At 36.7% G+C, this 72089-nt stretch overlaps 1 protein-coding gene across 1 annotated transcript; it reads right to left on the reverse strand.

Moving 5' to 3' along the window:
• Nucleotides 1–426: 426 nt before the first annotated feature.
• LOC143407517 (uncharacterized) lies at nucleotides 427–37394 on the reverse strand. The gene is made up of 5 exons (XM_077110311.1): nucleotides 33221–37394; nucleotides 11546–11672; nucleotides 4896–5065; nucleotides 2708–4814; nucleotides 427–2584 (listed from the first exon to the last, which is right to left on the reverse strand). Exons 1-5 carry the CDS (start codon nucleotides 37392–37394, stop codon nucleotides 427–429), a joined length of 8736 nt encoding a protein of 2911 aa, XP_076966426.1.
• Between the last annotated feature and the right edge of the window lie 34695 nt (nucleotides 37395–72089).

The raw sequence follows: 72089 nt of genomic DNA on the forward strand, positions 1-72089 counted from the left end.
TGAGATATATATACTTTTCTTAAGTGTTGGATCTTTCTTCTTCCTTGTTAATTCAATGTATCATTTTTATCTTAATGCCATTAAATTTATCAAATATAATCATTAAAAAAAGAGGATGGAGATAATGGTTCACTAATGCTGCTCTGTACAGTTGCTCACAAAAGTACATCAGAATTGAAGACTGGTGATGATTAGCTGCTACATTGAAACAAAGTTTTATAAACAAAAAGGCCTACAGCAAACAAATTTTTTAAAAAGTGCTATAACAAAGAAACACAACAACAACAAAAATACCTATTAGCTATATACCTATATATACCAGCTGTTTTTTTTTTTTTCTCTTTAGGTCTACAAATCATGAGTTCTTTATCAAAAGGCCACTCTGTCAAAAAAACACAAGGTGTTTATAAAGTCTTCTTTAGAGTGCTAGATCATCTCTGGTTGAGAATGCTTTTGCTTTAGAAGGTGCTCTAGTACTACTGTGGCACTAGTGTCTGGGGACACTGGCAATGTTGTAAAGGTAGGCATGAAATCTGCAATGGGTTTAAAAAGAGGATGCCCACGTCCACCAAGTCCAACCCCAGCTAGGTTACTAAGAGGCACAGCTGCCGAACGGGGAACCAAGAATGGATTCCCGTTGGTGCTTCTACCTCCTCTGAATTTGGCTGCATCTTTAACATTTCCTGGTACATTTCCACCTTGCTCTCTCCTTCCTGGTGAGTCTGGACAGTCCATGGCATGAGCAGAGAGTTTGGGTGGTGGGGCAGAGGGATGAGATTCCATTTCCAGAAATTTGACAAAGAGTTCTGAAAAAGAACTACTAAGCATAGGTTGTTGAGTTGGTCTCAAAGGTATGTTGGGGACACTTTTCGGTGCCCCTCCAAGCCAACTGGTCATCCACTTAGTAACACCACCGGAATCTTCACTCAACAACTGCTCCATTTCCTCCTTTGGAATGTCCAGAATGCTTCCCATTAACTGCAAGGCTTCTCGGCGTTTACCTTTGGGTGTATGGAAATGACCAATAAAAAGGTTTCTCATGAGGACTTTGTCCACTTGTCCTTCTGGGCTGTTTGCGAAAGTTGACAATTTCTTTTGGGCCTTGTGCAACATTTCTTTTCCGAGCTCGTTTTGTCTTTTAAGTTCTTGGATCTGTTGTTCCTTCCGATCTACCTCTTCTGTAAGTCTGGAAGCAGAATGCAACATAGCATTTGCTTCATCCAAACGTTCCTGCAATGATGATACTTGTCCTTCTAGTTTTTCTGCCTTGTTCTTCCATTCTGCTATCAACTGTTTTTCTTTTGCTAATTCAGCAGAATACATTGCTTTCTCTTCTTCTTGGAAATGTTCGAGAACCCTCTGCAGGTTCGTTGATGACAGGGCATACTGCCTTACTCTTGCCTGGGAGAGCGAAAGCTGCAGTGCATTCTCATCCCTCTGTTGAGAGACCATCCTCAACTGTTCCTGCAGTGACTCTATCTGCACGCTGGCTTGATGACTTGCCTTAGAAGATGAAACTAGCTTTTCCTCCAAAAGCGTGACTTCCTTTCTCAGTTTAGTCTCTTGGTCCTCTGCAGCCAGAATGTCCTGGGTGTAAGACTCTTCTGATTCCAAGAGATGGCTGCGTAGCCTTTCTAGCTCCCGGTTCAAGCGTAGTTCTTTGTCACGGTACTGTTGGACCTCCTGCTGGAGAGTACTGTTTTCCATCTGTTCTTGTTTTAGTGCTACGATGACTTGGTCTCGTTCTTGCTGAAACATAACTGTCTTCTCCTGCAGTGATGCAACTGCGTTTGAAAGCTGACTTACTTCCCCAGCTTCTCCCTCTTCTTTTTCTTGTAACATTTGCTCAAAAGCAAGAGCTTTCTCCTTCATTGACTCACACTCCAATTCCTTTTCTCCCAGCCTCACAGAGAACTTCGAGTTTGTCTCTTGTAGTGCTTGACACTCCCTTTCCTTTTCTTTGGATGCTACTCTCAACTTTTCATTTTCCCCTTTTAATTTCGAAAAGTCCACTTCGAAAATCAATATTCTGTCCTTTAGGTCTGATACCGTTTGCTTCAACAACTCCTTTTCGTTCCATAGGTCACGTTGTTCACTTCCACTTTCTCTATTGAGGCTTTTTACATTTGCTTCTTGAAAAATATCAGAATTCTCTGTTTGAGCATTGAGTCTTTCTCCAGGCAACTGGGCTTGTACTTGTTCAATCGTTTTCTGCAAGTTCTTAATTTCCTCATCTTTTTCTAAAATTAACTGGATATGCGCAGCATTCATCTGCTCATATTGGTATTTAAGGTCATCCATTTCCTTCTTCTGCTCCTGTAAAGACTGAAGGAGTCGCATTTTACGCTTGTTTTGATTTGTAATTATCTTTTGATGGTGTTTAATTTCATCTTCCAGATGATTTTTGACTATTTTCAGTTGAGATATCTCTGATTCTAGTTCTGGGATACCATCTAGGGTTTTAGGCTCAGCCACAGGGACAGCTCGATTCTGCTGTTCCTTAAGGCTCTCCAATTCTTCTTGCAGATGGTTGTTTTCTGCTGTCATGGAGCCAAGACTTCTGTCCTTTTCTTCTATGGTTTGCCTTAAAGTTTCATTTTCTCTTAAGGCCTGAGAACACTCATCTAAATCCTTTTGTAGTTCTGAACATTTTTCTTCAAGTTTTTCAATAAAAACTTCTTTCTCCTTTATAAGTTGTATCAATTGCTTCTGTTCTTCAACATGAGGTGCCAGAATTTCCTCAGTTTCTTTTGGATCAGTAGTCATTGGCTCATTATTCTTTTTGAGTCCTGCTATTCCAAAGTCCTTCTCTTGCTTGAGTTGAACTACACAATCAGGTTTCAGCTGTAAGGCAGAGGTATTCAAATGACATGCATTGGAGAGTTCCTCAATAGTCTGCCTGTGATTCTTTGCTTCTTCCAAGAGTCCTGTTTCTGCCTGGTGCAGTTCGGCTTCTATCTCTTCTTTGTCTCTTATTAGAGTCTCCTTGACAGTGTCTTTTTCTTGAGACACTTGATTGTTAGCAGCAATAGACGCTTCCAACTTACGTCTTACATCTTTACATGCTAAAATCAAAATTTCATTCTCCCTTTTGAGATCAACAGCAACTTTCTTTAAATTTTCATTGAGCTCCTCTACTTCTGAAAGATTTTGCCTTAAGTTGCTAACTTCAGCTTCCCTTTCTTTAAGCAAGTCATTCTTCACCTTACTGTTAGAGTCTTCATTCAGAGAACTTGGGAACTTACTCTGACATCCAGACAGCTCACCTTCAGTTTGTCTAATGCGTTCCTTAAGCTCAAGGTTTTCCTGCTGGACGTTGAAGCTATTTTGTTGTGACTTATTCAGCTGATCTACTAAATCTTCTACTTTATCTTCAAGCTTCTGCTTGGTTAAATGCAAATCACTGAGGCTCTGTGCACTCCGACTTAACTTCTCCTTCTGCACATGCAACTCTTTGGAGAGGTTCATTTTATCATCCTCAAGTTGATGAACTCTCTTTTTTTCTTCATCTAGATCTTGTTTCAATTTCTGGATGACAAGGTCTCCTTCATTTTGTTGTTTTGATAGCTCATCTTTTATCAAAATCATGTGCTTTGTAGCTTCCTGATTCTGATGGTCCAGTTCTTCTAACTCACCTAACAGCATTTTCTTTTCATGGATACTCTGATTCAGTTCTTCCTCCTTTGCCTTCAAGTGAAGTTTTAAGTCATGTAATTGGACATTCACATTCATGTCTGTTGAAGCTGTGTTTTTAATTACTTGAGAGTCACAGCTCAATTTTGACAGTGTTATCTGAAGTTCCTCCTTTTCTTGACTCAATGATGACTTCTCTTTTTCTAAAGCTTCCACATGCATTTTAAGTTTCAGATTGTCTTCAGCAAGACTCTGATCCTGGTTTAAAGCATTTAGTCTCATTATTTCCTTTTCAGCATCAGACAGAGCTCGTTGTAGCCTCAACACTTCTTGCATTGATGAAGAATTTTGTGGAAGGATGGTTCCCTTTTCTGCCAAAGTAGCACTCTGCTCCAAAACTGACATTTCATGCTGATGATCATCTATGTCTGGACTTGGGTTTTGTTCAAGAGTCTTGATAGTATTTTGCAGTTTGAAGATTTCACTGGTGTCAAAATTCTGTGTTCCCTGAGCCTCAGCAATATGCCTCGAATGGCCAACTTTAGATTCAAGTCTTGAAACTTCGATTGACAATCTGTTTATTTCTTGATGGGACGAAATTAGGTCACTAAAGTCCATGTCATCATCAGAAAAGGCTGAAAAATCACTACTGATCCGGGAACCAAGTGGAGCCAGGGCAGTGGTTGTTGGTACACCACAAGCTCCTGAACCTACCCATTGAGCAGCTGCCTGGAGGTTGAACACTTGATCTTGCAGTGCCATCTGTCTTGCTTTCAGATGGCTGGTCTCTACCTCCTTCTGTTGCAGTTGATTTCCGTAACTTGCACACTGATGATTTATTTGCAGCTCTGATGCTTCATGTTTTTCTTCCAAATCAGTACAATACTTTTGAAGTCTTTCATTCTCCAATCTTAATGGAGAATCAGTAGCTCCCATTTCCTTTCTCTGACAATCAGGTAAACCTGCTTCTATGTCTCCTATGACATCCAGAAGCATTTCCCTGGTGAAGCTGGATATATGGTCGGTGAGGGAAGGCAAGTTGTTCCCCACCTGACCCAAGAAGTGGCCCAAGCCTGAGCCCAGGCCTCCAAACCAGGACGACATCGCGGCCACTTTAGTGAGCCAGCGGACCAGCTCTGAAAACCGCGACCCGCACCATCCACTTCTCTCCTCAGAACGTCCTCAAGCGTTGCTGGGGTCAATTATGACTCAAGAAACAGCTCAGAATTCTGAGAAGCACGGGCTCCTCCGCCAACACCAACCGTCTTGTTCTGCCTGTAAAACCAGAGGCCTGTCCTGGTCTTTGACCAGGGACTGGCAGACAGTGGCACAGTCACCCCTCACGCCCCACCCACCAGGGGCCTCTGCTTCTTCCCTGGACATTCCTGTCAGCCATTGGCTCCCAGGATTGGGGAGGGCTGGCTGGGAGGAGCTAGAGATACAGGAAAGTGTTCTAGTTTGAGTCCAAAGGCAGTGTGCTCCAGAACCACGAAGTGTAAAAGTCAGGCGAGCGTCAGAAGAAGAGACCACCAAGAGACTATCTCATGCAAGGGCAAAGGGTTTATTGACCAGCATGCTGGGGCTCAGAGCTCACTTGAACAGAGCAAAGAGAAAGAGAGAGAGAGCCAAGAGCCCTGAGAACAGCTTATGCAGAGCATATATACTTTTCTTGGAGAGGGCAGGGAGGGAAGTTACATTTTGCAGTTTGGCAGTTGGGGACAGCACATTCTGGGAACAAGATTAGCAGACAGTTTCTTAAGATTTCAACAGTGTTTTGTTGAGCATACAGAAAAACAGAGTGACAAGTACCTGTTTTATTAACCTTTGATTCCCCACTTTTTCTTTCTGGCTACTTTTAATCATAAAAGTGATTATTGGGGGGTGTCATATTTTGTGTCTGCTAGTGGGGTATATTGTTGTCTGATTACCATAAGTTTGACTTGTCCAATTTGGGCTTGGAGAAAGGAAACTAGACGGTTAAGTAAACAGTGCCCTAAAGTTAGTAACAATATAAGAATTATTAAAGGACCAGCCAGGGCTCATAAAAGCGTAGTTAACCAGGGGAACTGTGTGAACCAAGACTCATACCACCCTTTTTGGGCCTCTCTCTCCCGCTGACGCTCTTCAAGGCGTCTTCTTAGTTTACTCATAGATTTCTTTACCACTCCAGTATGGTCGGCATAAAAACAACATTTTTCCCTCAATGCAGCACAAAGGCCCTCCTCTCTCATGAAGAGGAGGTCCAACCCTCGCCTGTTCCGTAAAACAACTTCAGAGAGAGAGGTTAAAGATTCCTGCAAAGCTGTGATGGAGGTTTCTAATATCTTTAAGTTTTGGTCCATTGCTGTTTCTAATTGGGTCATTTGTTGTGTCCCACGGACCAGGGCAGTGGTTCCTGTGCCCACCCCTGAAGTAACTCCCATTTCTAATAGGATGGCTAAAGTGAGGGATACAGGCTCCCGGCGGAACCGAGTTGTATGTCCCCCCTATTTGATCTTCAAATGAACCTGCGTCATGATAGAGCACTCTGGGAAACATCTGCACCATTACATAATTAATTACATCTGTTGACCATTTTATGGAAACATAAACAATGTTTAAGTATATAGAATTATACTGTTGTAGGGACGGACAAGGCAAGGCATCTAAGATAGCACCGAAGACAGGGAAACAGTCCTATTTGGTTGCAACTGGATTCAGAGGGCATTGTTTCTGCTGTAATCAATTAATCCCCTGAACCCCAAGTTTAGGTAGTTTTAGAATTTTGTACTTAACATGTAAGGGAAGGGGCTCAGAAGTTCACAGTCTGCAGAAGTTCACAAAAAGCAGTTTTTGTTTCTGTTTTTTCCTCTGTTCTGGGCAAGTTAACTTTTCAAGGACACCTGGGAGGGGGAGAGCTTTTTCCTCCCTGCCAGCTGTTACCATGGAGTTCAGTTGGTAACTTTTTTATCTTAGAAATGTAGCCATCTCTGTGAAGCCCCAGCTTAAGACCAGAGGCCTTGTTCACATATTTTGTGAAAAACTAGTAAGGGGGTGCTGATTTTTTCCAGCCAGTGCCCAAGTAGAACAGGGCAACATCAAAAGAGGAAATCTATCTATACTGAACTCTTTTATAGGGACTCTTGCTGAAAGTCCTAAAGTCAGCCATGGTGAAAACTTCTGGAAAAGGTCAGTTAAGACTTTTTTTGTGGGCCTGGTACAGAGGGGGAAGACGGGGAAGGCGGAGCTGAGAGCAGCTCCGTGGATAATGGGAAAGGGGTTTGGGATTTTCCTAGTAACAAAAACTTGAGTAGTAGAACAGGTAGAGCAGAGGGGAAGATGGGAGTGAGTATCCCAAAAAGCCTGTGAGGGACTTTAAATGCGGGGTTCCAGGATTGACACTTAATGCCGTCTTACGTAGACAAAGTTTTCCACTTGATATTGGTGTGGAGTTCCTTCGTCCCCAGGTTGGTAGGCAGTGGCCAGCTGTTTCCACAGGTATCGCTGAGTTCTTTTAAGAGCTTTAAGTCTGTCAAGCAAGGGGGTGTGAAAGGAATCGTTAGGTCTTAGAGTTGGGGTTAGGTCCCTTACTGGAGGAGGGGCACCATAGAGAATTTCATAGGGGGTGAGGTTACACAAAGAAACAGAGGGAGTATTTCTTGCATGAAACAGTGCATAAGGCAAGAGCATAGTCCAATCTTTTATGCTGGTCTCTAAGCTTAATTTAGTTAAGGTCTCTTTAATGGTTTTATTTATTTTTTTCTACCTGTCCTGAGCTTTGGGGTCTATAAGCACAATGTAACCTCCAATTAATCCCCAGGGTCCTGGCTAACCCCTGACTTACCTGGGCCATGAACGCCGGTCCACTATCAGACCCTATTACCTTAGGCAGGCCGTATCTTGGAAAAATATCTTTCAGGATCTTTTTGACCACCATTTGCGCCGTTTCTTTTTTTGTGGGGAAGGCTTCAATCCATCCTGAAAATGTATCGTCCTGGAGGAAGCTGCTGCCATCAGTGAACCATACAATCTCAGGGTGGGGCAGTGGCTGATCCTTTAAATCCCGTCGTATACTGGTTTCTTCTGCCAGTATATGTTTACAGTCATGAGTGATGGGTCCTGATGATTGTTCAGGTAGTAGTGTAGCCGGGTTAAGTGGGGTGGGGGGTCCCAGCTTATTCTGTCCTTGTCGAGCAGCAGGCTCTGATAGTGTGTTATTTTAGAATTTGATAGCCATCTGTCTGGTGGCTGGCGGATGATGCTCTCTAGGGCATGGGGGGCTATAATGGTTAGCTTATGCCCCAGCGTTAACTTTATCATTATCCTTAATTAGTAGGGCCGCCGCTGCTATAGCTTTTAGGCAATGGGGCCATCCACTAGCCACTGGGTCCCGCTTTTTAGACAAGTAGGCTATAGGCCTTTTTTAGGGTCCTAGAGTCTGAGTGAGCACTCCTCGTGTTATTTTTATTTTTCTCAATGTAGAGAGTAAAGAGTTTTTTTACATCTGGGAGTGCTAAGGCCGGAGCAGATAGCAGCGCCCTTTTGATGTTATCAAAAGTTTTCTGGTGCTCAGGGGTTCATTGGAATTGGGCATCTCCCTTTAACAGCAGGTACAAAGGAGCAGCTAAGGACGCAAACCCAGGTATCCATAACCTGCAAAGCCAGTAGTCCCAAGAAACTCTCTGAGTTGCCTCCTGTTAGATGGGGGGTAGTATCTGCACAATGGTTTGTTTTCTGGGCTTAGTGAGCCATTGTTTACCACCCCTAAGGGAATAGCCCAGGAAGGTTACTTCTTGCTGGCAAATTTGGGCCTTTTTGGCAGAAGCTCTATACCCGAGTTGAGCAAGCTCGGATAGTAGTGCTTGGGTCCCAGACTCACAGTTTTTTTTTGGTGTCTGCTGCCAGTAGCAGGTCATCCACATATTGAAGTAGGGTGACTTCGGGGTGCGTAGTTCTGAAGTTGTTGAGATCTCTGTTGAGGGCTTCATCAAAGAGAGTGGGGGAGTTTTTGAACCCCTGTGGGAGTTTGGTCCAAGTTAGTTGACCAGACGTTCCGGTTTCTGGGTTTACCCACTCAAAAGCAAACAGCAACTAACTATCTTTATGCAGAGGCAAGCAAAAGAAAGCATCTTTTAAATCCAGAACAGTATACCATTTTCGTTCAGGGTTCAGAGTGCTGAGCAAATTGTACGGATTAGGTACCGTGGGGTGAATGTCCTGCACTCTGTTGTTGATCTCTCTTAGGTCTTGTATGGGGCGATAGTTCCCGGTTCCTGGCTTTTTTACTGGTAGCAGGGGAGTGTTCCAGGCCGATTGACAGGGCCTTAGGACTCCTAAGGCCAGATATTTCTGAATATGGGGCCTTATCCCATCTTTAGCTTCTTTGCTTAGAGGATATTGTTTAATATTAATTGGAGAGGCTGAGGTTTTTAACTCTACCACTATTGGAGGTTGTTTTACGGCGAGGCCTAACCCGGCAGTTTCTGCCCAGGCATCTGGGTAATCTGTTATCCATTTCTGGGATAGCTTGCCTGTTTGATCAGTCTTGGGGGCTGTGAAGAGTTGATGTTCATCTTTTACTGACATAGTTAAAGCCATGACTATAGGAGTTTTTACTGAAGGATTCAGAAATTTCATTTGGGGGCCTTTAGGGTTAAAAGTTATTCTGGCCCAGAGTTTGGTGAGCAGATCTCTGCCCATCAATGGGGCTGGGCATTCTGGGATCACTAGGAAGGAGTGATGGACTTTTCCTTTTCCCAGGTCCATGGTCCTCTTAGTTGTCCAAGCCCGATATTTACTGCTGTTAGCCCCTTGAACTAGAGACCTTTTAGTTGATAGAGGGCCCAATGGAGCCTTAAGGGCTGAGTATACTGCCCCTGTATCCACTTCAAAGTTTACTGGGGTCCCGTCCCTGACTTTCCTAGTCATCCTCCAGAGTTAGAATGGCTGGCTGGCGTGGCTGTTTCTTTCTAGGGCACTCTTTGGCCCAGTGTCCTTTTTCTCTACAGTCGGCACATTGATCTGAGGCCAGAGGTGGCTTCTGGCGTGGGCCCAGGTATCCCTTTCTGTCTCCCTGTCTCTTAACTTCTGGCCTATTTGTTGTTGTGACCAGGACCTTAGTCAATGTCTTAATCTGTCTTTTGCTTCTCTCATCCTACCTTTGCTCCCTTTTTTTCTCCCTCCTTTGTTCCTTCTCTTCCTCAGTTTCTCTCTTATAGTATACCTTCTCGGCTTCTCTGACTAAATCTCTCAAAGTCATATCTTGTAATCCATCTAAGCATTGTAACTTTCTTTTAATATCTAGGGCAGCTTGCCCAATAAAGGCCATCGTGACAGATGCCTTCTGATCCTCTGCCTGAGGATCAAAAGGAGTATATCTCCTATATGCCTCCATAATTCTCTCCAGAAACATAGAGGGAGATTCATTAGGCCCTTGAATAATCTCTCTTACCTTGGCCAAATTAGTTGGCCATCTAGCGGCCATTCCGAGACCCGCTATCAGAGCCCGGCGATAAGTGGACAGATGCTCCCTACCTTCAAAGGTGTTGGGGTCCCAGTTGGGTCGGTTCAAGGGGAAGTCGGCTTCGATTATGTTGGGAAGTTGTGTCGGTTGCCCATCTGGTCCGAGGATATTTTTTTTAGCTTCCAGGAGGATTCTCTCTCATTCCTCTGTCATGAAGAGAGTGCCTAAGAGTTGTTGGCAGTCATCCCAAGTAGGCTGGTGTGAAAACATCAATGACTCAATCAGACCTGTGAGCCGGGTGGGGTCCTTGGAAAAAGGGGGATTATTATTTTTCAGTTATATAGATCTGAAGAGGAGAAAGGCCAATACTGGTAGGCTTGTATTTCTTCACCATGGTTATCCTCTATCATTGGCCCATAAGGGCAGAGGGGAAGTATCACGGGGGCTTCAGAGTTTTTAATCATTCACTGCCGGCGAGTTCCTTTAGCTGGGCCAGCCTCCTCTAGGGGAGGAGGGGCTGTGTGTGCCATGGGGAAGTTATCTGGAGGGCGCTGGGCCGGCTTAACCTCCTCCAATGGTGGAGGGGCTGAGTCAGCAGCAGGGGAATCACTTAGAGGGTGTTGGGGGTTGGGGGATAAGGGCAGGGGATAAGGAGGAGGAGGAGAGTCCAATAGAGTCAAATCTTGAGACTCAGGGAGAACAGAGGGTGGAGGAGGAGCAGAGGGTTTGAGAGATAGAATCGTGGGGGGAGGAGTAGGAGTGGGGACAGGGACAAGAAAAGGCTTCACCCATGGAGGAGGAGATTCACAGAGGTCCTGATAAGTTAAGATATACGGCTGTTGATCTGGATGGCTATGTGGCCCCAGCTGAAAGACAAAGACAAAATTTCTGATTCTTTAAATTACTGGGGAGTAGAAAGATCCTTCTGGGGGCCATCCGACTCCAAAAGTGGGCCATTCTGAGGCACAGAGAGTCTGCCAGGTCTGGCGTTTTACTGAAAAAGAAAGATTCTGAGCCCTTAAGCGGACTTCGGTCCAGTGATCAAGGGTCAGGGACAGAGGCGTGAAATGGTTCTGTCCCATAATGAAAGTTACTTGAACAAAGACAGGGACAATACAAATGAGTGACACAAACACAGACACACAAGTAAACGTGTAACACAAGTTCAGAGGCAAAGATTAAAAACAGACAGTGAATTTAACCTGAGAGAAAGAATTGCCGGCAAGACCAGACGGGTTGGCAGCAGAATATACCAGATGAGGGCGATTCCGTCCCTCTGAGGGCGCTTCCGTCCCTCTACCAGATGAGGGCGCTTAACACAAGTTCAGAGGCAAAGATTAAAAACAATGAATTCAACCTGAGAGAAAGAATTGCCGGCAAGACCAGATGGGTTGGCAGCAGAATATACCAGATGAGGGCGCTTCCGCCCTCTGCAGAATATACCTGATGAGGGCAATTCCGTCCCTCTACCAGATGAGGGCGCTTCCGTCCCTCCCAGAGTCCTTCAAGGCGTCCCTTGAAGGACATGGCCTGTGGCTTCCGGACACGTCTGTCCACCACGGCCAGGGGGAGCTCACGCTCTCATCCGGCAGCCACCCTGCCAACCAAAACCAAAAAACCAGAAAAGCACTGAGAGCTCACGCTCTCTCCTCCAGAGACCAGAAACCAAACCCTGAGCAATCACAAAGGAAAAACAAGCAGGAGAAAAAGGAGGAGGAAAAAAAGAGGAGGAAGAAGATAAGGCGCCATACTTACCCTGAGAGGAGCCCGTTGGGGATCCCTGGTCCACCGCTGCCAGATCTCATGGAACCTCCAAAATGTAAAGGTCAGGCGAGCATCGGAGGAAGAGACCACCAAGAGACTATCTCATGCAACGGCAAAGGGTTTATTGACCAGCATGCTGGGGCTCAGAGCTCACTTGAACAGAGCAAAGAGAAAGAGAACGAGAGCCAAGAGCCCTGAGAACAGCTTATGCAGAGCATATATACTTTTCTTGGAGAGGGCAGGGAGAGAAGTTACATTTTGCAGTTTGGTAGTTGGGGACAGCACATTCTGGGAACAAGATTAGCAAACAGTTCGGCAGTTGGGGACAGCACATTCTGGGAACAAGATTAGCAGACAGTTTCTTAAGATTTCAAAAGCGTTTTGTTGAGCATACAGAAAAACAGAGTGACAAGTGCCTGTTTTATTAACCTTTCAGAAAATCAACCTTATAGATGAAATCCACAGGTACTTCACTGGAGAGTTCCCTCTTGTCTGGGAGAGGTGGACTTTTTGTTGCATTCAGGCCAGTTGCATTTCGTTGACAAGGTGAGGTCTTGCTCCATTACTGAGTGCAATCTAATGAACTAAAAGCCCCCTGATTCAATAGTAAATCTCACTCCGTGACACCAGCACAGACACACCCAGAATCATATTTGGCCAAATATCTGGGCATCATAGCCCAGACAAGTTAACATAAAATTAACCACCACAACGTCTTAATCATTCTCAGAATTCAAATGATAATATTGATGAAATGTCAAAAAAGAACCATTTTTACCCTTTCCAAAAATAAATTCTTGCTCTGAATCAATAAGTTTTTGAGTTCATTTTAATATTATACGGTCCTTGTAAGATTTTATATCAGCTTATTTAGTTGGGCAAAAATTCCACTTAAATTTCACTTAAGAAACTTTTTGAGCCAATAACTTGGTGTTCACTTCACCTGTTGTTGTTTATCAGTGTAAAATATCATCCAGGTCTAAACCATACAGAGTGAAATAAAAACTTGAAAACTTTTCTACTATGCAGTAACAATCCTAAATTGGAATCCCACCCCTAGAATTAAGGATCAGAAGGATAATGTAAGACCCTGCTTTCCAAAGTGTTTAAATTCCAACAAGTTCATGAAGAGGCAGCTTTGTACAGTTGGGGGACAAAGCAAAGACATGAAGCATGTGGGCTGTAACAGACATACTATTTAGGACCAAAGCAATTTTGGAGCTGAACCAACATGATGCATTTATGAAACCTCTCACAGGCGTGAGTTGAAGTGTAAATGAGAACATAATGTGTAGTTCTCACCCTATGACTGACACAGAGAAAGTGGTCAACAAATAGAGCCTGCTGCCACTTTGTTCATATTTGCTTTTGGTTTTGTTTACAATTATTTTTCTTATTACCCTTGAGAAGGGGTTTGGATTTGCTCCCATAATTCTCTTCACCAAAGCACATATTCAGGATACTCTTTTCCTTGAGCTGTTCTTTCTATATGTCTGTTCAGGGACCAAATACTCAAGATGGGAAAAATAAAATTTAAAACAAGGAAGAATTTGAGAAAAATTTATGGTTAAAGTGATTCTAAGGTTTATATCCATCACCTCATAAAGTTTCTTGCCATCAAAAAAAGAGCAAGGAAATAGAACTCCTCAGATTGCTATCAGAATCTAGTGACTACATTTGTGTCTTGTGCTAGAAAAGGAAATCTTCTTTGTTCTTCTTATTCATCTTCAAATCTGAGAGAAAAATAAGGCCTGTATTATTCAATCCTTCCATAAAACACTAATATAAAACTTTAAACCCCTTGTAGCATCTGCTGAAGTGGAGCATCCACTCTGTCCCCCAGCTATGTCTACTGTTGAGGAAGCCATCAACAATACCAAGTATCCTTTTCTCCCTTTGGACCATTCCTCGTGTGTGTGTGTGTGTGTGTGTGTGTGTGTGCGTGCATGCGCGCTTTAGTAGGCTTTCATCACTTTGACAACATACCTGAGAAAATTAAATGAGTAAATATTTATTTTAGTTCCATTTCAGGCTCCATTGCTATGGTCTGAAGTGAGGCAGAATACCATGGCAGAGAGCCTGGCTTCAAAACAGAGCTGCTCATCTCTTAGAGATCAGCAAGATGATGAGGGGAAGAAAGGACTGAGGAATACCATGTACCCTTCTAGGGAATCAACTCCAATGACCTACCTTCCAACTAGTCCCTACCACGTACAGTTTGTACCAACTCCCAATAATCCTGTCAAATCATGAACCCATCAGTGCATTGATTCACAGTTGAGGTTAGAGCTCAGGATTCATTTGCCTTTCTGTAGAGTCCATGCTGAATGCCATTACATTGGGGGCCAAGCTTTCAACACATAACCTTTGGGCAACATTCCAGATCCAAATTATAGCAGGGTGCCTCTATGTCTTTAGGTGTTTTGTGTTTGCTTAAGTTTTGAATCACAAATAATGATCCTTTTTTTTCAGTGTAAGATCTATCACATTTTGCTTGAATCTGGTTACAGTGGTTGTTGCTCCTCTTGTTGAAGGACATTTCTGATCACTCAGATTCAGTCTTTTAGCATGGTTTATTCTGACCACAGCAGTTTGTCATTTTATATTTCTATCTGTGAGGTATACCTACCTACTGCCTTCAAAACTGACCATTCAAATAAAAGCATTTCTCTTCTTCTAAATATGTTTGGAATATTCCTGGAAACTATGGGGGATACAGAGGGAAAACCCTGCTTCATTCTTGAGCACATGTGACAAAAAGCACCAAAGAATCATACCTGTATCCTTATACATATATTCAGTGCCTAAAAGGTACAAGGCATTGTGTTAGATGTTGTGAACAACACAAAGATGTGTTATATACATTTCCTGCTATTAAGAACAAAACTGAATAGAGTCAATCAATGAAGAAGATAATATATACAGTGATCCTTGAATTACCATTCAAGGTCAATCATTGATGACTGGGGTGGTGAACATCTCATATGGGGGAAAAGACTAAGTAAGAAAGAATATGCCAGAAGTAGAGAGCCCTTAATAATATAGCTTTGTTAAAACACAGGTTGAAGATGTAAATCATTCAGGCTTTTTGCATCAATAAACATAGCATGCTCGATTCTATGCAAGACACCCTAAGTTTGTACTTAGCAGATTTGTATTTTTGAGAATTGGCATAATCAATGAAATATTTCACACATATTGGTAGTAAGATTAACATAATACTCTAGTGACAATACAATAGTAGAAGGATTGATTTGGACTGAGAAGTTGTTCAGTGAATGATATATTACCCATAAATTTGAATTCTCATTGTCATGAGGAAACAGGTGAAAATAAAAATTGAAAAGAGTCCATCAATGTTATGCAAGCTGTGAAAGTAGATGCTTTCACATATAGTGACTTTTATAAGTAGGACAAAAAATTAAAGGTAGTTCTGATGTCTATAACATGATCAAAATAAATCACCAATATCATAAAGAAATTTCAGTCTTGTCTATGTGGAAGTAATTGTAAAAGTCATGAGCATCCATGACTTCACTGAGAAAAGAAGGCAAAGGCTCAGGTAGAGGAAGCTCCAGTTTTTTGATGGCTTATTATATGTCAGACATTGGGCTTGTTGTTTCCTAGATGGTCTTTCATTTATTTAGACACACAAATTGGGACCAAAGCAATTTTGGAGCTGAATCAACATGCCTTTTCCTTAAGATCCCCTTCACGCTACAGAACAAGACTTACTTCCCCTCATACTTCATCTCTTGTCACTTTCTCCTTGTGGTCTTCTGTCTCATTTCCTTCCATGTTTCTCTCTCTGAAAAAGAGGACCCTTGGATCCTGGATCCTCATTAAGCAAATATTTATAAAATCCATTCATATACTGCATGCTGAAAATGGAACAATGAATTCTTTTCCTTTCTAGTAGTTCTGAATATTTTCTTTATGTCAGAAGCTCTTCCCTTTTATATCTTTTGGTAATTTTGAAAAACAAAATATATGTCATTTTAATTCAAGAGGTGGAAAATCACTAAGTTCAAGGCAACTGCTAATTCTTACCTTGAGAGTTTTTTTGATGTAGATTGAGAGAGTCAGTAATTCAGATATGGTTGGGTTATCTCCTGTTATGCATTGATTTCATAGGTTTTTCACTGAACTTTTTCTTAGGCAGATATATTTTATACTGATGCATTAAATTAGCTTTTATTTTTTCTTTCTAGATGTTTATATCTAGTGGATTCTAGGTTTTTATATCATTTCTTTAGTGTTTGTATTGCAAAACTACTTATTTAAAAACGGGCTAAATAAAAATAATGTTGTAATAAGAATGGAATGAGTCTATTGTTTTTATGAAAATCTTTCCAAATTCTTCTCTTAGGTTTTGTTTCAATATCCAGCCACACAATCTAAACAGACAACACCCGCCTAGGGAAGATAAGAATGTAACACACACAATGCTTATGTCCCTGTGAGACACATTTAGATTATTAGGCAGATGAAGAAAGGTCTTAAGGGAAGGGTTGATTTTTTTCCCATTTTTGTCTTACACAGTAAGGCAATGGTAGCTCTTCGTGTGATTTTATAGTGTACAAATGTTCCAGTGGACTAGTCACAGATTAATCAATCATCCAGATGTTTGGTCAAACATCCAGATAGTTTTGTTAACTTTATGTGAAATAATTTAATGTCCCAAAGTGACTTGATTGTTATTGTAATGTATAGCAGAATTGGATTCTGGAAAGCATTAAATAGACCTCATCCATACAATCTTAACACCGAAAAATAGAAACTGACACTCATATACCCATCGGTTCTTATGGTCATGCTTATTTACAGTGATAACTGAAACTCAATAAAATTTGTTTTGTCCACAGAATCTAAAGCTTTAGTCTAAGGTGATATTTTGAATATTTCTTTGGTTGTATGAATTGGAAAAATAATGTAAATTTCTTAACTTCCCTAATCTGGAGTTAATTCATCTGCAAAGCTCAGTGTCATTGGAAAGATTAACCATAGTGAGTATAAAGTGCTTGGCACTTTAGAGCTTGTAGCTCTTATGCTTTTTCTAAGTTCTCAAAATAGGTACAGCTTTTTAAAATCATGGTGTTATGTTTATCTGCAATTTTAGCCTCCTAGTGTTCTACAGAGAAGTATATGATATAGTTTTTGTGTGTGTGATTGACTTTACCTGTTGTGAATGATCCTGAGAGAAGGCACAGAAAAATCAGGTCATCAAAACAGAGGCTAGAGACTGAGATTTCAGGGGAAAAAAAATAATGAATGTCTTTTTTATATTTTTCCAAAGACTGTTTTATTTTGCTGTGTATTGTATATTTTTCTTGACCCCTTGATGGTAATATCACACCAGTGATTTCTGGGGAGTAGAAGAGGAATATACATCTCTTTCCTCATCAATCTCTCTTCCATATTCTAGGGAAAGCAAAGGTCAGAGCAAAGTCTTACAAACTTACATTTATTAATAAGTAGACACAAAACAACCATGTAACCTACATTTTTATACTCAGACACTAAAAAAACCTTTATTGATCTGCATCCCAACAAATCCAGAGCTGGAAATCGTGATTGTAAGGCATATACGATAATACCCTAACAGGACATTCAACTTCTTTTAGGTGGGGCAACAGACAAAATCCAGGGTACATAGTTTAATCAACTCTGGGCCTACCAGATAGAAGGTGATGGTGTCTGTACAGTAGTTCTAGTCTCGTCATACCTTGAACTTCACCCCATTTAATTATTCCTGTCACTCCTTATGCTAATAAGTGAGTCCACTGGAGTAGATTAATATTTTAAAAGCACATGAAATAACAGTTGGAGTAAGAACTGGTTATTAAGGTGTTTCAAATCCTACTATCATAGGATGGTAAAAGTCACACTATGTATGAGGTTATACAGCAAAATTAATATATTCACCAACTTATATCATGAAATTCAAATGAGGTATTCTGGACTAAGTTACCATATAAGCAGTATATTAATTTTGGACCAAAATCTGGTTTTGATCACCTTGAAGATCACAGCCCTGTTTTCTGTTTAGTTTCTCTCTGCTCAAGCAATGTATTGTAAGTGGAAGATGAGCTATTCTTGACTCACAACACATATTTGCAATAGGCTATCAATTTGGTTAAAGGAAATGGAGACTAATGATATGATAATTGGGCTCCAAAAAAACGGGAGCCTCTCAAAGTCCACAGCAAAGATTCTCATAACCACAATCTTTGTTCAGTTAACAGGTTTCTCTTGGAAATAAATGTGGTGAGTGACCTCTTCTCTTGATGTTCCTCTACTACTTTTATCTTGTGGTTTTAGGTAGTTTAATAACATTTCTGGGTTTTTTTAAATTGCATTTACCATTTTAAATAGTTTTTGGGAAAAGGTGAATTTAAAAAGTGACTTTGTGTAGAGCCAGAAACCATAGATCTGGTCTCAAACTTTTAGCTATTTCAGCTGCTATTATTACTGCTTGGAATGACCCTCCCCTCCATATTGACAAACTGTGTACCTTTCCTCTTTCAGCTTACATCTTTCACAACCTTTTCCAAGTTAGTGTTTCTCAAATATTTTGGTTTTTGACTTTTGATCCCAACACCAGCTGCTTTATGCCTTCATTTAGCTGTCTTCCTCTGTAATCAATAAAGCTTCAAGGTACATATGTATTATTTTGGTTTATAATTTTAGCATAGCAGCCATATATGCTTATAAAAACACGGGATTATCTAAGTATAAGTTATTGTATTTCACATTTTCTTCAAATTTTCTGAATTTCATCTTTATGTTTATGAAGGGCTCACATAGTGATCAACATAGTAATAGTTCATATTATTTTATGTTTAATCACAAAAACAAAACAATCAATTTGGTCTTATTATCTTGAGAGGAGTTAAAACTTTTAAAGGTTAGATGATTCTCCCTAAATCACAAATGAAGTGATGGGGTCTTGATTCTAACTCAGGTCTGTTTTACTCCAAAGCTTATATTCTACCAACAGTGAACACAACACCCTCTAAAGAAACAGAGAGTTTGATCTTTGGACAAGTGTATTGGTTTCTAAAATGAGATTGATCCAAAAGCATTAAATATGGCTCAAAGAAAACTTAAGAACAACCTAAGTGCACTGGAGACAAAGAGTTAAGACATGATGTAGCGTAATAAAAATGGAAGTTAAAAGCCCCTGGCCAGCAATTTCTCAATAGTTATTTGACCAAGAGTAAGCTCCTTAATCTCTGAGCTTCACTGCTCTCACCTGCTAAATGAGATAGCTAAACTAGAATAACTCCAACACTTTCTATAACTGAAAATCTACAGTCTTTCAAAACCAATTTCAAATGTGAGGGGGTAAAAATACCTACTCAATGAATATCAGTAACCATAAAGATTCACCCAAATTATAAATCACACCATCTCAGAACTCCTGTACATATTTGTGTGATGTTAAACTTTGATGTTATCTTCCAGCCAACGTTTTTTTGTTTGTTTGGTTGGTTAGTTAGTTGGTTTTTTTTATGGCTTAGTTTCTGATGCTTCTCTCTTGCATAACTGAAATAATAATTTATTTCCTTTTTTATATATATTTTCTGAAAGACAAAATAAGGCTAAAGTCAAAAACACATATATATTAGTATTTTGATAACAATGACTTTTGAAAATATAATCTTTCCTAGAAATTGTATAACTTGACAGATTATAGAAATATTATTGCCTCTCAGAATGCTCTATCACACTGACATTTGAGAGCGGATGTGGAGGTGTTCAGGCAGACTGAGTGTGTTTAGTAGAGCACAGGATAATTTATATAACTTTAGGCAAAAGTGTAAAACCATTTTGTAATCTGTTCCATGTGAATGCAAATTCTTTTTAATTATTCTTTCTTTATTGTCATGGCATTGAGAACTCTTCTTTGGAAATAATGCATTTATTTTCCAGATCAATACCACAGTATGTCTGAGGTGGTGTTAGTTTACTTTAGCAATAGTATCACATCTGCCACAACAGCAAAAATTAGGGATCTTACTTGTTTGAGTTTGTGGTAGTCTGCTATCTCCCAAGGATCCTTCAGGGTATTACAAAAATCAAACTGGTGAATTAGATAGAGACATGATGGAAACCACCAGCCTGCATTCTGTGTATCTTTCAGCATAGTACTGATCACTGTCATTCACCCCCAGATTAAGTACTGTAACTGATTTACTATTTGATTAGAAAATGAGAGGTGGGGATAGTTAGGGTTGGATAGTTAGGGTGCATTTAACAGTTCCTATTACAATACTCTTGACTCAAAGGACAAGGAGTCAGTGTAGGGAATGTGCCAAATACCAAGCATCTTGATCCCAACTGTACCCTCAGAGTCCAGCACAATGACTACCTACTGGGTCTATGGAGCCAAGTCTGAGCCTCCCACATTTGTTTGCTTTGTTCTCTTACACCCCGCTCCAAAAGGGCATCGCAAGACAACCTTAACCCTGTAACAGTTTCACAATGTGTGGAGTTTGTTCTTCCACATACTATAGTTACCTAAGCAAACATCTCTGGGTCCCTTTGGGGAAAGAGTTGGAACATATTACCATTAACATTGTCATGGCATTGCAGAACTCTTCCTTTGGAGGGTTTGGCCTCTTTTTTAGTAGCTAAAAACCAGCTGTAAAACTGGTTGAGTGCAAAAATAAAGGTCATGAATGCTGGGTTGTTTTGAGAGGTAGAGCTCTTGCCTAGCAGGCATGCCCCAGGATCCAATCCCCAACACCACAGTAAATAAATAAATAGGGTCCATGATTGTGACTTTTCGTTGGGTCAACTGTTCTCAGCCTCCAGATCATATACCCTTAAATTTTACATAACAGATTGAATAATGAATCATCAGTTATCAATTTATTTTACTGTTACAGTTACCATGTCTATTAATCATCTCCATAACGCTCTTTCTGGTCAAGATGCTAGGCTGTTTCTCCAACCTTGCCACTCATAATAATTACATATACCTGGATTCTTACTCAAATGTTGTTGCCTGGCACCCACTGCTTCAGTATGCCCTTCATCCACAGTGCTACTGGTTTTGCAATGGCATTTCCTACTGTCATCCCTACCATCATCCCTGGCCTGCAGAAGCAAGTCACCACTGAATTTCTAAGTTGTGTAGGTGTCCCTCTAATAAGTTCATTTTTTTTTAGTTGTTGATGGACCTTTATTTTTTAATATAGGATACTGAGAATTGAACTCAGTGCCTCACACATGCTAGGCAAGTTCTCTACCACTGAGCAAACGCCTCAGCCCACCAAGTACATTCTTGATGGTTTGGGTGAATAGTATGTCCTTCTAGCCTTCCCATACAATAAATTCCTTGTAGTCTTCTTTACTTATCTAGTTATCCCCTTCTCATGAGACATTCTCCTAAGCTCTCTTTAGATTGAATTTTTTTTTTGCATTCCATGGAAATTTTGTTATGACAATCTCACTTAATATAGGTCAGGGGTAATCAAACGAAGGCCTTTGGACCAAATCAAATCTGATACCTATGTTGGTAAATCAAGTTTTATTGAAACACATACAACCATTCTCATTCATGTATTATTTATGGATGCTCTTCCACTATAATGCACAGTTGAATAGTTGCAACAGAGACCATCTGGACCACACAACCAAAAACATTTACTAACTCCATCTAGCAAGTCAAAAATTTTACCCTCCTTGTGTAGGTCATTACTTTTTCCATGCATCTAGAAATCATCTTAGTAGAAGGGTATTCAGAATACACATCTGTTTATTCTGTAGCCTAGGAGACTATCTCCAAGTCAATAAGGTCTCCCTTATTCCTTTATTTCCCAAATACCTTGACTAAGCACCCTCAGAATCCAGTTCTATTTATGGTCTCCCTGTTTTTGCCACTTTATATTAAGAAGGTCCTGTAATTTGTGGGGACTGCCTTCCCTCCCTGAATTTCCAGGTCCTGAATGTCCTCAGCTGTGTTATGGCTTTAACAGTTTTAGCTCTGACTTTAGCATTTAGAAGGAGACAATGGAGCAAATCCCAAGGCGGTTCATTGAAGAAAGAGGTCTCTGCTTCATTTTCAAGCAAGCAAAATAGAGTTAGCTTGTATTAGGGAGGGTATGCAAATTCAGAGTTCAGGAGAGTCATTCTTTTCAATATTTTGTGTGGGCATCAATCCAGATCATCCAACACATTTATCAGATCCCATGATTTCCTAAACAGTGCTTTAGTCTTGGCATAGCAGATGTGGTTTATATGTAAATTGCAACTACTTTGTGCTCAGTTGCTCTGTTGATTATTTCTGGTTCTAGTCCCAAACTTACTCTTCTTCTCACTGCAAGTGGTGATACTTTTTTTATATGGTTCCAAGGAGGTTGTTTGATGTCCAAATTTAAGCTTTTGTTAAGTACTTGTTCTCCACTTTCTGCTTTACTTCAACTTTGTCTAGAACATCAATCAATTCTGCCATTACAGTTCCTAATTCTAAATGCCTAATAGAATGTAAAAGATAATGAATTCCCTTTAACCAACATACATTGCACCAAGGACTATCTCTCCTCTGCCTACCAGCAATAATATGAACCTTCTCACCAATATCTGCTGAAAGAAAGTGAAAAAAAAAAACCCACAAAAGTAAGAAAATTTAATGAAGATGCTCAATTTGTCTATTTATTTCTCTTTGTAATTATCACTGTTCTCACTTGGAATTTCATTAAAAGATTAACTATTTCCTTCCCTATATGTCTCCTCCCCATAAGACACCATGTTTTTGTTTGTTTGTTTGTTTTAATTTGCTGTGAAGGATTTCAGAAACCTGTTATAACTCTCACTACTAATACACTAAATGTGATGGAAGGAGGACCAGATTACTTTGCTCAAACTTTCAAAGATATCATGGAAAGAAATAATGTTAATAATCATATGCTGCATATAAAGTCATCATTTAGGATATGGGATAACTTGAAAAATAAGTGACAAACAGTGATTTAAACCAGAAATAGAATAAAATTTAACTACCATATAAAAATACTGATGGTGGGAAAAAATGGTATGTATGATAACAGAAAAAGAAAGGTTTTCTTAAAACATAATGTAAATGAATTGTGAAGAGCAGAGTGTGATTGTTAATTACAAAGGTATAAGAAGCACCTGTGAGAGACAAGTGACACAAGTACCTAAGAGAGATGATAATGACTACTGAGAGGGCACCAAGAAGCTGATAGAGATGATTGGAAATGTGGCTGTAAGTCTTGTCATGTTCCATGCATATAGGTTTAACAATAGTAGCTGCAAAGGGGAGGGTTATGTATCCACTTTAATGTAGATGTTAATCATTGAAACAAAGACATCACACATTTGATTAGTTCCTTCATTATGTATATTTTCTTAGGTAGAGGAAGGGTAACTAGGCACACACATAATGTTCCTCCCCAAAACCATAAAAGCATTTTAATATATGTTATAAATCATAGATTCTATAAAATACAACAAATTGGATCCAAAACTGTATCTGGCTTTGGAGTCTATTTCTTCGAAAGTAAATCAATGTGACTTTACCTCCAAGCTCTGGATATTCTCAGTACTACAAGTAAATAAACAGAAATACCAAACATGTTTAAGTGATAACTCCTTTTTCATTTATAATCTGAATATCAGTGACAAAACTTTGAAAGTGAAAACATATTCAGCCCCCACCAGAACTTCCCAATTAAACAATAACTGAGGACTAATTCTACTACTAAATGAACAGAAATTATTTTTACCTAAAAATCCTTTCTTTAATACTATACTGTTAGGCCATAAAAATTAAATTTCATCTAAGAGAAGAACTTTTTGTCATTGTTTCTTTTGTTGTTGTTTTTGATGTTGCGTCAAGGTCTCCATATGTTGCCCAGGTGATCTTAAACTCAACTCATGGTCTCAAGTGATACTCATGCCTCAGCTTCCCAAGTAGCTGTGACTATAGTTGTGTGCCAAAAAGGCTTAAAAGTCTAAAAGTGCAAATAATATCATCATTCTGGACTATTAAAACAGGCAACTGTCATTAAATAAGGATGATTGAAATAGCAAATCAAATCTCAATTTTTAACTTTGAATTCAAAATCAAGATTTATACCAAACACTAAAATCACTTTCTCATGCAATGGATACATAAATATTCAAAAGCAGATGCAGTAAATTTTTAATTAATTCAGAATTCTTAAAATATTAAATAAATGAATCGTGTTTATAAAAGATTAGTGTATACGCTGATCTTTATTTCATTGCATTGTTTCTAAGAAAGACTAGGCTTTATAATCAAAAACAAAGAATGTTATTCCCCAAACTCTATCAGGTCAGGTAAAGAAAGAATATGGCCAATTTCTTGGATCGTTTTGTATGAAGGTCTTTAGCCAACTTTTATCTCTAGAAATAGGCAAAAAATGTAATTTGCTTTTGTCAGTGCATCCATAAACCTAATGATGGTTGAGATGTAAAAATAAAATAAAACAAAACTGTACACTCTAAGGCATAGATGGTAGAATGAAGTCAATTTACAGTCTATCAGCAAAATGTTGATTTAAAGCACAACAGGAAAATTAAAAATAAAAATAAAAACTTGAAATTCACCAGTACCAACCATACAAACAGAGAACTCCAAAGGACACTCTTCAGCCCATCCCAGGAGAATTTTTCTGACAATACAATCATAAAGGGAAAGTGAAAAAAATGTACTATAAAGGTAACTGATAAAACCATCCTGTGCATTGTGTGGGGTTGATTAGTTATTAAGTAACAAAGTTTGCAAATGCATACATACAGTACCCAACAGATACAACCATTTTCATTAGCCAAAAGCACATCACCTCATTTGCAGAAAATGATAGGGCAAAATCAACAAAATGTCCTAAGTAACTATTAAGTATAGACCATTGCTTTCAATTACTATCTTTTCATCTTTCTCTTACTTTCTGTTTTCTATTCACAAATTTGAATTATCATCAAGAAAATATTTTGAATAGATCAAAGATTTTAACCCTCCTGAACCACAGAGATCATTTCTTCTCTTTAAAATTTTCAGGGAAACATTAGGCTTTTTACAATTTTGTCTCTGTCTACTATATATTAAGTCTCTTAAGAGCATCAAATATATTTTATGTGTCATGGATCCCAAGAGTCTTACACAGTGCTAGCTTAGTAAAGACACAAGAGGGCTTAGTGAATATTGGTTGGATAAATTAATGAATAATTTCAGGTAAGTTAAGTCAGTCGTTCAGGAGAATCAGCAGCAGCTTTCAAAACACAATTTAATTGCTTTCAGGTCAACATTTGATTCCCCTGTACTAAGTTTACTTACATTGTATTTTTGAGTCAGTAGTTTTCTTTGTGTTATGAACAAAAAGGGAAAAGGAGAATAAAGAAAAGCCACTTGAACAATTAATCTTATATAAAGACGTGCTTAGTTATCTTTTCTTACATTATTATTATTATTTTTTATTATTATTATTATTATTATTATTATTATTATTATTATTATTATTGGTGGTGGTACTGGGCATTGAACCCAGGGCCTTGTGCATGCTAGGAAAGCACTCTACCAACTGAGCTACATCCCCAGCCACTTTCTGATTCTTATAACCATATTCATACATGATATTATTCTATAAAGATTTTCCCAGAAAAAAATATTATAAGCCTTTCCATTGTATTCTATCACAATTATAATCATTGTTTTAAATTATTTGAAAAATGTTATTTAATTTTTTGTTTCATTTTGTTTCAGAAATTTATATTATTTGTACCTCTGGCTATTTGAAAGTGTTTCTTAAACTTTACTCATAATCAGGGCTGGAGATGTGGTTCAAGTGGTAGCACACTCTCCTGGAATGAGTGCGGCCCAGGTTGGATCCTCAGCACCACATACAAACAAAGATGTTGTCCCCGCCAATAACTAAAAAATAAATATTAAAATTCTCCCTCTCTCTCTCTACCTCTCTCTACCTCTCTCTCTCTCTTTACAAAAAAAAAAAAAAACTTTACTCATAATCTTTAACTATAGAATGGTATGTGCATTGTAATTTTATTCTATACACTTCCTAGGGGTATCTTGCTAAGGACCCTCTGTAGGAAACTAATATTTAATTAAAAATGTTTTTACTACTTGAAGAAATCACTTGGTGTTCTGCAATACCACTTGGTACCTATGAATATAGTTAAAATAAGATTATATAGTCTTTTGGAAGACAATATAAAGATGACAATGAGTACCTGAAAAGATGTTGGAAATCATTAGCATTAGAGAGACGCAATCTGAGACCATCTTGAGGCAACATCACACTTAATAGGTTAACCAAAGATAACCAAAATGGTAATACCTGATACAGATGAGGACTCAGAGAAACTGGATCTCTCCCAACTTGCTGGTGAATCCTGAGAATGCTACAGCCACTCTGAAAACAGGTCAGTAAATTCTCAAACAAGCAAAACTACCCTTATCACATGGCCCAGCTCTGACTCTGGTGGATGTTTATTCCAATGAAAAAGAATGAAGTGTCCACACATGCAGCAACTTAGGTGAATCTCAAGGGCATCATACTGCAGGAAAAAAGGCCAACCTCCAAAAGTCATATACTCTATGATTCCATATATAAAATATTCTTGAGATGACAAAATTACAGAGAAGGAGAAAAAATTAGTGGTTCCAGAGGTAACTGATAGTGATGGGGGTGGTGTTGGCAGTGATGCTGTAAAAGGGTAACAAGAGGCAAGAGAACTGGAGGACATTATATTAAGCAAAACAAGTCAGGCACAGAAAGACAAATACTGCCTATTCACACGCATGGAAACGAAAGCTGATCTCGAAGTAGAAGAAAGAATAGTGTTTACAGAGCCTGGGAGAGGTGTGTGTGGTGGTAGACAGAGGATGATTAATAGATGCAGGGGTGCAGATGGATGGAATAACTTCTACTTTTTTATAACACGTAGGATAACTATGGCTGACAATAATTAATATTTCAAAATAGCTAATAATGAGAATTTTAAAAGTTCCCAACACAGAGAAATGACATGTCTTCGGTGAGAGATATGCCAATGATGTGGTCACTATACATTGTATTTATATATTGAAATGCCATTTTATACATATATTAAATGCTATGATTATCATATGTAAAATACACACACACACACACACACACACACACACACACACATACATACATATATACAACTGAAAAGAAAAGTGGAAAGAGAAATTTTCCTAGTGATGGAATAGTTATGTATCTTGTTTGTATTGGTCATTACAGGAATCTACACAGATGATACAATGTCATAGAACCACAACACATTGTTCTAACATTGGTTGGTCTTCCTGGTTTTGATATTGCACTACAGTTGTGTAAGTAGAAATCATTGGGGAAAACCGAGAGGAAGGTACATACTACGGTTCTATACTACCTTTACCACTTTCTGTGATTCTATAATTTTTCAAAACAACAAAAAACCTTCATTGATTTCTTCCCATTTTGAATTGAGTTCTGAAACAGGCAACACACTATTTTTCCTTTCTTTCCTCAATGCAATTTTTCATTATTTTATATTTCCATCCTTCTGTTCTTGTGGGTTTCAAGACTCACTAGATTGAGCTTTCTCAGCAATGTTTTCTGCTTTTGTAATAGTAAATATAATGATGAAAAAAAATTTTGCAATCTCTGTACTCAACCATAGGTTAAATAATAAACAGAATATGGTATGTTTATTCAGGAAAAAGATGTGCTTAAGTAGAAGAAATATTTATTTTTAAGATAAACATTCAAAATATTGTATCAAATAGCTGAAGTAGTGACACTATCTATTTTTAGAAATATATAAATCTTTGCTTTGGAAAGTTGGTTATAATCAAGACACTATCAAATTGGAACTTCCTTTCATATTCTGTATCACATATTTAAATGTGAACAGAAAAATAAAAAAGTTAGGAATAAATATTCAATTTATTCCCCAATCAAATGGAGCACTACACAATGAAATGCTTTGCATTTTCATTTGTTGCATAGATGTGTCTGGAAGTAACTTGACTTGAAATCTGGGATGTCTAGCCATAAATAATTCTTAGTGTGATACAGAGGATATACATTTTAACTACTATTTTTACTGCTAAAGGATCCTTGAATGCACTATTCAGGAATGATTGTGGAAATTTTTGAAGGAAACAGTGAGATATTTATCCACTAGAGATACTTGGTTTAGGTCACAAGTTTAGAAAATAAGCTATCAACCTTATGCCCAGAAATCTAATTAATTTATGATTTTTTCCTTATAAGGCTTAGTGAATCAACTCATTGGTTAAAATTATCCTGTCAGTTACAAAAGCTAAAAAAATCAAAATCCCCAGGACAATTCTGATAGAACTCTCAATTTGTTAAACATTTTTGCATATGAACATTTGCTCTAAAAATATTTTTATACTTCTCTATGTATATGTTGACTCTCTTTATGAGCTAAGATATAAAAAGTGTCCCTTTAAGAATGTTTGTAAAACTTATTAAGGCCCCTTTCCATATAATAATGCAATTTGTATATTATTACTTTTATCTTCTTCATCTCTTGGCTATTCTTATGTCCAGAAGTATCCATTTTAGCAAAACAATTTCAACAAATACTTTTACTTCCAGCTTCAAGACTATTATATACTTTACATGGAGCTTAAAGTTCTGTATTGTTCTTGGAGCTGTTTCTCAGTCTTTCTTTTCATGATATTATGTGCCCCTTAATAACATCCATGAGAACAAAGCTCCAGAGTCCACAATCCTGAGGATGAAGTGGCCTGTATGGTGGTATTCAAGATGAAGTTGCTATTAATTCTGTACACAAACCATCAAATTCCTTTAGAAGCATTAACCCAGAATATGAGAGGAGAAGAAATGTGTTTCCACATGACAATACTCTACTTGTAGCCAAGGTGAGCTAAGGTCCTAGGTCAAAAGACTACTGGGGTTTAGCCTTCCTTAGTGTGGCTTAGCATTGCTCACTGTAACTACCACCTATAGCTTCATATGTTCCCTGTGCTCTTCATATTATTTTCTCTTGTAAATAACAGCTGCATTTAGCCCTAAGCCTTACATAACATAGAAAATATACTTCTTAACTTAAACACCCAGATGTCCTTTCAATGTGAAGGAGAACATCATCCCTTTCTTACTGGTTAATTGAAACTGCCAGGTAAATTATGTATAACCACTCCAAAATCCTATAGTAATTAACCTCCTGAATGGACATTCCACATCTCTCCACCACCACTATTCTTTAATCCTCATGCACACACACTCATTACCATCAAAGACTATTAGCTCACATCAACCAGCCCTAGCTAACAGCGGAGATTGGCACTGTGAAATAGAAATATTGCTTTGAAGTCCTGTTGTTTTGGCATTTTCCAGAATATCTTAATGTCAGTGGTGTATATATGTTCAAATATTGTTGTCGAGTTCCCCAGGGCTCCAAAAGTGAGATAGAATGAGTCCAGATTTGACTAGTGACTGTGAAAGTGGCATAAAGCTTATGAGTTGGGTCTTGAGTCCCATTAGTTAAAGTCACATGATTAGTTTTTCAGTTGTCAACTCTTATCATTGTCCCTTCCTGAAGCCCACAAGGTTTGTCAACACAGATGGACCCAAGAATTCAATGAAGCCATCCCTCAGTTTCAATGTGTGTCCCTCCCACACACACCCTCTGGTGGATGGGCACTCCAGGATTCCATACCCTCATTTGCTTATTCATCTTGATCTGATTTTGTTCTGTATACAAATGAATGACTCGGAAACTCTCAGCATGGCTGCCAGTGAAGTAAATCAAAGGGCTTCCTAGGCCTGAATCCAACTTAGGTCTTTAAAAGCAACAATTGGACCGCTTTCTCTTACTCTACCAGGATAGGAAGGATACAGCACTATTTCCAACCACTTCCCTAATTTAACTCCCTTCAGAGTTGTCATTGTTTTGTTAAAAATCGTTAATAAGCTGAATAAAGAAGATTACGTAGTCTCAGCATCTCTAGGAAACCATCACAGGTTGAAAATGGAGTCAGAAGTGTTATTTTTAGCCCATATACTACAGCAAGAGATTAGCACTTTTGAAATTAGATTCTACAAAAACTGACTCATGAGGTTACTGAAATTCTTTATAGACCTGAAGATACATAAATATATGCACATACACAGATGAAAGTCCACACATTCTTTGTTAGGACAGTCATTTGGGGCATGATTCATATATCAAATATTTAATAAAAAGGCTAGCAAATTCAAGGTCGTTAATAAAACTTTAATAAAATTTATGAGACAAGGAAACTGAAAGCAGAATATTTCCTTAGGAACTGTTCTCTTTGGTTTTATCTTGTTTACAATATACAAGTTTTTATAAGAATGAAGGGAGTATGAAATCTTCTAAGGCTATCTTGGTGTTTTCTCGATTAAGCTCCTTGTCTTAAAAAAAATCTTGAATCTATATTAATCTTTGTAATTTTCTGAGTATCTGTATAACATATTTTTCTCAAGTTTGCAGTGAGGTCGCTGTTTCCAAGAGCTCTTCAATTCTGAAATATAAGAAGTGTTTTTCCCAGCATTGAAATCCGAAGGCTCACCTAGACACAATGGGGTGAGCAGAACATATAAAAATCTCTCATGACAAATCTGAATTCTGCTTTTCCCAACCATATGAAGCCTATTGGAAGAAAATTCCAAGCAATTTGGCAACTCGAAGCAAAATATAGACTTTGATATTGCACCATTCTTCTTAGGAGAGTAAGCCATGTGATGTTGCAGGAAGGCAGATTTTAGTGCCAAATTTCTGATTATATCACCCCAAAAGTTATTCCATGCATATCAAGCAAGAATGAAACCTCAAAAATAAATATATAAGAAAGAAAGATATTTGGACTTAATAAGGCTGGATCATATTTGCCTGCTCATGCATTTTTACCACCCATCTCACCTTCTTGTTTCTTCCTTGCTCTGATTGGAAGCATGTGCTTTCATTATTCATTTTGGCATAATAAGTTATTACTTCATAATAATTCAGTCAATTTACTTAGAACAAGAAATTCACCTAAGGACTCTTGTCTTAGGGATGCTTTCAAAAAAAAAAAAAGAAAAAGAAAAGTAAGTGTGCATTTTGTACCATAGAGTATTCCCAGAGTTTCTTAGAATTCTTGCAACTGATGCTGGAAGCTTTGAAATAAAGCAGAAGGCAGAAGGTCTGTGGTTTGTGACCCTTCCCAAAGTAGATAAAAGTTGATCGTCATTGAATGCAAATAAACAACTATGCATCATTGAATTTTTTTCCTGTCACTAAAATGCTAATAGTTCTCAAGGAATTGTGAGTCCCTTTTTCTATAATCCAGGAAAAATAAGAAATTTAAAGACTTAAAATTTAAAGCACATATAATTTCTGATAAAGAACCATAGTACTTACAAGGCTCTCAACTTAAAAACACAAAAAGAGAAACATCATCATTTTCCATAGCATTTGGAAACTTTCCATAGTTTGGAAACTTTAGTATCAGAGCTCATCCGTTCTCAGACATTTCTAGGTTTTTAATACTTAGCCAAAATGAGATTGGGGTGCCTCTTACAGTTGTTGTCTCAGTGATTTTGTTCCTGCCTAACAACTGATGGCATCTTGATTCTGGTAAAATAATGTAAATGTTAAGGTGAAATAAAGAAAAAAGAAAGGAAACGCTGATGGATAATAACTACTGGGTGTTTTGTCACCCCTTGTTTATTTTGGTAAATTAAGGTGAAAGATAAATCAAAAGTTTCTAGCTTAAGTTTGGTAAAATCAGAGAGGAGAAAAAAGGAGTTAATACTTCTCTGACATCTGTAATTTCTAAAACCACTAAGATCATTTTTATTAAAATTCATTTTATTAAAATTTATATTAAATTATATAATTAATATTAAATAATTTAATCTATATTAAATCTTATTTAAATTGACTTTATTAAATTGTATTAATTGAAATAAAATTTAATAAATTTTTAAATTAAATCATACTATAATTAATATAAATTAATAAACAATATCAATAAAATATTTAAATCAAACAATACTATTAATAAATTTAAACAATATTGATTAATAAAAATATTTTAAATTAGATTGATTTATATTAAATTATAATATGATTTATATTAAAAATTAAATTTTATTTAAATGAATTTTAATAAAAGTGTCCTTCATGGTTTTAGAAACTACAGGTGTCAGAGAAGTATGTGCTATGCAATCTGCTTTTTCTCTTCTCCGATTTCACCTACTTAAGCTAGAAACTTTTGATTCATCTTTTACCTTAATTTACAAAACGGTTGTAACTACTCCTTTTTAAAAGCCTTTCATCTTTCAAAAATTGATGTTATCTTCTCTCTCTCCCCAAATTTTTTTGATCAAATGCTTTAAAAAATGTCTTTATAAGCATTATTGTGGAGCCCCCAAAAGAATGTAAATAAACACTCCAGATGTTTAATGATACATACTTACTAACTTTTCCATTGGCAATGGATCATGTGATTCCACTTTGGGGTTGACTCATGAAAATACTCTTCCTTCTGGACATATTTAACATCTAGAAAACTGAATTAATGTGAAGTGACTTTTCTAAAGAAATGGAAATAAGTAACATGGATAAGGGTCATAGTATTTGGATTCAAAGTATCTTAGAATTTATCCAAGTAACATCATGTTCAGGCTTTCCCCGTTCTAATTTTCTTTTACTAGTTGAACAAGGTTTTCTTTTATCAAATAAAATTTCACAACTTTTTGCAATATCATATTGGGTCTTCATATACTCTAAATCTGAGATATATATACTTTTCTTAAGTGTTGGATCTTTCTTCTTCCTTGTTAATTCAATGTATCATTTTTATCTTAATGCCATTAAATTTATCAAATATAATCATTAAAAAAAGAGGATGGAGATAATGGTTCACTAATGCTGCTCTGTACAGTTGCTCACAAAAGTACATCAGAATTGAAGACTGGTGATGATTAGCTGCTACATTGGAACAAAATTTTATAAACAAAAAGGCCTACAGCAAACAAATTTTTTAAAAAGTGCTATAACAAAGAAACACAACAACAACAACAAAAATACCTATTAGCTATATACCTATATATACCAGCTGTTTTTTTTTTCTCTTTAGGTCTACAAATGCATGAGTTCTTTATCAAAAGGCCACTCTGTCAAAAAAACACAAGGTGTTTATAAAGTCTTCTTTAGAGTGCTAGATCATCTCTGGTTGAGAATGCTTTTGCTTTAGAAGGTGCTCTAGTACTACTGTGGCACTAGTGTCTGGGGACACTGGCAATGTTGTAAAGGTAGGCATGAAATCTGCAATGGGTTTAAAAAGAGGATGCCCACGTCCACCAAGTCCAACCCCAGCTAGGTTACTAAGAGGCACAGCTGCCGAACGGGGAACCAAGAATGGATTCCCGTTGGTGCTTCTACCTCCTCTGAATTTGGCTGCATCTTTAACATTTCCTGGTACATTTCCAACTTGCTCTCTCCTTCCTGGTGAGTCTGGACAGTCCATGGCATGAGCAGAGAGTTTGGGTGGTGGGGCAGAGGGATGAGATTCCATTTCCAGAAATTTGACAAAGAGTTCTGAAAAAGAACTACTAAGCATAGGTTGTTGAGTTGGTCTCAAAGGTATGTTGGGGACACTTTTCGGTGCCCCTCCAAGCCAACTGGTCATCCACTTAGTAACACCACCGGAATCTTCACTCAACAACTGCTCCATTTCCTCCTTTGGAATGTCCAGAATGCTTCCCATTAACTGCAAGGCTTCTCGGCGTTTACCTTTGGGTGTATGGAAATGACCAATAAAAAGGTTTCTCATGAGGACTTTGTCCACTTGTCCTTCTGGGCTGTTTGCGAAAGTTGACAATTTCTTTTGGGCCTTGTGCAACATTTCTTTTCCGAGCTCGTTTTGTCTTTTAAGTTCTTGGATCTGTTGTTCCTTCCGATCTACCTCTTCTGTAAGTCTGGAAGCAGAATGCAACATAGCATTTGCTTCATCCAAACGTTCCTGCAATGATGATACTTGTCCTTCTAGTTTTTCTGCCTTGTTCTTCCATTCTGCTATCAACTGTTTTTCTTTTGCTAATTCAGCAGAATACATTGCTTTCTCTTCTTCTTGGAAATGTTCGAGAACCCTCTGCAGGTTCGTTGATGACAGGGCATACTGCCTTACTCTTGCCTGGGAGAGCGAAAGCTGCAGTGCATTCTCATCCCTCTGTTGAGAGACCATCCTCAACTGTTCCTGCAGTGACTCTATCTGCACGCTGGCTTGAAGACTTGCCTTAGAAGATGAAACTAGCTTTTCCTCCAAAAGCGTGACTTCCTTTCTCAGTTTAGTCTCTTGGTCCTCTGCAGCCAAAATGTCCTGGGTGTAAGACTCTTCTGATTCCAAGAGATGGCTGCGTAGCCTTTCTAGCTCCCGGTTCAAGCGTAGTTCTTTGTCACGGTACTGTTGGACCTCCTGCTGGAGAGTACTGTTTTCCATCTGTTCTTGTTTTAGTGCTACGATGACTTGGTCTCGTTCTTGCTGAAACATAACTGTCTTCTCCTGCAGTGATGCAACTGCGTTTGAAAGCTGACTTACTTCCCCAGCTTCTCCCTCTTCTTTTTCTTGTAACATTTGCTCAAAAGCAAGAGCTTTCTCCTTCATTGACTCACACTCCAATTCCTTTTCTCCCAGCCTCACAGAGAACTTCGAGTTTGTCTCTTGTAGTGCTTGACACTCCCTTTCCTTTTCTTTGGATGCTACTCTCAACTTTTCATTTTCCCCTTTTAATTTCGAAAAGTCCACTTCGAAAATCAATATTCTGTCCTTTAGGTCTGATACCGTTTGCTTCAACAACTCCTTTTCGTTCCATAGGTCACGTTGTTCACTTCCACTTTCTCTATTGAGGCTTTTTACATTTGCTTCTTGAAAAATATCAGAATTCTCTATTTGAGCATTGAGTCTTTCTCCAGGCAACTGGGCTTGTACTTGTTCAATCGTTTTCTGCAAGTTCTTAATTTCCTCATCTTTTTCTAAAATTAACTGGATATGCGCAGCATTCATCTGCTCATATTGGTATTTAAGGTCATCCATTTCCTTCTTCTGCTCCTGTAAAGACTGAAGGAGTCGCATTTTACGCTTGTTTTGATTTGTAATTATCTTTTGATGGTGTTTAATTTCATCTTCCAGATGATTTTTGACTATTTTCAGTTGAGATATCTCTGATTCTAGTTCTGGGATACCATCTAGGGTTTTAGGCTCAGCCACAGGGACAGCTCGATTCTGCTGTTCCTTAAGGCTCTCCAATTCTTCTTGCAGATGGTTGTTTTCTGCTGTCATGGAGCCAAGACTTCTGTCCTTTTCTTCTATGGTTTGCCTTAAAGTTTCATTTTCTCTTAAGGCCTGAGAACACTCATCTAAATCCTTTTGTAGTTCTGAACATTTTTCTTCAAGTTTTTCAATAAAAACTTCTTTCTCCTTTATAAGTTGTATCAATTGCTTCTGTTCTTCAACATGAGGTGCCAGAATTTCCTCAGTTTCTTTTGGATCAGTAGTCATTGGCTCATTATTCTTTTTGAGTCCTGCTATTCCAAAGTCCTTCTCTTGCTTGAGTTGAACTACACAATCAGGTTTCAGCTGTAAGGCAGAGGTATTCAAATGACATGCATTGGAGAGTTCCTCAATAGTCTGCCTGTGATTCTTTGCTTCTTCCAAGAGTCCTGTTTCTGCCTGGTGCAGTTCGGCTTCTATCTCTTCTTTGTCTCTTATTAGAGTCTCCTTGACAGTGTCTTTTTCTTGAGACACTTGATTGTTAGCAGCAATAGACGCTTCCAACTTACATCTTACATCTTTACATGCTAAAATCAAAATTTCATTCTCCCTTTTGAGATCAACAGCAACTTTCTTTAAATTTTCATTGAGCTCTTCTACTTCTGAAAGATTTTGCCTTAAGTTGCTAACTTCAGCTTCCCTTTCTTTAAGCAAGTCATTCTTCACCTTACTGTTAGAGTCTTCATTCAGAGAACTTGGGAACTTACTCTGACATCCAGACAGCTCACCTTCAGTTTGTCTAATGCGTTCCTTAAGCTCAAGGTTTTCCTGCTGGACGTTGAAGCTATTTTGTTGTGACTTATTCAGCTGATCTACTAAATCTTCTACTTTATCTTCAAGCTTCTGCTTGGTTAAATGCAAATCACTGAGGCTCTGTGCACTCCGACTTAACTTCTCCTTCTGCACATGCAACTCTTTGGAGAGGTTCATTTTATCATCCTCAAGTTGATGAACTCTCTTTTTTTCTTCATCTAGATCTTGTTTCAATTTCTGGATGACAAGGTCTCCTTCATTTTGTTGTTTTGATAGCTCATCTTTTATCAAAATCATGTGCTTTGTAGCTTCCTGATTCTGATGGTCCAGTTCTTCTAACTCACCTAACAGCATTTTCTTTTCATGGATACTCTGATTCAGTTCTTCCTCCTTTGCCTTCAAGTGAAGTTTTAAGTCATGTAATTGGACATTCACATTCATGTCTGTTGAAGCTGTGTTTTTAATTACTTGAGAGTCACAGCTCAATTTTGACAGTGTTATCTGAAGTTCCTCCTTTTCTTGACTCAATGATGACTTCTCTTTTTCTAAAGCTTCCACATGCATTTTAAGTTTCAGATTGTCTTCAGCAAGACTCTGATCCTGGTTTAAAGCGTTTAGTCTCATTATTTCCTTTTCAGCATCAGACAGAGCTCGTTGTAGCCTCAACACTTCTTCCATCGATGAAGAATTTTGTGGAAGGATTGTTCCCTTTTCTGCCAAAGTAGCACTCTGCTCCAAAACTGAAATTTCATGCTGATGATCATCTATGTCTGGACTTGGGTTTTGTTCAAGAGTCTTGATAGTATTTTGCAGTTTGAAGATTTCACTGGGGTCAGAATTCTGTGTTCCCTGAGCCTCAGCAATATGCCTCGAATGGCCAACTTTAGATTCAAGCCTTGAAACTTCGATTGACAATCTGTTTATTTCTTGGTGGGACGAAATTAGGTCACTAAAGTCCATGTCATCATCAGAAAAGGCTGAAAAATCACTACTGATCCGGGAACCAAGTGGAGCCAGGGCAGTGGTTGTTGGTACACCACAAGCTCCTGAACCTACCCATTGAGCAGCTGCCTGGAGGTTGAACACTTGATCTTGCAGTGCCATCTGTCTTGCTTTCAGATGGCTGGTCTCTACCTCCTTCTGTTGCAGTTGATTTCCGTAACTTGCACACAGATGATTTATTTGCAGCTCTGATGCTTCATGTTTTTCTTCCAGATCAGTACAATACTTTTGAAGTCTTTCATTCTCCGATCTTAATGGAGAATCAGTAGCTCCCATTTCCTTTCTCTGACAATCAGGTAAACCTGCTTCTATGTCTCCTATGACATCCAGAAGCATTTCCCTGGTGAAGCTGGATATATGGTCGGTGAGGGAAGGCAAGCTGTTCCCCACCTGACCCAAGAAGTGGCCCAAGCCTGAGCCCAGGCCTCCAAACCAGGACGACATCGCGGCCACTTTAGTGAGCCAGCGGACCAGCTCTGAAAACCGCGACCCGCACCATCCACTTCTCTCCTCAGAACGTCCTCAAGCGTTGCTGGGGTCAATTATGACTCAAGAAACAGCTCAGAATTCTGAGAAGCGCGGGCTCCTCCGCCAACACCAACCGTCTTGTTCTGCCTGTAAAACCAGAGGCCTGTCGTGGTCTTTGACCAGGGACTGGCAGCCAGTGGCACAGTCACCCCTCACGCCCCACCCACCAGGGGCCTCTGCTTCTTCCCTGGACATTCCTGTCAGCCATTGGCTCCCAGGATTGGGGAGGGCTGGCTGGGAGGAGCTAGAGATACAGGAAAGTGTTCTAGTTTGAGTCTTAAGGCAGTGTGCTCTGGAACCACGAAGAATCAACCTTATAGATGAAATCCACAGGTGGTTCACTGGAGAGTTCCCTCTTGTCTGGGAGAGGTGGACTTTTTGTTGCATTCAGGCCAGTTGCATTTCATTGACAAGGTGAGGTCTTGCTCCATTACAGAGTGCAATCTAATGAACTAAAAGTCCCCCATTCAATAGTAAATCTCACCCCATGACACCAGCACAGACACACCCAGAATCATATTTGGCCAAATATCTGGGCCTCATAGCCCAGACAAGTTAACATAAAATTAACCACCACAACGTCTTAATCATTCTCAGAATTCAAATGATAATATTGATGAAATGTCACTAAAGAACCATTTTTACCCTTTCCAAAAGTAAATTTTTGCTCTTCATCTATAAGTTTTTGAGTTCATTTTAATATTATATGGTCCTTATAAGATTTTATTTAAGCTTATTTAATTGGGCAAAAATTCCACTTAAATTTCACTTAAGAAACTTTTTGAGCCAATAACTTGGTGTTCACTTCACCTGTTGTTGTTTATCAGTGTAAAATATCATCCAGGTCTAAACCATACAGAGTGAAATAAAAACTTGAAAACTTTTCTACTATGCAGTAACAATCCTAAATTGGAATCCCACCCCTAGAATTAAGGATCAGAAGGAGATAATGTAAGACCCTGCTTTCCAAAGTGTTTAAATTCCAACAAGTTCATGAAGAGGCAGCTTTGTAGAGTTGGGGGACAAAGCAAGGACATGAAGCACGTGGGCTGTAACAAACATACTATTTAGGACCAAAGCAATTTTGGAGCTGAACCAACATGATGCATTTATGAAACCTCTCACAGGTGTAAGTTGAAGTGTAAATGAGAACATAATGTGTAGTTCTCACCCTATGACTGACACAGAGAAAGTGGTCAACAAATAGAGCCTGCTGCCACTTTGTTCATATTTGCTTTTGGTTTTGTTTACAATTATTTTTCTTATTACCCTTGAGAAGGGGTTTGGATTAGCTCCCATAATTCTCTTCCCCAAAGCACATATTCAGGACACTCTTTTCCTTGAGCTGTTCTTTCTATATGTCTGTTCAGGGACCAAATACTCAAGATGGGAAAAATAAAATTTAAAACAAGGAAGAATTTGAGAAAAATTCATGGTTAAAGTGATTCTAAGGTTTATATCCATCACCTCATAAAGTTTCTTGCCATCAAAAAAAAGAGCAAGGAAATAGAATTCCTCAGATTGCTATCAGAAACTAATGACTACATTTGTGTCTTCTGCTAGAAAAGGAAATCTTCTTTGTTCTTCTTATTCATCTTCATATCTGAGAGAAAAATCAGGCCTATATTATTCAATCCTTCCATAAAACACTAATATAAAACTTTAAACCCCTCATAGTATCTGCTGAAGTGGAGAATCCACTCTGTCCCCCAGCTATGTCTACTGTTGAGGAAGCCATCAACAATACCAAGTATCCTTTTCTCCCTTTGACCATTCCTCGTGTGTGTGTGTGTGTGTGTGTGTGTGTGTGTGCGTGCACGCTTTAGTAGGCTTTCATCACTTTGACAACATACCTGAGAAAATTAAATGAGTAAATATTTATTTTAGTTCAATTTCAGGCTCCATTGCTATGGTCTGAAGTGAGGCAGAATACCATGGCAGAGAGTCTGGCTTCAAAACAGAGCTGCTCATCTCTTAGAGATCAGCAAGATGATGAGGGGAAGAAAGGACTGAGGAATACCATGTACCCTTCTAGGGAATCAACTCCAATGACCTACCTTCCAACTAGTCCCTACCATGTACAGTTTGTACCAACTCCCAATAATCCTGTCAAATCATGAACCCATCAGTGCATTGATTCACAGTTGAGGTTAGAGATCAGGATTCATTTGCCTTTCTGTAGAGTCCATGCTGAATGCCATTACATTGGGGTCCAAGCTTTCAACACATAACCTTTGGGCAACATCCCAGATCCAAATTATAGCAGGGTGCCTCTATGTCTTTAGGTGTTTTGTGTTTGCTTAAGTTTTGAATCACAAATAATGATCCTTTTTTTCAGTGTAAGATCTATCACATTTTGCTTGAATCTGGTTACAGTGGTTGTTGCTCCTCTTGTTGAAGGACATTTCTGATCACTCAGATTCAGTCTTTTAGCATGGTTTATTCTGACCACAGCAGTTTGTCATTTTATATTTCTATCTGTGAGGTATACCTACCTACTGCATTCAAAACTGACCATTCAAATAAAAGCATTTCTCTTCTTCTAAATATGTTTGGAATATTCCTGGAAACTATGGGGGATACAGAGGGAAAACCCTGCTTCATTCTTGAGCACATGTGACAAAAAGCACCAAAGAATCATACGTGTATCCTTATACATATATTCAGTGCCTAAAAGGTACAAGGCATTGTGTTAGATGTTGTGAACAACACAAAGATGTGTTATATACATTTCCTGCTATTAAGAACAAAACTGAATAGAGTCAATCAATGGAGAAGATATTATATACAGTGATCCTTGAATTACCATTCAAGGTCAATCATTGATGACTGGGGTGGTGAACATCTCATACGGGGGAAAAGACTAAGTAAGAAAGAATAAGCCAGAAGTAGAGAGCCCTTAATAATGTAGCTTTGTTAAAACACAGGTTGAAGATGGAAATCATCCACGCTTTTTGAGTCTATAAACATAGGATGATCAATTCTATGCAAGACACCCTAAGTTTGTACTTAGCAGATTTGTATTTTTGAGAATTGGCATTATCAATGAAATATTTCACACATATTGGTAGTAAGATTAACATAATACTCTAGTGACAATACAATAGTAGAAGGATTGATTTCGACTGAGAAGTTGTTCAGTGAATGATATATTACCCATAAATTTGAATTCTCATTGCCATGAGGAAGCAGGTGAAAATAAAAATTGAAAAGAGTCCATCAATGTTATGCAAGCTGTGAAAGTAGATGCTTTCACATATAGTGACTTTTATAAGTAAGACAAAAAATTAAAGGTAGTCCTGATGTCTATAACATGTTCAAAATAAATCTCCAATATCCTAAAGAAATTTCAGTCTTGTCTATGTGGAAGCAATTGTGAAAGTCATGAGCATCCATGATGTCACTGAGAAAAGAAGGCAAAGGCTCAGGTAGAGGAGGCTCCAGTTTTTCGATGGCTTATTATATGTCTGACATTGGGCTTGTTGTTTCCTAGATGGTCTTTCATTTATTTAGACATACAAATTGGGACCAAAGCAATTTTGGAGCTGAATCAACATGCCTTTTCCTTAAGATCCCCTTCACGCTACAGAAGAAGACTTACTTCCCCTCATACTTCATCTCTTGTCACTTTCTCCTTGTGGTCTTCTGTCTCATTTCCTTCCATGTCTCTCTCTGAAAAAGAGGACCCTTGGATCCTGGATCCTCATTAAGCAAATATTTATAAAATCCATTCATATACTGCATGCTGAAAATGGAACAATGAATTCTTTTCCTTTCTAGTAGTTCTGAATATTTTCTTTATGTCAGAAGCTCTTCCCTTTTATATCTTTTGGTAATTTTGAAAAACAAAATATATGTCATTTAAATTCAATAGGTGGAAAATCACGAAGTTCAAGACAACTGCTAATTCTTACCTTGAGAGTTTTTTTGATGTAGATTGACAGAGTCAGTAATTCAGATATGGTTGGGTTATCTCCTGTTATGCATTGATTTCATAGGTTTTTCATTGAACTTTTTCTTAGGCAGATATATTTTATACTGATGCATTAAATTAGCTTTTATTTTTTCTTTCTAAATGTTTATCATCTAGTGGGTTCTAGGTTTTTATATCATTTCTTTAGTGTTTGTATTGCAAAACTACTTATTTAAAAACTGGCTGAATAAAAATAATGTTGTAATAAGAATGGAATGAGTCTATTGTTTTTATGAAAATCTTTCCAAATTCTTCTCTTAGGTTTTGGTTCAATATCCAGCCACAGAATCTAAACAGACAACACCCGTCTAGGGAAGATAAGAATGTAACACACACAATGCTTATGTCCCTGTGAGATACATTTAGATTATTAGGCAGATGAAGAAAGGTCTTCAAGGGAAAGGTTGATTTTTTCCCATTTTTGTCTTACACAGTAAGGCAATGGTAGCTCTTTGTGTGATTTTATAGTGTACAAATGTTCCAGTGGACTAGTCACAGATTTAATCAATCATCCAGATGTTTGGTCAAACATCCAGATAGTTTTGTTAACTTTATGTGAAATAATTTAATGTCCCAAAGTGACATTGTTATTGTTATTGTAATGTATAGCAGAATTGGATTCTGGAAAGCATTAAATAGACCTTATCCATACAACCTTAACAAAGAAAAATAGAAGCTGACACTCATATACCCATCAGTTCTTATGGTCATACTTATTTACAGTGATAACTGAAACTCAATAAAATTTGTTTTGTCCACAGAATCTAAAGCTTTAGTATAAGGTGATATTTTGAATATTTCTTTGGTTGTATGAACTGGAAAAATAATGTAAATTTCTTAACTTCCCTAATCTGGAGTTAATTCATCTGCAAAGCTCAGTGTCATTGTAAAGATTAACCATAGTGAGTATAAAGTGCTTGGCACTTTAGAGCTTGTAGCTCTTATGTTTTTTCTAAGTTCTCAAAATAGGTACAGCTTTTTAAAATCATGGTGTTATGTTTATCTGGAATTTTAGCCTCCTAGTGTTCTTTTGCTCTCTTAACCTAGACATAGAATGTGCTACTACATAGGGCCAATATGATTACCTCACTCCAAAAGTATACTTTTTACACTGACAATGTTCTTCCTACTATCTTGGCAAAGGACGTAGTGAGGAACAAACAGACATAAGCTCTTTCTGATTAGAAAACCAATGGAGAAGAAAGAATAAATAAGTGAATAATTAGATTAATAAGTACATATTATAAAGTATACTCTACTCAAAATGTACAATTATTGCAAGAAAGCAGAACTGAAATGCCTGGTTTGCAATAGATTGTCCAAAAAGAGTCTGAGTAAGTGAAATACAATCTATTTCTCACAGCATAAGTATGCTTAACAGGTAAATCATGAAGAAATTTGCAGTTGTAGGCAGAGAAAACGGATGTATGACCTGTCTCAGGAAAGAGCTTTCTGCATTGAGAAACTGAAACAAGACTGGGGGATTGGAATGTCAGAATAAGGGGAGGCAGGTCTGAGATCAGAGTGGAGGCTGGGGGAGTGGAAAAGAAAGGCCATCAAAGGCATTTAGAGCAGCGTAAGTTTAATTTTTTTTTTTTTTCTAGAAGGAAGGATTGAACCCAGGGGCACTTAAACACTGAGTCACATTTGTAACCCTTTTTTAACTTTTTCTTTTGAGACAGGGTCTTGCTAATTTGTTGAAAGACTCACTGAATCGCTGAGTCTGGCTTTGAACTTGTGATCCTCCTGCCTCAGCTTCTGGAGCTACTGGAATTATAGTCACGTACCATTGTGCCCAGCTCAGGTTTAATCTTTTAATTTTTTTTAACTTATTGTTTATATATTTTTATAATTATTAATTTTTTGAATTTATATATAACAACAGAATGCATTATAATTCATATTACATATGTACAGAACAATTTTTCATATCTCTGGTTGTATACAAAGTATATTCACAACAATTCATGTCTTCAGACCATCACCTTCCACCATAATTTCTAACCCCATGTCCCCTCCCTTCCCCTCCCACCCCTCTGCCCTATCTAGAGTTTATCTAATCCTCCCATGCTTCCCCTCCCTACTCCACTAAGAATCAGCCTCCTTATATCAGAGAAAACATTTGGCATTTGGATCTTTAGGATTGGCTAACTTCATTTAGCATCTCCTCAAACTCCATCCATTTACCTGCAGATGCCATAATTTGATTCTCTTTTAATGCTAAGTAACATTCCATTGTGTATAAATGCCACTTTTTATGCATTCATCTACTAAATGTCATCTAAGTTGGTTTCACAATTTAGTTATTGTGAATTTTGCTGCTATAAACATTGATGCCGCCGTGTCCCTGTAGTATGCAGTTTTTAAGTCCTTTGAGTATAGACCAACTAGAGGGATAGCTGGGTCAAATGGTGATTCTATTCTCAATTTTCCAAGGAATCTCCATACTGCTTTCCATATTGGCTGCACCAATTTACACTCCTACCAACAGTTTTTTGGCCCACAACCTCACCAACTATTATTGTTGTCTTCATAATAGCTGCCATTCTGACTGGAGTGAGATGAAATTAAACCCCTATCTCTCACCATGCACAAAACTCAACTCATATGAATCAAGGACCTAGGAATTAAACCAGAGACCTTGCATCTAATAGAAAAAAAAGTAGGCCCTAATCTTCATCATGTGGGATTAGGCCCCAACTTCCTTAATAAGACTGCTATAGAAAAGAATTAAAATCAAGAATCAATAAATGGGATGGATTCAAACTAAAAATGTTTCTTCTCAACAAAAGAAACAATCTCTGAGGTGAATAGAGAGCCTATATCTTGGGAGCAAATTTTTTTCCCTCACACATCAGATAGACCACTAATCTCTAGGGTATATAAAGAACTCAAAAATCTAAACACAATGCAGACACACACACACAAGAAAAAAGCCCAATCAATAAATGGGCCAAAGAACAGGATCAATACTATTTTGATAATATTGCTTTCTTGTTCGCTTTAAGAAAATTTGTGCAATATTTTTAGTTTATTTCAGAAAACATATATTCACTGACTTGCTATACATTGTTTAAATGATAATAACATTTGAAATAGGACTGAGTTAGCAGTCCCATTATGAGATGAGGCGTGTTGGTCTTCACTGAGGTTAGGGAGACTGGTTTTCATCCAAAACCTACAGAGTGGAATTTTGAATTGCCTTTCCACAATGGTAACAAACTTTGAATAGGGTAAGAAAGAGCAAACAGTAGGAAGTGAAAAGAGCATTCTTCAATTAAAGAAACACACAGGTAAATCTGGTTCCTAGTAGCTGAGGTAAGAGCATGTCTTAGGATGTGTTAAGTTTATTGAAGCATTTTATATAACCATATACTGCCACTTTCTGTCCCTCATAAGTAAAAAGTCTCAGCTGAAACATAATCAAAAGAAGATATCAAACCAGGCACAGTGGTATATGCCTATAATCCCAGCAGCTTGGGAGGCTGAGGCAGAAGGATCACAAGTTCAAAGCCAGTCTCAGCAACATAGCAAGGTTCTAATCAATTAGTGAGTGAGACCTTCTTTCTAAATAAAATATAAAAGGGCTGGGGATGTGGCTCAGTAGTTAAGTTTCCTTAGGTTCAATTCCCAGTACCAAAAAAGGGGGGGAAGGGTTATAAAGACTGAAAAGTAGAGATAAATCATCCAAAAAAAAAAAGTTTTCAAATCCCCTTTTGGATGGATGTAAAAAGTGGTATGAACTATGAATAGATTTTTTGACATGTTATTGATTAGAGTGTGGTTTTATCTTTTATAAAGCTAGTTGATTGCATACTCTACAACATTGGCTCTAGTGGATATTTTAAATCAAGTTTTCTTTTATGAAGCCTCTCAAACCAAGTGGCCTCTCACCAGGGTATTTTTTAAATCTATTTCTATTTTAGGTCTAAGCCTATAAGAAGCAGTTTTATTTAATTTACGCCTGCTGTAAATTCTTCAGCAGGTATCAAGAGGATGATTTGCAGATGACTGCTGAAAGGAGTGCAGGAATTCTAGAAAGGAAAGGTGTAGAGAAGACATCTCCATATTCTAATCATCCATATCTCTGACTGACCCTCTGAAGCACACTTGCAGAGCAGAATCAATGCAATTCCACCAAAGAAAAAAGCACTTTGAAATGAAACTCTAATTATTTACCAAGATAAAAAAATAAACAACAAAAAAAAACCTTTGGAGTTCAATCCTATTAAGATAATTACTTCAATTATATTCATCAAAAAAAAATTACAGAAATCAGTATCTCTACAATTTGGCATCCATGCTGTTCAGGGTACAATCTAAAATTATTCAATACATGAAACCTGTAAAAATGAAACACATTCTCAAAAGAAACAACAGAAAAATATATCTAACTTCAGCAAGGATTAACAAAAAAGGATTATAAGATGGCTATTATAATTATTCTGAATAAACCAAAGTATACTCACAATGAAGGGAAAAAAAGGAAATTTTGAACAGTTATTAAAATATAAACAGTAACCAAATGTAAATCATGGAACTAAATATCAGAAATTTGAATTCACCAGAAAGACTTAGGAGCTAAATAGCAATGACAGGACAAAAAGTAAAGTAGAAGTCAGATTAACTAAAATAACCAAATGTGTAAAACAGAAAAAAATAATTCAAAGAATAAAGCCTTAGGGACTTCAAAATAATATTGAAAATACAACTGGAGTCTCAGAAGGAAAAAAGAGAATGGGTTAAAAACAGAGTTTGAAGAAACAAGATTATACATGTCATGAATTTAATAAAAGATAGTAATACAAGATTCTCAACAAACAATAAGTGGGGGTGGAGCCCATAAGGACTCTCTAATATTAAGGCTTACTATACAGCTATAGTAACCTAGATAATGTGGCAATACAAAGAAATAGATATATAAATCAATGAAATAGAATATATACCCAAAAATAGATTCATACTAACATATCCAACTTATTTTTTAAAAGTTGCAAAAAAAATTTAATGAAGGGTTACTATTTTAACAAATGTATTAGAACAATTGGACATATATCCTTGTGGAGGAATGTTCTATATCTCTACTGTAATGGTGAATACACAGGAACCTACACAGGTGATAGAACTGTTAAAATGAAATAATTGTACACAAAAATGAGGACAAATTAAACTAAAGAAATCTAAATAAAATCAATAAATTCTAACATTGGCAGTATCATGGCTACAATGTTGTACTATAGTTTTTATTAAGAGTTACCATTGGGGAAAGTGAGGTTAGAGCACACATGATCTCTTAGCATTATTTTTTACAGGTGCATGGGAATTTTATCTCAATAAAAATTACAATTAACTAGGTGCAGTGATGCACACCTGAAGTATCAGCAACTTGGGAGTATGAGGCAGGAGGATCACAGGTTCAAGGCCAGCCTGGACAATTTACCAAAGCCTTAAACAACTTAGTGAGATTCTGTCAAAATAATAATAATAATAAGAGCTAGGGATATGGCTCAGTGGTAAAAGTGTCTCTAGGTTTAATCCCTAATTTAAAAAAAAATCAGAATTACAAACTTTTTTTTAAAGAGGTGCTAGAGTATTATTTACTCAATAGTATGTTTTACTATTACAAAGAACATTTAGTCATGTGGAACACTTTTATGTCTGTCATTTAACAACAGGATGAATTACATGAGTGTTAACATATAAACAAATTACAGTTATAAAGACATATTGAATACATAAGGTAAATATAGGTTTAAAAAGTGTACTATAAATTGGGCATCATGGTCCATGCTTGTAATCCAAGCAAATTGGGAAACTGATTAGTTTCAGAAGTTTAAATTCAGCCTCAGCAACTTAGTGTGGTTTCAAGCAACTTAGAAAGACAGTCTCAAAATTTGAAAAAGTGGAGAGAGGTCTTAGGAATGTGGCTCAGTGTTTAAAAATCCCTAAATATAAACTGAAATACAAAAAAATACAGTTTAAAATGTTACAATTCAGTAATAAACATAAAAAATAGATTTCATATAATTCTTTTCTCCAGTATTCAAAAATGAAAATAGTAATTTTTGATTTAGAAAACAAAAATTATATGCTTTCAAAGATGAGGTTTCTGCACTATGCATGTATGATATTTATGACTGATATTTTTACCAAATAACTTGATAATGCTTTAAAAATTTAAGCAAAAGTTAAAGACAACTACTTATTTTCTACATTTAAATGAGTAATGTCTTTTACTGATCCTCATATACATCAAGGTGTTATGTATATATAATGACTTTACTATACTCTCACATTTGTCAAAGTGTTTATTATAAATGTTTCATTTTTTATAAGGCATACAGTTTGGACAAAATCTGTTCAATGTATGAGTTGAACTGGTATGAGTTTTCAGATGTTCAATAAATTTAAAATTTGAATAAGTTTTCAAAATATTATTTAACTTTTTAGGGTTTATGGGCACAATGAATTCTCCAAAAATCAGTAGTGTTTAAGAAACATGTGGTTATGAAATGTTTTTTTTTTTTTTTCCATTTGTATTCTCTCTAACCAGTATGTATCCAGAGGTGCTGAGTATTGGTGAATAAATTTTAAAGGCATTGTCACATTGTCAATTTTCACATTTCAAAATTTTGTCTCTTCTATGTTTATTGTGGTGAGGATTAAATGTTGACTCTTTCTTAGAGGAATGGTACGATGGTCTCATTTGTAAAGCTTCTCTCCAGTGTGTTTTCTCTGATGTCTAGTAATGTGTATGATATATAATTTACAATGTTTCTACATTCTCTACATTTATGTCTTCTTTCCAGAATAAATAGCTTAGTGGTGAAAAAGAATTGATTTCTTATTAAAAGCTTTGCTATATTATTTTCATTTGTATGGGTTCTTTTTTGTATACATTCTGTTGTTAATGAAGTTTAGTTTTCCTTTAAAAGTATTATCACTTTATATACATTTCACATTCACCAACGTGTCTTCCGCTGTGGTGAATAAAGTTTTATTTTTTATTAAAAGTTTTGGCACTTATTTTCATTTGTAGGGCTATTCTCCAGTGTGAGTTCTTCTGTGGTGAATAAGGCCTGTTTTATGGCTAAAAGCTTTGCCACATTCCTTACATTTGTGCGGCTTTTCTCCAGTGTGAATTCTGTTGTGGCAAATAAGGGTTGATATTTGAGTAAAAACGTTGTCACATTCTTTGCATTTGTGCGGCTTTTCTCCAGTGTGAGATCTACTGTGACAAATAAGGTGTGATTTTTGACTGAAAGCTTTGCCACATTCTTTACATTTGTGGGGCTTCTCTCCAGTGTGAGTTCTGCTGTGGCAAGTAAGGCCTTCTTTTTGACTGAAAGCTTTTCCACATTGTTTACATTTGTACATTTGTAGGGCCTCTCTCCAGTGTGAGTTCTGCTGTGACGAATAAGGTCTATTTTTTGACTAAAAGCTTTGCCACATTCTTTACATTTGTAAAGCTTCTCCCCAGTGTGAGTTCTGCTGTGGTAAATAAAGTGTGATTTTAGACTGAAAGCTTTTCCACATTCTTTACATTTGTAGGGCTTCTCTCCAGTGTGAGCTCTGCTGTGGCAAATAAGGTGTGATTTTAGACTGAAAGCTTTGCCACATTCTTTACATTTGTAGGGCATCTCTCCAGTTTGGGTTCTTCTGTGGTAAATAATACCTATTTTTTTTTTACTAAAAGCTTTGCCACATTGTTTATATTTGTAGGACTTCTCTCCAGTATAAATTCTCTGGTGGTGAACAAGGTCTGAATTTTTATATGGTTTCTGGTGTTCACTCTCACTTGTAGTTTTCCATATTTTCTTTTGTTGTAAATAGTCAATATTACAATTTCTATATTTTCCACTTATCACTTTGTGAAATATATGTTTTATGCCCTTTTCTGGTGAATATTCTTGGGTATCTTGAGGAGTCATGGCAAGGAAGGCAAAGTTTCTATAGTTCTCTAACATCACATCTTTATATAAGTTTTTCTGAGCAGGCTGAAGGCATTCCCACTCCTCTTCAGTAAAATCAATGGCTATATCCCTGAATGTTAACAGTACCATTTCCTGGCTTTCAGGGTTCTCAGCGTTCTCCCTGTGGTTTGTTTTCAGATTCTGCATAGCACAGATATCTGGGCTCCAGATCCAGCACAGAAAGCCTACAAAAAGATCGAAAAAAATGACAATTACAAACTTGTTATCTGCATTCCTACCTTGATAATTTAAAAATAAGAGCAAATTAATCCCATTAACTAAAAAAAAGGAGATAATAAATGCAAGAGCCGATGTCAATGAATTAGAGAATGACAATAGAGAAAAACTGATGAAACTGAAAGTTGCTTCCTTAGAAATAATGATAAAATTGATAGACCTCTAGTTAGATGGATCAGGAAAAAAGTGAAGACACAAATTATTAATAGCACAATAAGGGGGAAAAATATAATATTGCCAATCCTAAAGAAATTTTCTTTAAAAGTAAGTAAAGAAATATAATAACAATTTTGTGTCAATAAATTTGACACTCTAAATGAAATGGACAAAGTTGTGAAGACCAAAATAATATGGAAGAAAAAAATAGATAAATTGAATAGCCCTGTGCCAATTTTTGAAGTGAGTTTATTTATTAAATAACCAACCAAACAAAATACCTTTTCTCAAAAAATCTCCCAACACAGGTATCTATTTTCATGATTTCCCCAAAATTTAAGGGATAAATCATACCAATATGATGGTTAAGAAATACACCACTATTTATTAACTCTATGGTTAAGAAATACACCACTGTTTATTACAAACTCTTACAACAAACAGAAGAACAGGGACACTGCTCTACTTATTTTATAACAAAGTCTGAAAAAAAGATCCCAAGAAAAAATATATAAAAAATATATGGACATAAATAAAGGCAAAAATACATAGGACAAAAATATGTACAAAAATCAAGGTCAAAAATATGCTTAAAAATACTTTATATCCCACTGGAGCTTATACCTATAAAGGTTTGTTTAAGCTAATAGATGCCAAAAAAGCATATGATAAACTCCATTGTCTATTCATGGTAAAGTTGTTAGCAAATTAGGAACAGGATGGAATTTCCTCAACCATCTACAAAAGCTATGGTAACACCACCCTCATTGCAGACATTCAGACTTCTTACCTAAGACCAGTAACAAGACAAGGCTACCCATTCTCATCATTTAACTTTATTACAGCCCTTAGGTCTTGCTGGTGTAATAATGTAATAAAAGAAGAAAGTCACAAAAACTGCAAAGAAAAAATAAAGCTGTCAGGCAGATGTCATGATGATTTATGTAGAAAATCCTAACAAATCCACAGTGAGTTACCATAACTATGAAGTGATTTTTAGCAAGGTTACAAAATAAAAGATAAATACAGTTTCAAATCAATTGCAATTCTATGCACTTGCAACAAACAATAAGAAAATGAAAATTTTAAAATAACTCCATTCATAATAGCATCAAAAATCTCTTAGGAAAATATTTGTTTATTTTGTGCACTGGAATTTTTATTAATTCATTTCAGTTGTGTATAAAATTAGGGTTCATTTTGATATAATAATACAATCTTGGAATATAATTTGCCATAATAATAATAATAATTTGCCCTTAGTACTTCTCCTTTCCCTCCCCTCTTCGTCTCCTTATTCCCTTTCCTCTACCCCACTGATCTTTCTTCTATTACTTATAATTTTTTAAATTATTGCCTAAATGTATATAAAAATACATAAAGGTGAGAATATCTGTGGTATATTTATATAAGCACATAGGAAAGTTTGGTTAGATTCTTTCCAATGTTCTTTCCTTTTCTCATCCCTTTTCCCTCCCACTCATTTCCCTTCCTCTCCTCCACTGATTTCTCACCCTTTTATTTTTTATTTTTTCCTATTTTGGTCTAACTTCCACATATGAAAGAAGACATTTGAGTCTTGACCTTCTGAATCTGGCTTATTTCTCTTAGCATGATGTTTTCTAGTTCCATCCATTTACTCGCAAACTCCATAATTTCATTCTTCTCTATGGTTAAGAAATACACCACTGTTTATAGCTACCACATTTTCTTTATCCATTCATCTGTTGATGAACACCTAGGTAGTGGCATAGCTTAGTTATTATTAATTGTGCTGCTATAAACATTGATGTGGCTGCATCTCTATGGTATGCTGATTTTAGATGCTTTGGACAAATACCAAGGAGTGGGATAGCTGGGTCATATTCCTAGTTTTTTGAAGAATCTTTACACTGCTTTTCAGAGTAATTGCACCAATTTGCAGTCCCACCAACAATGTATAAGTTTACCTTTTCCCCCAAACTCACACTAATATTTATTATTATTTGTATTCTTGATAATTGCCATTCTGACTGGACTAAAATGAACTCAATGTAGTTTTCATTTACATTTTCCTGATTGCTAGAGATGTTGAACATTTCTTACACATTTATTGGCCATTTGTCTTTCTTCTTTTGAGAAGTGTTTGTTTAGTTCTTTTGCCCATTTACTAATTGGGTTGTTTGTTTTTGGGGGGTTGGTATTTTTGGTGTTAAGTTTTTTTAGTTCTTTATATAGTCTGGATATTAATCCTCTACCCGAGGAGCAGGTGGTGCAAGGGCCAACAGTTGAGGGAGCCAATTCCTGACAAACCCAAGTTTGGCCTGAAATACAGGCCCAGTAAAAACATACTGCATGACATTGAGCATGCTTAAGTTATCAGAAGAAAATCAAATGAGGAGAGAGGTATACCCAGGGAACAACTGGTCATGGAAACCCCCACTTGGCTCTACCCCTCCCTTTCCAATCTACCTGCTTGCAGGACTAGCTGGGAAGATGAGAATTCCTGGCCAGGAATTCATAAGGGTGGTGTTGGAGAGACTGAGTTTGGAGACTGAACCCAAGACCAGGAAACATGGGGACCATAGGTGACATAGGGAACTAAGAATTTGGCTCCTCCAATAACACTGATACCAAAACCAGAAAAAGACAACATTAAGCAAAGAAAATTTCAGACCAATATCTCTGGTGAACATAAGTGTAAAAATTCCTAATAAAATACTGGCAAATTGCATACAAAAATATATTTAAAAGATAATGCACCATGATCAGGTGGGGTTCATCCCAGGGGTGCAAGGTTGGTTCAACAAGTAGAAATCAATAAATGTAATTCATCATATTAATAGACTTAACGACAAGAATCACATGATTATCTTAATAGATGAAGAAAAAGCATTTGACAAAATGCAGAATCCATTCATGTTCAAAACACTAGAAAAACTAGGGATAGTAGGAATATACCTCAATATTGTAAAAGCTATCTATACTAAGACCAAGGCCAACATCATTCTAAATAGAGAAAATTCAAAAGCATTTCCTCTGAAAAACAGGAATAAGGTAGGGATGCCCTCTTTCACACTTCTGTTCAACATAGTTCTAGAATCTCTAGATAGAGCAATTAGAAAAAAGAAATCAAAGAGATAAGAATAGGAAAAGAAGAACTCAAACTATCCCTATTTTCTGGTGACATGATTCTATATTTAGAAGATCCAAAAAAAAATCCACTGGAAAACTTCTAGGAATTAATTTAGCAATGTAGAAGGATATAACATTAACAACCCATATATCAATTGCATTGCTGTACATCAGTGATGAATAAAATGAAAGAGAAATTAGAAAACTATTCTATTTATAATAGCCTCAAAAATAAAATAAAATAAAATATTTGGGAATCAATCTAACAAAAGAGGTGGAAGACCTCTACAATGAAAACTACAGAACTCTAAAGAAAGAAATTTAAGAAGATCTTAGAAAGATTTTGAAAGAATGATCAAGGCTTGCCATTGGAGAAAATGCCCGTTTATTGAGGAACAACTCTGCATATTTATAGAGCCGGGAGCGGTTTGACAGTTATAACAGTTTAATGTTTGAATGGTTTAACAGTTGGCTGGGGTGCTTTCTGATTGGTGGGTAAGGATCATGTGAGCCAGCAGGGTTCACCATTGGACGGCTCTTCTTGGGGGATGGGGAAATTAGTCTTTGGAGCCAGGGTGACTCCCAACAGATTTCATTTCATTCTAGTCAGAATGACAGCTATTAAGAATACAAACAACAATAAGTGTCAGCGAGGATGTAGGGGAAAAGGCATACTCATAACTTGCTGGTGGTATTGCAAATAGGTGCAACCAATATGGAAAGCAGTATGGAGATTCCTTGGAAAATTGGGAATGGAACCACCATTTGACCCAGCTATCCCACTCCTCAGTCTATACCCAAAAGACTTAAAAACAGCATACCACAGGGACTCAGCCACATCAATGTTTATAACAGCACAATTCACAATACCTAAACTGTGAAACAAACATAGATGCCCTTCAGTAAATGAATGAGTAAAGAAAATGTGGTATATATATACAATGGAATATTACTCAGCTTTAAAAGAGAATAAAATCATGGCATTTGCAGGTAAATGGATGGAATTGGAGAATATAATGCTAAGTGAAGTTAACCAATTCCCCAAACCCAAAGGCTGAATGTTTTCTCTGATATGTAATGCTGATCCATAATGGAGATGGGAGGAGCTTAGAAGGAATGGAGGAACTTTGATTGAGCAAAGGGGAGGGAGGTGTAGGGAGAGGTTATGAAGGTAGGAAAGATAGTGGAATGAGACAAACATCAATACACTAAGTACATGTATGAAGACACGAATTATGTGACTCTACACAGTTAAACAGAAACATGAAAAATTATACTCTATATGTGTACTATAAATTGAAATGCATTCTGCTGCCATGTATAACAAATTAGAGTAAATGAGTGAATTTTTTTTAAAAAAGATAATAGGAATTTTCCAAAATTTGTGTAAGACACAAGCAATGAATCCTATAAAATTATCAAAACCAAAGTATAATATTTATCTATATATAAATATCTTTGTATCTAATATCTATTCAGCATGTGCATATACAGATTGAAAATATGTATATGCATACATATTTAAAAGGATGTTGCTGATTTAATATATATAAAATACTATAATCTAAGACCAATTATATGTAAAAATAATGTATATGACAAGAATACAAATGACAGGAAGATGGGAAAATATAATGCTACTGATGTAAAGTTCTCATATTTTCTGTGAAGCACTTTAAATATTACTTGAAAATATATCATGATAAGCTAAAGGTACACATTTTATTATCAAAACTACTAAAATGTATTTCATAATGTATGCTTTGGAAATATAATAAAATTCAGGCAAAACAAGTCCAAATCAAATATTGGTGAAGGTTCTGAGTCAGTCATCATTCACAGAATTATATTAAAGCATATGAAATAAAGTCTAATATCTGTTGAATTTCATGTGCTGGGATTTAACCAAATGTCTAAATATATTCTCTAATTTAATTTCCACAAATGATGAAAATACTGAATTACTAAGTTTACATAGCAAAATATTTGAGGAACTCCAGAATTCAGACCTAGGGAGCTTATTTCAGCCCACAATAAAATTTTTTCTAAACCTATATGAAAAAGTAAACTGAGTAAGTAGAAACCTATTGTCTGTACAAACCCACATTGTACTGTATGATTTTCATTATCTGCCTAATCAAGTACCAAACAAAGTTTGTTTACTACTTTAAAACTTGTATTTGAGTATATAACCCATACATAGGCCTCCTTAGCCTGAAGGAAATGTAATTATATTGCCATTAAGAACATTTTGTCTCTTGTTCCTGCTCATTATTTCAAGCCCTCTAGCTCCTTCTGAAGTATTTTTTGGTATCTCCGGGGTATGTCTCATATATGTTCACAGATGTAACATTGCAATTTTGTCCCTCCCTGTGGGGATCTCCCTCCCCAGCCAGGTTGGCAACCGAAGATTCTGCTGTCTGGGATGCTATGTGAACCATCTCCCTATGCCCGGTACTTCCTGAAGTCTAGAGCCCAGAAAACCCATGCCAACAGCATTGTCCTCCAACATCCCTAAAGTCACGCTGGTGTGCTATTCCTGGTATTGCCTGTCTCTGCAAAGCTGTGTGCATATCTTACCTCAGTGCCTAGAAGGACCTTCTGTTCAAGCTCAGCTGAGCCTTGGAGTCAGGTCATGTTATCCCAGCTCCTAGTGCACATTGGCTAGATGTTCTCCTTCCATGGAAATTATTCAGTGCCCAACTTCTCAACCTGCCTGGCATGAGAATCACTTAGAGCATATGGAAAAAAATATCAATGTTTGACCACCAATGCACAGGTCCCAGATGAGTCTAATGTGAAGCTGGATTTGAAGAACTTCTGAGTTATAAGTCTATCAGAAGTCTTTCACAATTCAAAATGGGATTTCAGTGAAAGGAATGTATAAACCTCAAATCTCATAAACTTCTGTCTGAGTAGGAGGGCAACAACTGAACAAGGTATCACATTCATTAGGGACTACTTTGCTATTTATTTATTATTCAGGATGTACCATTCAGCCAGTCACTAGTGATTATATTGTACTATCAATATACCATAAGCACAGTAGACCCAGGCCCCTTGATAATGCTAAGGTGTGTCATCAGCAGATCTCTCTCTCTCTCTCTCTCTCTCTCTCTCTCTCTCTCTCTCTCTCTCTCTCACACACACACACACACACACACACACACACACACACACCAGACTATAGAACCTGGATATGGGCAAATCTCCCGAGTCATGGGCTATTTGTGGGTAAACAATGTAAATGCAATCAATGCAAACAAAATACAAAGGAATGGGTTTGGAGGGGTGGAATGGCGGGAGCAGGTGCTGGTGTCTTACAAAAACTAATTTTCCTCATAGAAAAATCAAAATCGTATATAAAATATTTGATCTGGCCTTTCAGTAAGACTTTTGGGGCAACTCATTAGATGTCACCTTTGCTGAAATCAAATTCCATAAAATCCATTTTAACTTTAATACAAATAAATGGTGTATATTTGCTGTTCCTAATTTTAACAACAAAATTAATTCAGTGACCAATTAATGAAAAGAATAGCTTAGACCACATTCTTTACTCTATTTCAACTATTGAAATATTGTGCTATGGAGAGCAGTCATTTGTGTCAGAATTCCCATCAATAGTCTTTCTAGCTGCCAGTGACTATCATTAACTAAAAACCTTACATAAAATATCCGTGAAACATTCATTAGAGTTTGGCTAACACTTCCATTTTCATTTATTTCTAAAAATAAACCCTCTGTTCAAGATTGGATCTTCTCCAAAGTAAAAACTGAACAATTAGGAAGGGGACTCTGTTCTTTGATGACAGCCTCACATAAGAAGGAGAGATAATGAAGTCAGAATTGGGAGTCAGAGAAAACATGCTGGGTAAATTGTGTCCTATATTGGGTAAGCCTAAATTAGGGTTAGCTCTTGACCATATAGCAAAACACACACACACACACACACACACACACACACACACACCACTTAGACTCCCTCCCAGGAAAAAACCAGGTGCTATGAAAATCATCAGATAATTCATAAAGTCAGAAATTTTTCTTTGTATTAGTGATGCACAAAGGTCTATAGCAACAGAAGCATACAATAAAAATGGCTGATTTCTTCATTCCATAAAAGGTGCACATGAAACACTTCCTTAAACCAAATGTATCAGGTTAAGAGGATGATGAGGTAATGCCAGTTCAACATCTGATGTCTTACTCACTTGGAAAATTAATGTGTCAATGGAATCAAAGACAGTGCTGTGACTAGTGACACCTTATAAATTACTTCATAATTCAGAGCCGAATTTAGGAAAAAGCAGTAATCCTCTTTCTGGAATTGGAATATTAACTGGTATTGAAGCAGAGAATGTCTTAAAACACTAGCAAGAATCCCAGACATAATTTGAATAATTCCTCAAATATAAGGTTTAATCCAGCACAATTGGTTATAATTTAAGTCAGTTTCCTGTTGACTTCTTGTAGAGTAATGGATGTCAAAGACACCTGTCTGTGGCTCTAAAGTTCTGGGTATTCTTCTTCATAAATTGAATGGGTTAGTGAGTGAATGAGTGTGTTAAGTGAGTATGTGAGTGAATGAAAGTGAGTTTGTGAGTGAGTGAGCATGTGCTCCTGTGGTTGAATGGTTAGACTTAGGAAGGAAGACAGGTTCTGCACACAGAGTCAAGATAATATTTACTTGGCTTTGTTCAGTTCAGAAGATCTCAGGAAAGACCAGACTTATCCACCTGTTGTCACAGAATGGAAAAGATTTGGGATAAGTAGGGTGTTCTATTAGATGACTGTTTTGATAAAATCTTTATATTGGGAGTGATGATGCACACTTGTAATCCCAGCAATTCAGGAGGCTGAGGCAGGAGAATCAGAAGTTCAAGGCCACCCTCAGCAACTTAGCAAGTCTCCATCTCAAAATAAAAAATAAAAAGGTAAAAGGTCTACAGTTGTAACTCAAAACACACACACACACACACACACACACACACACACACACACACACATCTTTATAGTGTCTAGGATTTCCCCAATTTTAAGCTAACAACAAAGATCTTTTTCATGAAATGGCAAAAATACCTACAATTAAGAGTAACTGACCACTTGATAGGTAAAATGCTTCCCTATCCCTGATTCTCTTATGATCAAGTGCTTAAATATCAGGGAATCTGGGCAGGAAAAATTAAATATTTCTAGCATGAACTAAATTTAGATTTTTAAAGTACTTTCAAAGGCAACTTTCAGACATTCATCTGTGATGAATCAGAGTCTTTAGAGTTTTGAAAAGTCTGAAAGATTGCACTTCAAATTAATTGCTACATTCTTTTTAAATTTTCATTATTAGTCTTTGGTATTTAAGAGCATTGCATTAAAAAAAAAGCAAAGGCATACAGTTTTGCTTTTTTAAGGCAATTATATCATACCTTCCCTATTACTCCTCTTCAAAGAAACCTAGGACTTATTTGTCTTTTTTCTAAAGACTCAAAAATAGATAATTTGATATTAATAGTAGCATTATATCCTTTCTATTTCCGTGTAGGATGGCATATTATCCTGGTGAGTGGTAGAGCGTTGTACTCCAGGGTCTTATGCATAAAAAGAAAGCATCAATCATTAAGGTATCTCAGGATCTAAGGATCTTTAATTACTCTGTGTGTGTGTGTTTGCCTCAGCTATTTTGGAAAATTTGTCATAGGAAAAGCTAACATTTACTTATCATCTCACCATCCAGCTCATTATTTAGAAATAGCCTTCGTTAACAATTTTGTATATTTCTTACCTATTTATTTTTATTTTAGTTCCTTCTTCTGTATGAAGTATTTTTATCCTGTTTGTTAAATGTAATGTACTAGTGTTTAAATTACTAAGGATAAACTAGATTATTTTGTGGAAACAACCCCTGACTCCCAATGATTTTTGACAATAAATTTTTGGTTCTCTGTCATTCTAGATGCACCATGCAGGCTACCAAGAGCTCCTCTCCAAGATGCCCAAGGACATGAGCCAAAGGAAGTTTCACCATCCTTAGCTGTGTCATCTGGAACATATGGCCACAAGAGTTGTCAGCACAGGGACGGAAAGAATTGATATTAGAGCACAGACCCACAATAAAACTCATTTAAGTTTATTTTGCCAGGAAGACTTCAAAGAAAACTGGACTGACTGAATATCTATTGTATAGAGATGCAAAATAGTTTGGACAGGCTCATTCCTGCCTCAATCTGCAGGTGAATATATCACTTCCATGCCTGCTTAAGTGGCATGCAATAGCCACCTGGCCCCTACAAAGAGCTCAGTAATGGGGAGCAACACCACTGTTTTGCCACAAGCATTCTCTCCTGTCAGTGAACATTCCTTAAATATAGACTTCTCAGTGCTGGAGAATTTTCCATTGTTTGTGCTGAATTCATTAAGTCTAAATTCACAGTGTAACATCTCCCATTCCAAATAAGCAATCACCTAATGAAGAAAGTTCAAGTAGTTCATGGTACTGCAAAGATTAGGGTGAGGGTGGAGGGGGTCACTTTTTTGTTGAAGTGTAATAAATGGCCACAAATTTAATGGTTTAAAACCAATCAAATTTATTATCTGTATTTTCCCTGGGTGAGGCATCCAGCTATGCATGGCTGGACTTCGTGCATCAGGGTCTCCTGGCAGTCAAGGTGTTTGTGAAGGCTACATTCTCTTCTGGAGTTTACGGAAAAAGATCCAATCTCAGGTTTCCTCAGGGTGTTGTCAGAATCCATCTATTCACCCCTGGAGGACTGAGATCCCTGATTTATTGCTGCCTGTTGGCCGGAGACCATCTTGGTCCCTAGAGACCACCAGCAATTCTCTGCCATGTGTCTCTCTCCAGAAGCCCTCAGAACATGGCAGCTGACTTTTTCAAAACCAGCAAAAGGGGATTCCCTATCCAGTTTGTTCAGAGGGTCCTGCTCACACTCAAGAGTATACCTCACTGGAGGTCTCCTTAGAGTGTGTCTGCCCCAAGAAGCGACAGGTATAATCAAATACGTAACAGAAGGTGTGCATTATGCTCCCACAGGAAGCCCATGAAATTCCATCCAGAGTAGACACATCAATATGGTAACTCTTTTCCCTTTTGTAGAGCACAACCCAAGTCATAGTTCCTCTAATGTTTCACCTATCTGAACACCTCAATGAGACAGCAGTAAGAGAGCAACCTCTGTCTTGCTCTAAATTACACACGTGAACTCAGAAGCTCAACTGTAAATTAATTGTACCAGATGGTGGGTGTTTTGCACCAGCTGTTGTTTTAGCGGTACTAAAATATCCCACTACAGCATCAGAAATCATGTAATTGTCTATATGCTAAATATGATTTATTTGTAATTTGAGACATTCTCAAACCCTACCATACCCTACCTCCACCGAAAAAAAAAAGAAACTGTACATAGAAGTTTAGCATCTGAAACCTGAAAATTGTAATTTCTAGGATGAAAATTCTTACTTTAACATGTGCATGCTGCACATCCCATCAACCTTTTTAGCTAAATATGTTACGATCTCTGAAAAGGGATTTAAATTTTTGCTATCATTAATGCTACTGAAGAAATCAACCTATATTGAGAAATCATTTGTTTCTTCATAAAGCTACCTATTCTGTCTACCACAGGTGTAGCCTCATCATCTGGAAGGTCAATAAACATTTTGTGACCCTATCAGGGTAATAAAGTGTCCTTTTAGGTTCTCTGGAAGGTACCTTTAACTTTTAAATGGCATCAAAATGGGGGAATATTTGACTCTTGCTATCGAATTATTGTACTATCATGGCTTAGAAGTAATAGTGCCTGAAGTCATGCAGATAATATAAAACTTTTCAAAATTGCTTCTAACAGACTTCCTCATAGAATTGAAAGAGCTTTATTGTAGCTTGATAAGGAAGATTACAAGCCCCAAATCAAAGTTTCTCTGTTACCTTGGATCTATAACATGATTTTGCTTTTAATGTTCTTAACTCTGCACTTTGAAATTCAGATTCACAAAATTGTAGAAATAGTACAAAACTTCCTGTGTACTTTCATAAAGATTCCCCAAATATTAAAACCTGGTGCAATTATCAAAATGAGGAGATTGATACTAGCTCAATAACATTGGCTAATCTAGATACTTCAGAGTTTTCCAGTGTCCTGCTCATGTCCTGTTTCTGGTCCAGGATCCAATCTAGAACCACCCATTATACTCATATCATGTCTCTTGTCTCCTTTAATCCAAAATGCGTCCCCAATATTTCTTTATCTTTTACATTGTTTACACTTATTAAGGATAGTGGCCAGTTATTTTACAGAATATTCCTCAATAGGGATTTGTCTACCATTTTACAATCTGAAACTCAGATTATGCCTTTTTATCAAATTCTCACAGAAGTAACATTGTGTCTTTAGTGGTGCACTCTATCAGAAGAACATAATGTCCATTTGTTCTGCTACTGGTGACATGAACTTTGATCACTCAGTTAAGGTTATGTATTAGTTTTTCTAGGGCTATTATAACAAATTGCCAGAGACAGACTGGCTTAAACATAAATTTATTGTCTCAGAGTTCTGGAAACTAGAAACCTAAGGCTAAGGCATTGGCAGGGTTAGTTTCCTCTGAGGACTATGGAAGAATCTGTTCTGTGCCTTGCCCTGAGCTTCTGGTGATTGCTTGTTATGTTTGGTATCCCTGGCCTGCAGAAGCATCATTCCCATCTCTGCCTTCATCTTCCACATGCATTCTTCCCTGTGTGCATGTGAGCGTTTATGTCAAAATTCATAAGGACACCAGTCCTATTGATTAGGGACCCTCCCCGCTCCAGTATGGCTTCTTCTTATTACAGGTGCAGTGACCCAATTTCCAAGTAAAGGTACATTCTTTAAGCACTGGGAGTTAACACTTCACCTGTGAATTTGGGGACAATTCGACCGCACTAGCTAAGGTCCGCCTTGCTTCTCCATCATAATGCTACTTTTATTTTCCTTTTGTAATTGGTATACATCTTATAAGAAAATAATTAAGACTACATAGTCTCAATATCTTGTTTTCTATCATTCTTTCAGCAACCAAATTTAGCCCTTACTGATGATCCGTGCTTGAGGTAGATATTGCTGTGGTATTCACCAAATGAAAATTTTCTGTTTTCTCCAAACTTCTATACTGATTCTTTCTTGTTCTTTTTCATATCTTTGTGTTTTATTTCTTATAACTAAACTATTGGTAACCTCAACAGATACCTGACCTATAAAAAGATGATATATTTACACCTCATGAAACTACTGTTAATACTCAGGATTTGATTTTTTCCCCTTTTTATTGTTTTTTAGTTATACATGACAGTAGAATCCATTTTGACATAATTATAAAAAAACATGGAATATATCTTGCTCTGATTCAGTTCCCAGTACCTCTCTTCCCTTCCCCGCCCCCCTTCTCCCCATCCTCTATTGATCTTTCTGCCATTTACTCAGAGTTAGTTTTTAATTTATTTCTTATAGATGTACATGGTGGTGAAATGTATTGTGGTATATTCATATATGTACACAGGAAATTTAGGTCAGATTCATTCCACTGTCTTTCCTTTTACAATCTCTCCTATCTTCCCTTCACTCCCCTATCTCTACTCCATTGAATTTCTATACTGATTCTTTTAAATTTTACTATAAGGAAATGCTTTCTCTTCTGACTTTTTTAAATTATATCACTATAGACTTATGGTTTATATTTTATTTAGTAAATGATAATCCATTATTACCACTATTTATTTTGTTGCTGATTGGCAGTGTGACCTACATCAAGTTAGTTTTCTTTCTTTTTTTAAGAGAGAGAGAGAGAAGAGAGAGAGAGAGAATTTTTTAATATTTATTTTTCAGTTTTCAGTGGCCACAAAATCTTCATTTTATTTTTATGTGGTGCTGAGGATTGAACCCAGCGGCCCGCGCATGCCAGGCGAGTCCGTTACCACTTGAGCCACATCCCCAGCCCAAGTTAGTTTTCTTGATAGACTTTATTAACTGCTCTATTACTCCAGTTGAGTATGCAATCTATCTTAGTATATTGAGCATGTAAAAGGAAAACTGGCCTGCTCTGTAATGGTGAGCTTCCAGGGGGTTGTCTATATGTATGATGTCCCTAAAGCTGTAGCCCATGGCTGATATATGGGCCACAGTGCCTGATTAGCACAAGGGTGTGATTATACTCCATAGTAGGATAGTTGACTCATATACAGGAGTCTGGACCCACAAAATCTTATCTCCTTGGGAAGAGGATCATGTATCAGAAGATATAATACCAGTCATTGATAACAACAAAATATATAAATTATACTGTGTCAGTATGAATTAGAAGGTATCATCTGCTAAGATTTTCCCCAGCAAAATAACATACAAGCAAATAGTTTGTTTGCAAAAATCAGGATCCAAATAAGATGCATATTTCTTATCACTTGACTTGTTTATCATGACTAATTTTGTCTACAATTTACCCTTCTTTCTTTAAAAAGAAAATTGTTCCACTCTAATTAATTTGTTAAAGAATTTTCTTCAGCAGCTTAGAAGACTAAGAGAAGAGGATTATGAGTTCAAAGCCATTAAATTTCATTAAAACTTCCAAAATGTTGATGTTCCAAATCTATAATTACTTCTTCTATTTATGAATGGAAACTTCTATATAGAGAAATTTTCTCTCATCAACTCTTTGATTATCCTGGTATATTAATTCAAAAAAGGAAGTCAAGATAAATGTTCAGTACTTTCCCTTATGTACCATTTTTTAAAACAATATTTATCTTCCTACTTTTCTCCAAATGTAACCAATGATTTTTCATATAATAATGACCTGAAGGTATTGGTCTTAGTGATGTCAGTTTCATCTTTTGTCAGTGGAGTCTTTTAATAATGCCTTCTGAGTCTTTTGATAACTTTCTCACTTGTGTTTAAGAAAATATTCAAGTCTCATCTTACCTTTTCCTCTAAATCAGGGACTAGCTATTTCTCCATGGACTCCTGACTTCTTTGCTGAGTATGGTATTTTGGTACCATAATTAACAGAAGGGGGTAATATTTTTATTGCTCTGCACATTGCTTTAGGCCTTTACATTGAACAGAGATAAGTACGTTTTAGTTTTTGTTTTATTTTGTTTGGTTTTTAAGATGAAATGCATCCTGAGTTCATACTGATATTTGATTTAAATTCAAGCCTACAGAGTTCATTTAGATTCTAATGGTACAGCTTTTATCAACACCAACTATTCTATTTCTCCTAATTAATTAATCATTTGGTTTATCGTAAAATTCACCAAAAAAGCCCAAAGTAACAAAACCAAATGTATTCTATGTAGTATTATTGTGAGAAATCATTTCTAGTATTTTATAGTATTTTGTTCCTAGAATATATCTTACTAGAATAAATGTTAGAATTGCCATGTATTAAGTAACTTAAATCAATTACACTGTTTGATTTTGCCACTAAATTCACATTAAAATTATAATTTTAAAGTAATAATTATAAAAAGCAAAGGTATACTTTTTAATTATGTCATTTAAAATTTAGAGTTATATAATTTAAAAATTTTAAATATCACTTTATAATTTTAAAGCTCTTACAAAATTAAAATTATAATTTTGTATAATCAAAGGTAAAATTAAAATTTTATTTTAGAAATATTTTTATTATATCTTGATTAAAATTGATTCACTGTAAAACTCTTGGTATTTGAAAAAGCAGACAATTCATGCATCCAGTAAATTCCATGACCATGATGAACCCAAAATAGCTCAGCTCAATAAGAAATAAGAGTCATTTTAACAAACATGACTCAGTCATTCATGTTGATATTACTAAAAGACAATCTTTCTTCCATTTAAGGTATTTGAGGGGGATTTAATTTATATATGCTCAAAGAAATTTTAAGAACATATGCTAATAAGGGGGCATACATGATGTCTCACATCCAGTAAGGAATCTATTCTGAATAGTGTGAGACAGCTACACTTATCCCCAGAGAGTAGAATTTGTTCAACAAAGTCTATATTGGGAAGCTGGAGTTCTATTCAGCAATTCAAATTTTCTGCCTTTCCTATGTTGCAATAAAGTTTTTTCATCCTCAAGTTTTTCATGAAGACTATTAGAAATTCATATTTCCTCAGAGAGAACCAAACATATTTGTTAGTTGGTTTTTTGTTGTCCAGACAGAAATCTGAATAATTTGGACTTATCATCTTTAAAGCAGCAAAATGCATTTGTTGGTAATGACCACACTTTAAGAATGAATTGAGGGTGAGCCAGGTACAGAAACACATGCAGGTAATCCCAGAAACTTAACAGAAAGATCACAAGTTCAAAGCCAGCTTCAGCAACTTAGCAAGGCCCTGTCTAAAATTTTTTTTTAAAGGGTGGGGGGTACAGATGTGGATCAGTGGTTAAGACCCCCATGTTTAATCCCTGGTCCAAAAAAAGAATGAGTTGGTGTAAGGCAATTTATTTCCAAAGAAAATATACTTTGGAATTTTCTACAAACTCAATATCCAAAGTCTGGTCAAAATATTTTAACATTTTCTATATCTGTAAGATAGGCAGATGCATTTTATTGGTGACCTTAATACATTTTCCTTGTAAAAGTTCTGAGAATTTTTCTAGAAATAAAAATGATGTGATGGAAATAGAGAATAGGTATTAAAAATTGTTATGAGTGTACCTTTTTCCCCACATTCTTGCCAACATTTGTTGTTGTTAGTATTCTTGATGATCGCCATTCTGACTGGAGTGAAATGAAATATTAGAGTAGTTTTGATTTGCATTTCTCTAATTGCTAGAGATGTTGAGCATTTTTTCACATATTTGTTGATCAATTGGATTTCTTCTTCTGTGAAGTGTTCAGTTCCTTGGCCCAATTATTGATTGGGTTATTTGGGGGTTTTTGGTGTTAAGTTTTTTTGAGTTCTTTATATATCCTGAAGATTAATGCTCTGAGGTGCATGTGGTAAGATCTTCTTCCACTGAAAAACCCTTAAGAATAATTTAAATGTCCAAAAATAAATAGTTGAATACGTCAAAAGAATAAAACACCACTATAGTTACTAACCTGTAAGGACTATCAAGATGAAAATGTTAAGTTTTAGAATATTTGTTGCATAAATCCATTTTTATTTAAAAAATTGTGAGCACTAAAAGATGAATATTTGATGATATGTGTAAATATGTTGAAAAAACAATAGCAATGTAATTAGTGCGATGTGGACTTATACTCAACTTTGATACTTTATGATTTTTTGAAGTATGCAACAAGCATTTATCACTTTGGTAATTTAAATGACTAAGACTTTAAAATATCAATGATATTTTGAAAATTGCAAAAAGAACTAAAAATTAAATGAAACTAAGTGTAAAATTATAGTTTTATAATTGTAAGATAAAGGACTTTATAAATATCATATAAAACTTGTGATTACTCTTCAACCTCTAAACATTGTTTCACCTTTTTGTCTTTGTTCATTTAAAAGCATATATTTCTTTCAATTTTTATATCTATTTTTAATAGCTATTTATTAACTAATAAAGAAGGTTAAGGAATTTTGCTAGGTAAAACCTGGTTTAGAATTTTTAATCAAAAATGATATGCTATATTTTAGCTGATTTTTAAAGTTCACATATCAAGGGATAGATAAAGCTTTTACTCAGTAGGATAAGTGGTGTTTATCAATAATAATTTTAATATATAATTTCAAAAATAAGCAAAGGATGTATCATGTTGGTTATCCTATAAAAGCAAATTGGTTCCCCTCCTCAAAACTGGTTTGCAGAGTATGAAGAGATTTGATACTCACAAAATGGGGCTTTCCGGGGAATCGTGGGTGGTCTCTCAAGCAGTCTGAAAATGGCTTGAAAGATGGGGTAGGACTAATACTAAGGGATCCAGGGCTCATGTGGTTTGAACTTCCCACTTGTATCCAAGAAGGAAGCATCTAGCCTTCTTTGTCAGCTTTTCCAGATGTAGGACAAAGGGGAAGGGAGGAGTAGAGTGGGAAATATGTTAAGTATTTAAATGTGAAATGGAGTCAGCCTCCTGATTATAGACACAAGACCCAGTGGTCCATGAACATCAGATTTAGAAGACCAGCTAAAGTAGCAGCAATGGAACACCTAATGGTTTTAATGGTTGTAGTGATTAAGAAAATACAAGAAAAAGTATGTGTACGTATTTATAAATGTATGAAATCATGAAAATATAAGCATATAATACACTGCCTACACACACACACACACACACACACACGCACACACAAAACAAACTAAGACCAAAGCTAGTGTGAGGAAGGAAACAGTGAAGATCAGAGCAGAAATAAATGAAATAGAGACTAGAAAAACCATAGAAAAGATCAATAAAACTAAGAGTTGGTTTTTGGAGAAGACAGACAAAACCAAGAAAATCTGAACTTGACTGACTAGGAAATTAAGAGTAGAGACTCAAAGAAATAAAACCAGAAATGAAAAATTAGGCATTACAAATTATACCAAAGAAATACAAATGATCATTACAGACTAATACAAACAACTATATGTAACAAATAAAACCTAGAAAAAATGAGAAAATTCCTGGGCTCATTCAATCCACCAAGAGCAAATAAATACATTACAAATCTGAACAGACCCACAACCAATGAAGACATTAAATCAGCAATAAAAAGTCTCCTCTCAAAGAAAAGTCCAGAGCCTGATGTCTTCACTGCTGAATTATATAAAACATTCTGAGAAGAACTAGTACCAGTTATTTTTTAGCTATTCAAAAAATAAATTGAAGAAGATTGAATTCTTCCAAACTCATTCTACAAGGCCAGCTATCCTAACACCAATGCCAAACAAAGACACACACACACAAAGAAAACTATAGACCTGATGAACTACATATCTGATGAACACAATGAGATGCAAAAATCTCAATAAAACTAGTAAACTGAAACAGCCATTGTAAAGATTATCCCTCATAATCAAGGAGTTTTCACCTTGGGTACAAGTATGTTCAAAATGTGCAAATCACTTAACACAGCCTATTAACAGAAACAAGCACACAAACCATACCATTATTTCAATAGGTGCAGACAATGCATTTTTTAGAGAATTAAATATCTCTTCAATAATCAAAGATACTCAACAAATTAGGTATACAAGGAATGAACCTCAATGTTAAAAATACACAGCTAACATCATACTGAACCAAGAAAGGTTGAAAGACTTTCCTCTAAGATCTGGAATGAGATAGAGATGCCTGCTTCTACCATTTCAATTCAATACAATTCTGGGAGTACTAGCCAGAGCAATTAGGCAAGAGGAAGAAAATAAGGGCATCTAAGTTGGACAGGAAGAATTCAAATTGAGCCCAAGAAGGAGCTATAGGGCTGAAACCTTAACCCACTCTCTCTCCTCACCCCACTCCCCACTTCCTGGTTCCCTGATGTAGTCAGGCTTTTTGTAAAACAATCTCCCTTCTGATTTGGTAGCTTTATTACATCTACAAAATCCTTTCACTTTTGTTACCTAATGTAACTTAATCATGGGAGTGAAATCCCATTGTATTCATAGGTGGTGCACAAACTTAGGGGGAGAGGATTACACAACATATTTACAGAGGGAGTCAAGAATCATAGGAACCATCTTAAAATTCTGCTACCAAAGCATTCCATCCTCACCACATTCACAGCTTTCCCAAACAGATCTGTATACAACTGAGAACTGATTAAGAGTAGAAATGCAAACATTTTTAGGCCACAAGTGAGTATTTTAAAGACACATACACACACACACACACTCCACTGAAGTTGAACTAAGGTGAAATAATGAATAGATCAATATATATGTGGCTTTCAAGACTATTTGGTTAATCTTCTTTGCTGTTTTCCTATTAAACAATTTATCATGTTACATTGTTTACATAGTACTGGAAGCCTCCCACCCTGAATTTCAATTTAATAAATACCATAAAAATATCTGAAACTAGGATAATGCCTCTTTAAAATAAGAATAGTATTTATTTTCTGTATCTGATTATTAAAATATAAATAGTAAAATGGAAACTCTTCAAGTCATATTTGCCTTGTTTGTAACTCCAGACTCATCTGTTTTGCATCAGCAGTGGGATCTTAAATACAGTTTAAAAGGAGAAAATTTGATTTGTCATAACCTCTGAAAGATAATGGATAATATCCCTTCAGGATGCAAAGCCAGCATTAGCCACTCAATTTTTAGAAATTTTTCATTTCTAAATCTCAGTAACTAGTCAGCATCAGCATTAAATCTCAATTGGTAATCAGGACTTCTAGTATACCAGGCTCTCGACATACTGGCCTAATTTCCCAGATGTTTGGAAAGTACATACTGGCTATAATGACCCCTTTAATTGCTTTCCTTCGACTTTAACTATTAGATTGCTTCTACAAAAGCTATACAGGATAAAAGGTGGCTTCAGAACTTAAGCTTCTGAGATTTATAATAAAAGCTTAATTATTCTACCATTAATCAAAAGTTACTTCTGATTTTGAACCTGAAGCAGCCCTGACATGTCCATTTATTCTTGGGTGACCATGCAGAATTGCAACAAATTATGTTAGTAGTATGTCACTAGGAAGTTTTTTTGCTGGGGGTACAATGATGAGCATAGAAAACAGCTTCTATTCTGGTAGGAACCAATGAGACTTACACTCTCTTCTTTTCTGCTGGGAAAGAAACAGGGTATTGTTTTCATTATGCATATCCCTGCTGCTCACAATGTGAGGTCCAGGGATTCTGCATTAGACACAATCTGGGACCTAATCTAGATACACTGAATCAGAATCTGAATTGTAACTAGATCCTCAGATGTTTCTCACACATGTTAAATATCGAAAAGAAGTGCTCAGTGGATCTCAGGAAGCTATCAATTAGCCATGATTTTTATAGTAATTACGACTATTATAATTATTAGAACATGGTACTTTTTTCTGAAGATCTACAAACACTTTCAAATTAAAAGAGCATGCAGAGAATGTGATTTCTTTAAAGGCTCAAACTGGAAGAAATTCAAAGGCTGTTCCGCCATGTTCTCACTTCCAGTTAGAGATAAGGAACACTCCATCACCCACAGCATGTAAAGGAGTGGATTTTCTGCAGTTCTTTCCATAATCATCTTTCTCCATATATCTTGCCTTAGGATATGAAAATGACAAAATTATTCTGTGGACATATATGAATATGTCACAGTGAGTTCCATCTGTATGTATATCTATAAAACACCAAGTAAAAATAATAAATAAATAAATAAATAAATAAACAAAAGACAAATAGAGTAGAAGAAAGGGAACAGGGGGAGGGAGAAGGGGAGGGAAAGAGGAAGCAGTGAGGACTGAGATGGAGCAAATTGTAATCCATGCATGTATGACTGTCAAAATGAACCTCAATATTATGTATAACTATCATGCATTAATAAAAACATTAAAAAATTCTATCTTGGTATTGACCCTTCAGCATTGAAGAACACCTTCCCACGCTGCCAAGACTTTATAAGCATTTGCAGAGGCTGCTTTGGGGAGGACCCTAAGCATCTTGACTGGGCTGGGTCTGGAGAGTCTGAGGAGGATGTGGCTACTCACAGATCTTCTCCCCTTTAGTGATGTCACATGCATACATGTCAACTAATACTCCCCCCACTGGAAAGTATAGTTTCTCCCCATCTCATTGTTTTCCTCCCTACTAAGCAAACAACCATTTTAAACTTATTATGATAGCCAGGTATCTCTTGGCTTAACTGTTCTCACTACGAAGTAGATAAACTAGTAGATAAATTTCCTTCCTCATCAGGACCTTTCCCTCTTCAGAATCATATCCTTCCTATTTCATCACTCCATTCCTTATCAAACCTACCCTAAACTCATACATTCACATTAGTGAACATATGTCTGATAAGTATCAATGCCTAGACTCAGTGGTTCTCAAACTTTCACATCATAGTCACTTGAATGGTTTGTTAAAACATAGATTGCTGTACTCCATTCACAGAGTTGCTGATTAAGGTGTAGGGTCCCAAAATTCATATTTCTGAATTATTATTCTACCAGTAATCAAGAGTTACTTCTGATTTTGAATCTAAAACAGGCCTGACATGTCCATTCATTCTTGGGTGGCCATGCAGAATTGAAGTACAAGTCACCCTGCACATCCTGCTCATGAGATGCTACACATTCAGCTGATGCTGAAATCTGCCTAGAATCACACCTTGAGAACCACTGCTATAAAAATGATATTTCAGCTACTGGGAGGGGGCTTAGAAGTTTTGATGGATGTACCCAGGTGCCACACTAATGCTTCTTCTATGGATCAGGTTCACCTTGGCCGGCAGGTTATCCCCCAGGTCAGTCAAGGTCTGTGAGTCCAGGATTTATTCAGCAAGAACAGTCATTCCTCTCACAGCTGGTCTCAACCAGGCATCCCTTTGTCCAGCCACTTCATGTAGAGACAATAAGTCACTTGTACAAACACATCTTGCAGACACAGAATCTAACAGCCACCTTACTACTACCATGTTTGAAAGTGTCATGGCTGGCAAAATGACTGCCTGCATTGGCTATTGAGTGGAGATACTGGCACATCAATGATTGGAAAATTATTAAAGGTGAGGTAGCACCTTTTGTACTTTGTATATCCTATATTTTCAACTTGGTCTTAGAAACCCACACATTAAGCAACTATCAAAGAAAAGTTATTTTCTCTAAGAGTGATAAGAAAACCAATTCTCCTAATAGCAAAAAAGAGAATGATTTTGATGATCTATTATGTCATTTAAAATATGTATTTCAGACCTAAATTAGTTACATTTGTTATATGAACATGACAAATATAAGACTGTGTGCATTTATTCAAACATTCTCTCTTTAACATTTACTTACTAAATGTCTGATACGTGCCAGGAAATGTGCAAAGTTCAGAGACAACAGTCATGGAAATCAAGGGTGATATTTTCTCAGTACTGAGAACTTACTATTACTGGGGCTCCAGCAATACCTGAATGCATCCCTTCAATCTTCCCTCCCTTGCAGGGTGATCTAAGTTCTTTATCATTAAGGACAGTCCAAATACTCCAGAGATTGACTCTCAGTTAAAATTACACTGCAATAAATGGGCTTATAGGGAAGG

This window comes from Callospermophilus lateralis, chromosome 9 (genome assembly GCF_048772815.1).
Source record: "Callospermophilus lateralis isolate mCalLat2 chromosome 9, mCalLat2.hap1, whole genome shotgun sequence".
Lineage (NCBI taxonomy): Eukaryota > Metazoa > Chordata > Mammalia > Rodentia > Sciuridae > Callospermophilus > Callospermophilus lateralis.

Excerpts from the sequence above, each read along its gene's own strand:
- LOC143407517 (XM_077110311.1), bottom strand. The coding sequence starts at position 37,394 with ATGTCGTCCTGGTTTGGAGGCCTGGGCTCAGGCTTGGGCCACTTCTTG. Across the intron at positions 11,673-33,220 it reads TGGGGTTGGACTTGGTGGAC|GGTGGCTGCCGGATGAGAGC; the intron begins GTGGGCATCCTC and ends TTTGGTTGGCAG. Across the intron at positions 2,585-2,707 it reads CCTCATGTTGAAGAACAGAA|GCAAACCATAGAAGAAAAGG; the intron begins GCAATTGATACA and ends TGAAACTTTAAG.